Source organism: Harmonia axyridis, chromosome 3, assembly GCF_914767665.1.
Source record: "Harmonia axyridis chromosome 3, icHarAxyr1.1, whole genome shotgun sequence".
NCBI classification, from domain to species: Eukaryota; Metazoa; Arthropoda; class Insecta; order Coleoptera; family Coccinellidae; genus Harmonia; species Harmonia axyridis.
In genome coordinates, this window is record NC_059503.1 from 49,538,709 (window position 1) to 49,610,797 (window position 72,089).

General features: G+C 36.3%; 9 protein-coding genes across 9 annotated transcripts; 5 read left to right on the forward strand and 4 right to left on the reverse strand.

Moving 5' to 3' along the window:
* The first annotated feature begins 45 nt into the window (after positions 1–45).
* LOC123675075 (histone H2A) lies at positions 46–542 on the forward strand. The gene has a single exon (XM_045610319.1). The coding sequence runs from the start codon at positions 77–79 to the stop codon at positions 449–451; it is 375 nt and encodes a 124-aa protein (XP_045466275.1). The 5' UTR covers positions 46–76; the 3' UTR covers positions 452–542.
* Positions 543–10,216: 9,674 nt separating this feature from the next.
* On the reverse strand, positions 10,217–21,906 carry LOC123675395 (histone H1B-like). The gene is made up of 2 exons (XM_045610749.1): positions 21,263–21,906; positions 10,217–10,314 (listed from the first exon to the last, which is right to left on the reverse strand). Exons 1-2 carry the CDS (start codon positions 21,819–21,821, stop codon positions 10,217–10,219), a joined length of 657 nt encoding a protein of 218 aa, XP_045466705.1. The 5' UTR covers positions 21,822–21,906.
* Positions 21,907–25,046: 3,140 nt separating this feature from the next.
* On the reverse strand, positions 25,047–25,583 carry LOC123675085 (histone H4). The gene has a single exon (XM_045610331.1). It carries the CDS (start codon positions 25,402–25,404, stop codon positions 25,093–25,095), a length of 312 nt encoding a protein of 103 aa, XP_045466287.1. The 5' UTR covers positions 25,405–25,583; the 3' UTR covers positions 25,047–25,092.
* Positions 25,584–25,609: 26 nt separating this feature from the next.
* LOC123675396 (histone H3) lies at positions 25,610–26,020 on the forward strand. Its single transcript, XM_045610750.1, has one exon. The coding sequence runs from the start codon at positions 25,610–25,612 to the stop codon at positions 26,018–26,020; it is 411 nt and encodes a 136-aa protein (XP_045466706.1).
* Positions 26,021–40,070: 14,050 nt separating this feature from the next.
* Positions 40,071–40,541, forward strand: LOC123675077 (histone H2B-like). Its single transcript, XM_045610322.1, has one exon. It carries the CDS (start codon positions 40,122–40,124, stop codon positions 40,491–40,493), a length of 372 nt encoding a protein of 123 aa, XP_045466278.1. The 5' UTR covers positions 40,071–40,121; the 3' UTR covers positions 40,494–40,541.
* Positions 40,542–43,888: 3,347 nt separating this feature from the next.
* LOC123675070 (histone H2A) lies at positions 43,889–45,405 on the forward strand. The gene has a single exon (XM_045610314.1). It carries the CDS (start codon positions 44,855–44,857, stop codon positions 45,227–45,229), a length of 375 nt encoding a protein of 124 aa, XP_045466270.1. The 5' UTR covers positions 43,889–44,854; the 3' UTR covers positions 45,230–45,405.
* Positions 45,406–53,139: 7,734 nt separating this feature from the next.
* Positions 53,140–66,831, reverse strand: LOC123675397 (histone H1B-like). Its single transcript, XM_045610751.1, has 2 exons — positions 66,188–66,831; positions 53,140–53,237 (listed from the first exon to the last, which is right to left on the reverse strand). The coding sequence occupies exons 1-2, from the start codon at positions 66,744–66,746 to the stop codon at positions 53,140–53,142; spliced, it is 657 nt and encodes a 218-aa protein (XP_045466707.1). The 5' UTR covers positions 66,747–66,831.
* A 3,142-nt stretch (positions 66,832–69,973) lies between these two features.
* On the reverse strand, positions 69,974–70,481 carry LOC123675082 (histone H4). The gene has a single exon (XM_045610328.1). The coding sequence runs from the start codon at positions 70,329–70,331 to the stop codon at positions 70,020–70,022; it is 312 nt and encodes a 103-aa protein (XP_045466284.1). The 5' UTR covers positions 70,332–70,481; the 3' UTR covers positions 69,974–70,019.
* Positions 70,482–70,536: 55 nt separating this feature from the next.
* Positions 70,537–70,947, forward strand: LOC123675398 (histone H3). Its single transcript, XM_045610752.1, has one exon. It carries the CDS (start codon positions 70,537–70,539, stop codon positions 70,945–70,947), a length of 411 nt encoding a protein of 136 aa, XP_045466708.1.
* Positions 70,948–72,089: the final 1,142 nt, after the last annotated feature.

The window sequence follows — 72,089 nt, forward strand, 5'->3', positions numbered from 1 at the left end:
TATACGAGGACATTTTCGAGGAATTATCAACGCCCAACAATCGTTTTACTCTCCCATATTCCCGTATTATATTATAATGTCTGGTCGCGGTAAAGGTGGAAAAGTTAAGGGTAAGGCAAAGTCTCGTTCCAACCGAGCTGGATTACAATTTCCAGTTGGTCGTATTCATCGTTTATTACGCAAAGGAAATTATGCTGAACGAGTTGGAGCTGGAGCACCCGTCTATCTAGCCGCTGTTATGGAATATCTAGCCGCCGAAGTTTTGGAATTGGCCGGTAACGCAGCACGTGACAACAAGAAAACCAGAATTATTCCCAGACATCTTCAGCTGGCAATCAGAAACGACGAAGAGTTGAACAAATTGCTATCGGGAGTAACTATCGCTCAAGGTGGTGTTTTACCGAATATCCAAGCCGTCCTCTTGCCAAAGAAGACAGAAAAGAAATCATAAATACAATCTGTATGTGAAACGGCCCTTTTCAGGGCCACAATATTTCCTCATTGAAAAGATTTTTTTATCATCTGATCACTTTGGGTATAATAAAATTGCGACAATTTCACGGTCCTACTGACATTCGTAAGTAGGGTAAATGCTCTGATTTTCGACCAAATTAACAAAAACATCGATTTCGGGTACGACTTTTTCACACATAAACTAATCATAAACTAATTTTAAAGGTGTTGATGTTCATCGATTCTTTGGCTAGTTTTAAATAATTTGTCATATAATTTCAAACGTTCTCTTCGCATTCAACCTTCGAAATGTGAAAACAGAGAAAATCTGAATAACATTCGGGTCACGACCATGCCGCAGAGTTCTCGACCATTTTTTTGTTTGTTTTCGACCACTAATAATAGTGGCTGCTCACTTCTCGTCTTCACTTAAAAATTTTATATTTATATCAATCAGATGGATTTCAGATGAGGTAATTGAGTAAGAAACACTGGGAACGTAAAAAAATTATTCTGCAAAAGTTTTCATTTTCTATAAGTATTTCAAAATAGGAACTCATATTAAATAATATTATTTGGTTATTTTGTTCTTAATATCTTTTCAGAAACTAATGAGTATATAAAACACCGACCACAAGTGGTCGAGAATTAAGTATAGTATATCCAAAGTCACTTGGAGGAAGCCAGAATATTTCAATTATATGTTCAAGGGTTGTCCAAGTTTCCAGAAATTCCTTTGGGGCCAGTGAATTTATTGCCTAACAATACTTTCGAATAAACCCCCGGTATTTAGCGGATCGCGGTTTCCATTTCAAAGAGACATCTGGCCGAGCGTTTTTATGGACTAGTTCAAGTGGCTTTGTATATACTATACAATCAAATTGGTTCTCGACCGAGAATAAATGAAAGGTAGAATAAGTATGTTTCAACGTTAATTCAGTGGTCGCAAACTAATATTAAAAAAAAAAAACGAACATGATCCGACAGAAATATATCGGTTGAAATAAACAATTATTGAAATTACATATTGGTTGTCGACCACTTTGGTCGAGAAATAAAAGGTAAAAATTTTCCAATACCAGTTCGCGACTGTCGAATAATATACATTTTCCCACAACTGCTATGAAAAGTAGCGTATTCTTCATAGCTTACTCAATTTCAAAACTATGTATTGCTCATACTGTGGGAAATATTATTTCTCACAGCACTTTGCCCACACCTCGCTTGGTAGACCAATGTAATTGGGCTTTTGAGTCGTTTCTATGGAAACGCAATAAATTCGCGCATACTGTCAACGAAGGCCATTTTAATTTGAATCAAGTCCATTACTTGAATTATTGAAATTTGTGCAGTTGTAGGAAAAGTACAGTGTGCAACATGTGGAGAATGTCCTTTTCTCGCTCGTGTGAACTCGCGAGAAAAGTTGGACTTTCCCCACTTGTTGCACAATATACTATTTCAGCGCGAAAACTTTGACCTATACCCCTACTATGCAAACTATCTTGAAAGGGTAGCAATGGTCGAGAAAACACGTACGGCGGAAATATTTTACACTACAAGATATATTTTATTATTATTTTATCTCAAATCACGGAATGGTCGAGTCGAGAGACACTGACGGTCGGCTAACCAGTGCATTTACCCTATATACAGTGGCTTAGGTAGCTATTAGACCCGGGTCGATCGCAACCCACCGACGAGATAATCGGGTCGAAAGACATAATATAATACAGTGGGAGATCAGGTAAGAAATTTACGAAATCGGTTGTTCTGAATAATGGTCTATTTTCGAATAAAAATGAACAAATTTGTAAAACAGTCCCCCACTATGAACAGTAGGAAAGGACTTATTCTAGTTAACTAGACCTTCAAACTTCGATTTATCGAATCGAATAAATTATCGTATAATTCGATAATTATCGTACCGGTGGCAACGATGGATTTCGGAGTTACTTTCGAGCTACAATTTATTTATTTTGTATTATTCAATAGTTATGTCAACTAATGGGGCTATGTTAATTGGTGCTTTCATCTTTTGAAAATGAAATAAAACAAAAGTAAAAGATAATGAAATCAAACTCAATAAAAAATAACTATACTACGAGGTTGCAACAGGTAAGTCGAGTCCGATTGTTCATTAAATTAGTGGAGAAATGGTGGACTGTATAAGCGACAGCGAAACATATGAAAATGATACTAAAGTCTAAAATTGTGGTTAACATTATAACTTACCTGATGGGCGTCAGGTTAGAAAACATAGCCTCTCCACAGGGCCCTTGGTGCGGGATATACAGGGTGTTTCCTAAACATACGGCAAAAATTCAGGGGGTTGTTCCTTGGACTATTTTAAGCATGTTTTGTCCTTGGATGATTTTTGAAAAACCTCTTTGTTTCGAAGATACAGGGCGAACAACATTTTTCATATTTTTAAAATTAATAATAGTTCAATAATTAATAATAATTTGGATTGGAAGAGGTGGACCTCATTTATGGCCTGCTCGTTCCCCGGACTTAAACCCCTTAGATTATTTCCTATGGGGCCATCTAAAATCATTAGTTTATACCACTCCAGTAGAAAATGTGGAAGACTTGCGAAATCGGATCATTGCTGGGTGTAACTTAATAAGAAATGATCCTGGTGTTTTTGAAAGGGTTCGACAGTCAATGAGGAGAAGATTGGATGCTTGTATGCTGGCTAGAGGTGGTCATTTTCAACAGTTTTTGTAGGTTGAGTTGAATTTTCATGTAATTTTTCATAATAAAATGTTATTATCTGAAATTTTGTTTCCCCTATATCTTCGAAACAAATAGGTTTTTCAAAAATCATCAAAGGACAAAATATTCTTAGAATAGTCCAAGGAACAACCCCCTGAATTTTTGCCGCATGTTTAGGAAACACCCTGTATTTCAGCTCCAACTTTCGGTTTTCAAGGGCGGTGTAGAAAAGCTCTAACATAATGCGTTCGAGCGAATATAAAATCGACGAATAATGCGGGAGTTTCCGAATGAAGCCACCAATTGTTCACTTGTTCACTCGCGAACTTACCATCTTTCGCTATACCTCGAACTCACACAAACAGGTAGGAATGCTACACCTATCAATAACGCTCCCGTGGTTTGAAAAATGCTAGGGTTCGTGTTGTAGTAAGGAAAATGTATCGACGAAAAGCTGCAAAAATTCTACTTGCTGAAGAATCCGACAATCCGACAAGTTCGACAATCTAGGAATAAAAGTCGTAACTTAACAACATGAACACCTAATTGAAAATGCGTAAAGTGAATGATATCTTACCTACAAAAGGAAATTTTTTTACGGTTAATTGGGATCCGGGAATTGAAAGCACGCGGGATGATTTTATATCATCCCGATATGAAAAATTCAACGAGGTAGAGAATGATGAAAATGTTTCACGATTGATGAATTATGTAGAACCACACTCGAATCGTTTCGCCAACGATGTGATCTTCAGAAACGTTAGGCTACTAACTATATATAGCAAAACATGTCCCTGGGGAGGGGGGCTCAAACTACCTCCACTACCTACCACATTATAGGTTAATCGTAACACCTACCAATCACAGTATATCGTTATAATCTACTTATAACTAAACTACAATTTGTCACTAAGAACCGTAAACTTCAGCGGATTGTTAATTTTCCCTTTGAACATACGTTCCATTGTGGCCAAAAACACTTTTCATTAGAATACTTGAACAGTTTTAACGATCTATCACACCAATAATCAAGTTTTGATAATACTGACGACAGTTGAGTCATTAATTAAATTATCGCCGATTTCAACGGATAATGTTCGACTGTGAATTTGAATCCACGCCACCAGAAGGCAGAACTTCGAGTAGCTATCCGAAAAGCGTACGAAGCTTTTATAAACTGGTGTGCGAGTGAAGATGAAATAAGTCCAGTGCATTATGCTAAATAGCGAGCATAGATACTTGAAAAGGCAGAATGTTGGATACAAAGCGAATAAGTCAAGTGTTCCTTCCGGAGCAATAAAAATTTCTGAACGATGCTCCTGTAGAATGTCTCCCTAGTGAGGTAACTTCTGAATTCCTTCAGTGCATATTAAAACAGGTTGCTTTGATTATTGCCATCTCCTGAGTTGGCGCAGGTGCGATGAACTTCTGAAATTGAGAATGAATGTGATATGGAAACGTTAGAAAATCGAATCATAATAACTTATTCTCGCGCAAATCTTTCAATTACATAAGCAGAGTGGATCAAAATAGCGAAACAATACTGTGACACGCGCAACAAAAACCGCGACTGTAAAAAGGGTTATTCTTACAAATGAGGGGTTTGGCAAAGTTACACGACAGCCTTTAGAGCAGGGGGGTGAAACCGCTAGTGCTAACACTGGCAACGGATGTGACGTCACAGTCACTCAGCATTACACGGTATACGTATCACGATGTAAAAATTTTATTCTCATAACAAGCCAATCAGCGTTCGAGGTTTCCAATAAATAGGTATTTGATTGAACAGCCAACAATTAATTGTGTTTGTAATGCATGTATGGTAGCAATGAACAGATCAAGTAGTTTTTATTGTCGCTTATTACAAGTTCTGTTTTAGGTTTCAGGTAATCCATGAGAAACTAAATTTAGAACATAATTAGACTGGGTTTTTCCTCATATCGTATTTCAATGTACTAATATATCTGAAAGCCCTCTTACTTGCGATTATAATATTCCTTCAAAATCAACTGGATTTAAGTTAAATTCTGTTCCTCGGCCTTTACTGAAATATCAAATTAATTATCATCATCCCTATGATTCCAGAACTTCCCCAAATGTTTCTTGTATGGAAAATATTAATGATTTTAACAATAACCATATCCGTGATCCAGAACTATCATATATATATATATATATATATATATATATATTCTCCTTTCTTCCACCTTATAGGGTTGGTATATATATATATATATATATATATATATATATATATATATATATATATATATATATATATATATATAAATCATAAGGATAAGGACAGTCCCTCTCAGAGAAATACCAACCGTAGACACGTGTTTCGGGCTTTCGGCCCTCATCAGTACGGTGAACAAGTGTTAGGATGTGCAACACTTGAAAGAAACAACAAACAAACAGAGTCAACAACAGAAGCCAGCAATCCATTTGTGGTTTCAGCAGGAAGACCCAATGTGTTTTCGGGCAACAACCGACATCACCACGCGGAAAGCTATAGCTAACTGCTAATAATAGCTAAAATGACTCATCTGATAGTTTACAATATGAAATATTAATTAAAATTGAGCCTTCAATTTCTCGTCATTTTACCTGAAATGACGAGAATAGTATGTTATGGAAAGAAAATAAATATGTATTGTCTTCTAGATGTTCATCAACACGTTTATGGGCTGGAGGTGCATCATATCAAATATTCAATATGAAAGTTAATTTTTATGAATTTCAGATATCAAATGGACTGATAACTGTTAGAATATTAAGCTAGAGCACACATGTACCTAAGTTGATACTTTGAGGTCCTAAAATAGATTTGTAGAGAAAATAATTATACATCTTCAGAAGTAAATGAAGATAACAATAAAGGTCATCATCAAAAGTTTGTTATATGTACAATTTGGCGATATGAAGAAGAGAAAACGGATTCAAAATTGAAAAAATTTATGGCGCTTGAAATATGACGATTGAATTAATTTGAATGAAAAATAATCAGAAACGTTATCGGAGCATATTTGTTTGCACACTGCAGAGACAGTCACTGTACAGTGCATCCCATTTTGGGTGAGACTGCCAGGTTTCTCGCTTGTTATTTAAGATAGAGCCTTGCGGTTTTCACGTTCCTGTCCTACTTTTTCGTGAAACTCAAGTTGGTCTAATCAGATTGTGCATAACTGTTTCCGTTCAAGAGATACAGGGTGATTTTGGAAATTGATACTTTTCGGACCCCTTCTTTATCTCCGAAGTTATTAGAAATAATGCTGAGGTAAAAACTACTTCTGAATCAGAATTCTGCGTAGAATCCAGTGGCGTACTCATTATTTTTTTTCGGGGTATGGTTTAGAAGATTCAACACAAACTTATGTTTTTTTAAATGGAACACTATGTGTATCGTTACTTCGTTGAATTCGTTATTTTTTTCCCTTCAAAATGATATATGACACTATGTGGGTAGGATGTTCAGAAATGTTAAAAAAACACTAAAACATCAAATAATGATGATTTTTTGTTAATGGGCAATGGATTTTCCATAGAAAAGAAGAATCAATAATAATAACAATAATTTATAGCGATGACAGCTAGATCAGATTGGTTTTTTCCCTCCAATGCCTACTTGATAAAACAATGCTCCCGAATGCATAGTAGCCATAATAACAACAAGGATGTTTGTGTCATCAATGACCTACTATTTTTAAAAATCGAAAGTGATAATCCTCTTATTGAAACATAGAAAATTCATGGCCCATTTACAGAAAAATCATCATTATTTGACGTTTTAGTGTTTTTTTAACATTTCTGAACATCCTACCTACATAGTATCATGTATCATTTTGAAGGGAAAAAAATAACGAATTCAACGAAGTAATGATATATAGGGTGTTCCATTAAAAAAAATATAGGTTTGTGTTGAATCTTCAAAACCATACCCCGAAAAAAAATATTGAGTACGCCACTGGATTCTACGCAAAATTCTGATTCAGACGTAGTTTTCAGCTCAGCATTGTTTCTCATAATTTCGGAGATAAAGAAGGGGTCCGAAAAGTATAAATTTCCAAAATCACCCTGTATCTTTTGAACGGAAACAGTTATACAGAATCTGATTCGACCAACTTGAGTTTCACGAAAAAGTAGGACAGGAACGTGAAATCCGCAAGGCTCTATCTTAAATAACAAGCGAGAAACCTGGCTGTCTCACCCAAAATGGGATGCACTGTACTTCTATGGGTTGATGTAATAACTGTGACGATACTGTACAAAAATATGATCAGTGGAGCAATTGATAATTAAATATGTCATATAGATATTGCTTCATGTTATGGAATTTCATTATTAATGAATCGTCTGATATCCACTAACAATGTACTTTTCAATGAGTGCTTCGAATGATGAGTCATCTTGGGGGATCGTTATATCCTTATAACGATTCCTTCAGATTCGAACAGAATTCTAGTTTGCTAGTTTTATAAATCTAGAATCGACCACAAATCTGATGAAATTAATATTTAATCGATAAATAGGTACATACAGATTACATGACCTACCTATTCACCTTCAATAGCGTCATCGAATGATTCATACAGTTTTATTAAAATAACCTATGTATTATTTTCCGAACACTGCGTAGAATGAAGAATTATTATATTCACATAACGACGCACCTAAAACTCACTTATCAGCTCAACGCACATAATTGAAATGAACCGTTTTCTGCTGCAAAATATTTGGTGAATGGTTACATCTGGTCTAATACTCTAGTGGGTTTTACGATTGTTGTTATTCACTTCTTTGAAAATGCCGCTCGCCTTTTCTGGGAAGAAATGTTTTCAAAAATAACCTTTTTTTATGACCTTTCCCTCTGGATATTAGGGGTAAATATACCTCCTGTAGGTATATCTTTCCTAACGAACTTCCGTGCTTTTCGTGTTTGATAAAAAAAAATTTTTATTTATATCACAAAAATTTGCTCAAGATTATCATCATAATTATAAGCTTGCGAAATGAAAAAAAAAGGAATTTTTATGTTGCAGATTTGTCTGTTTTTCTCGAACGATAACACAAAATAGTTCATAACGCGAAATAATACATATATGTAAATGAACTGATATGATAGACCGAAAAAAAATCGAAAACATTTTTCGACGACAACGTTTACTCATACCTGTAATGTGAGAAAGAAAGGTTCGATAACGAAGTTCGAAGCAAACATTACTCAAAATAATAGCAATTTTTTGATTACCGATTCGATCATCAACCCTTATACAGGGTGTTCCTAAATTGGAGGTACCGCAATCGCTTTGTTTTCAAGATACAGGGTGTTCCTTGTAATTCTACATATAGAATATATCTCGTCTATGGTGTAGTATTTGCGCGATATCGTAAAACTCAATTCAATGCTTACATTTATAGGTTTCCTTCAAATAGTGAATTTAGCAAAATGTGGTGTCACGCGTTAAGATTGTTTTCATTTTGAAATATGATAAGTCATTTATATTCCTCTGAGGGGACGCCGACGAAAGCGGGTAGATAAAGGAAAATAATAAATTTCGGACATAGACGTGCTCGCAGAGCAATAAAAGTAATCATCTTGAAAGCGATAATAAACTGAAATTCTATATTTTGTAAATCTTGGGGGGGGGGAAGTAATTACCCCGAGTATCCTCTCATTTCTACGCCCTTGGCCCTCTGGTTATTACTCGAACAAAAGGATTTGTAGGTCCTGTCTTTCAGAAGGCAAATTCGTTATTAATGAGCAGATATTTTGAATAGATAAAGTTGGTAGCTTCTCAGAATCGAAGATACCCATATAAAAGTGAAATCAACCTTTCCTATGTATATAATAAAACATGTCTGAAATCCTTTGAATGCAATAATAAACGCTACCTATACAATAGCTAAATGACCATCTTTTTCTTTGAAAGTTGACATTAACAATATTACAAATAGTTCCCATAGAATTTCCGAGAAAAGGTCCTTTTTCACATAATCGAAAATCAGGGGTAGGAATATTAATAATGACTCAGATGTTCATTTTAGGTATAATAATAATAATAATAATTTGTAATAAATAAATAAATAAATAAATAAATAAGGACTGGAATTTTATTCCCTACGCCTCTACTTTAATTTCTCCGATTTCCTACTAATGTCTAATTGTGAGACTTTTCTCCCTAATATTAATACTGTTTGACAATCGGATTTTAATTTATACCAACTTTGATACGAATCGTTTCAGAGAACGGTGTACGGAAGTATCATTATTATTTATCTATTGAGTAGGGGAGAACGGGGGAATTTCGCGCACCTAACGGAAAAGGTTTCAAAAATGTTTCCTATGTAAATGCAAACTTTCACAATTTAACTTCGAAATTTTGCATTTATTTGACGAATCGCTTTGAGAATATATTAAAAATCTGAAATAATAATGTCATTGCGCGAAATTCCCCATGTGCTGGGATAATATCGCGCATGGGATGGGGTAATTCTGCGCAAGTATATATTGAATGAAGCGGGTACTGTTCCAGCATTATTATGCTCCCAAATTCAATAATTTAAAAGTCATTCGAGATTTTATCAATCAATGTTATCTATTTATTTATACGTAGGGTTAATTCCATCTAATGTGTTTTTAGGGTGCGTTTCAAATAAATATTCTATAGCATAGAAATTAAACTATGTAATTTTTTCACAAGTGACAGGTGTATTCATTATTGAAAGTAGTGCAATATAATTTCACGAACTGAATCTCCATGGGCGCCCGCAGAAATTTTTCTCAGGGGGGGCAAAATGAAAATTATTGAAAAACGATAAGGTGTCCTTGATTGTCATTGAAAACCGGAAAATTGTTGTGAATCCATTACTTTCCTTTTTTCTTTGCTCTTTGGATTGATAAAGTTATATTGAGGGTGTTGTGCTGAAAAATGAGGAAATCAAAATCTCAGGGGGGGCCATGGCCCCCCCTGGCCCCCCCCTGCGGGCGCCCATGTGAATCTCCGCTATTCAATTAATGAAATTTTGGATCTTGTCGAACATTCAATTAAAAATATCCACATTCAACTCCGATGAGGGAGAAGATATTTTGGAAGTATGTCGCAAACTTTCTAAGTTTTGGAACAGTTAAAGCATCTAGAAATTCTGAAAAGGATATATTTGAAGTTCTAGATAACCAGATAAATGTGCGTATCAAAAAAAAATTGTTGACGACGACGTTTACTCATATCTGTAATGTGAGAAAAAGTTCGATAATGAAGTTTGAAGCAAAAATTAAAATAGAATTTTTCTAATTCGATTGTTCATACCATTCGATTGTTCCTAAATTGGAGGTGCGAAGAAAAATGATAAATTCCCTGAATAATTTTAAGGAGCAAATGTACTATACATGGTCCCGCAAATGCTATGTTTTCTGGATACAGGGTACCTACGTTTCTTGTAGTCCTACTTTTTTGTGATGCATATAACATTTTATCGAATCTCTTATTGATCCTCTCTACAGATTGGATAAATAAATACCAAAAATTATAATTAATTATTTATCACTGGATCCTATAATAATTTGAATTTTCCTTGGGATTTCTGAAAATTTGTTTGACAAGAAACCGTTAAGTGTAGTTCTGGACCAGAGATTCTTTTCACATTTTTCTAAACAACCAGTGGTTCATCCAAAAGGTCTGGTGAAAAGAAGCGGGCACTCTTCCAGAAAAAATATCACAAAAACTTTAAATTGGAATATCTATGCCAAATTCAAGTTAAATATCTTGTGGGGAGAAGGTGCACCCTCGTTAAGCTAGCAGAAAGACTTTCGAATTTTTGATTTTTATTTTGATTTTGTAGGCTTATTTATTATTACCTTATTCAAAAATTTTTTTTTCTTGAATTGTCGGAGAAATCGCGGGTTCTGCGAGCTTTACGGTTGAGCTAGCGGAACCCAATCGTAACTATACTCCTCAGAATAATTTAAATAACATAATAATTTTAGGCTCTATTCAAACTAATTTATCACCCTATTCCGGCGTTTTGATAAGTAAATACACCTTTGACGACTTGGTATAATCGTTTTGGTGTTTCGCCTCCTGTCAGATTGTGATTATTTCCATAGTAACGTACTTGGACGTTCGCCCAAAAAAAAAAAAGTCAAGCTCACTGAAATGTCATTGAATTTTTTAAAAGGCAGCGCTTTGGTTATAGGTCCATTAATAAATAAGAAATTGAAATTATTTTTCGTGATATAATCATAACGAATACCAGAGTGTAGACTATATATTTCGATTATGCGGACCTTTTCATCTCGTCGTATTTCGGGAAACACCACACGAGTTGCACTCTCGTGTCTCAGTGTTTAATCGAATATTATATATGCTCTTATGACATAATAACTGATCATTCAATGAATATTAAGTGAATATTCAATGATTATTTAGTTAATACTTATTCGAATATTCCAGATTCCACTCAAAAAACCTAGCCACCTATGACTGGAACTTTGTTGATATCTTTAAATAAATAAATATATTTCCGGTGGTTTAAAAAATAATGAGCATTTCACAATTGAAAAAAGATGGAATTGTCATAAATAATATTTTGCTATTAAAGTCATCTAGACTTTCTTCCTCCAATCCATGTTTGAATGCCATTAAAACTGGCACAGAATCTCCATCAATATCACGATATTCCAACATAGCCACCATGCCATCAATTTCCATAGCAGAAAAATATGCATAATTATTCAACAGATTTATTGAATGAACAGGTAATACTGAACACAGTTTACTGTTATCTGATGGATAAATGTAAAAATGTTCGTTATTCTTGGAAAGTCGAGAGTACCCTGGTTTTACCGAAAAAATGGTTACTTATATTTTTATAATCAAATTGTCGTTTGGAAAATCCAGCAATTAGTTCTATTCCATGACAACGTACAAAATACAATAGATCTTTAAGTAGACGCAGTAAAACCTGCGCTGGGACACTACAATCTACATAGACCCATTACAGGTATACAGGTATATGAACCCATTATAGCTATACAGGTATATATTTTTTATTTTCCATTATCTTTCTTACTTTCGTAGAATTTATTTCATTGAAAAAACCAAAGAACCCATATCATACTCATCTTTCCGAATGTATTTTCTATCCGTAGAATCTTATGTTATTATTATTGGAACTCTTTATTGCTAAACTCATATGTTAGAATTCATATTCGATTTGCATTTTTCACGTACTGGCGGTATGAGATTAGGGGAGAGTGGGGCTGGAAGTTCCCGGGGTAAGGTGTTCCGATGGTAATAACTTTTTAACAAAAAGAGATATCAAGAAAATGTAAATTAGGCTATTTTGTGAACCACTGGAAGTTTAAAAAAAATAAAAAGAAACTCTTGTTCAGTACTACACTTTGGTTTGTTATAGTTTTGTCGTATTTGCAATCGATTTCGAGAAAAAAATTCAAACAGCTCTCTATAGCAATTCTCAGGAAAATCCAAATGATTATAAAGATCCAGTTAGGTAGCTGTGATGAATAAATTAATTATAAGTTTTGATACTTATTTACCAACTGTGTAGCGAAGATTAATAAAGATTCGATAAACTGGTTAAGCATCACAAAAAGTAGCACTACAAGAAACACCCTGTATCTCGAAACCAAAGCGTTTGCGGGCTCATGTTTAAGTGCCTTGATACAAAGGGCGGTAAGGCATGCAAAGCTTCGAAAACTAAATGAGATTAAAAACATCTATTCCGCTGAAAACACTTGGCCTTTGTCAGTAACTAGTTTCGAACGCAGAATCGTAGGAAATTTCCATATGTTAAATGTGTAAACAACTTTAACACACGTAATTCGAAGTGTTGTTTTTCGTCTTTGTGAAATACATTACATCCCTGATTCAGTTAGGGTAATAGGCAATACCAGTGCCGTATCTAGGGCGTGGCAAAGGTGCACTTGTCACGGGCGCAAGGTCTGCAGGGGCGCCCAAAAATATCAAGAGAAAAAATAATTGGAGCACACATAATAATTCGAAAGATCACAACTCGGTTTTCAAGTATACGCCTCGCAACGAGCAATGACGAGGAATCTGGAAACCAAGGACGGAGATCTTTCTTTTTCTTGGGGGGGGGGATTCTCGAACAAAATTTTTTTTTACAACAACGTTTACTCATATCTGTAATGTGGGAAAAAAGTTTGATAACGAAGTTGAATCTTAATTACTCAATATTTTTTTTTATTACCAATTCGATTGTTCTCACCTTATACTGGGTTTTCCTAAAAAGGATTTACGAAGGAAAATATTCCTTAGGATAATTTTAAGAAAAAAAAGTCCTATAAACATGAGACCGCAAACGCTTTGTTTTCGAGATACAGGGTGTTTCTTGTATAGTCATAATTTTTAGTGATGCTTATATTTATTAGTTTATCGAATCTTTATTAATCTTCGCTACAGAATTTGTTGATAAGTACCAGAAGTTATAATCAATTTATTCATCACAGCTTACTAACTGGATTTTTATAATAATTTGGATTTTCCTGAGGATTACCAGAGAGCTGTTTGAATTTTTTTTTCGAAATCGATAGCAGAAACGACAAAACTATAACAAAACAAAAAGTGTTGTACAAGACAAGAGTTTCTTTCCACATTTTTCTATAGAACCAGTGCTTCACCAAAAAATAGTTCTGGTGGAAAGAAGCAGGTACCCTTCCACAAAAAATATCACACTGCAGATTTGCATACAAAATAAGCATATCACAAGCTGAAAACTTTAAATCGGAAGATCTATGCCAATTAAAATTGAATATCTTGTGAAGGATAGGTGATATGAGAAAAAAACTTGAACTTTAACACCGGCATCTCAAAAACAAAGCGTTTGCGTAATCGTGTTAGGACTTTTTTTCCTAAAAGGATCCGAGAAATCTGTCATTTTCATTTGTACCTCCAATTTAGGAACACCGTTCAGATATAATCAATTCAAAACTGATATATTCACAAAAAAAATTGCAATTTGAATGATCCACAATAAATTATATAACACAGCCCAGACAATTTTCAGATGGGAATTACTCAGTTCAGTTCTTTGACAACTACAGTATTGTGACGAAAATTATACAAAAAACTGAAAACAACGGGTAGGTAAGTGTATACCGATGACGAATGCAAAAATCACAGGTAACAAAAAAGGGGCGATGCCGAGAAAACGGATAGATGAAGGAAAATAATAAACCTCGGACAAAGACGAGCTGAAATGCAATTAATGTACTCATTTTGAAAGCGATAATAAACTCATAAACGGTAAAGGGGTCCGATTTTTTACTGACGTGTCGATTTCAAAGGAAAGAAAAATGATTATTATTATTGGTTCATTTGATGGAGAAATTTTCGTTATTCGTATTCGCGATATTTCTAGAATTTTATATTTTGAAAATCTTGGGGTGGGGTAATCACACCCAGTACCTCCCCATTTCTACGCTCTTGGATTGAAAAAAATGTTGACGAAAAAATGGAATACTTACACTTTGAATTAATTAACCTTTGTTTTAGAGTCTAAATCAGACTCCTCCATCAGACAAACTCTTAAAATGTTCAGAATTTGTCAACACAGAGAGACATATTGGTCTATCTCATTATAAAATTTTTCACTGTCAATTCATTTTTCAGTAAATTCATCAAATATGTACGATCTACTCCTATTATAGGGAATAAATATCACTATTCTTTACCTCTATAAAGCGGTTTAGGTCTATATCATCTTGTAGGGGAGAGTTGGATAATACCGCGGGGTTGATAATTCCGCGCTTCAGTATTATTCAAAAACTATTCACTTTTTCTTTGATGTAGTGTGTATACATCAAAGCTGGACATGCCTACATCCTTCTCCGCGCAATGCCATCACGGTCCCTGAAACGACGAAAATAGCACGCCCTGTAGAAGTTTTTTTCGTCACTCCTTATAATTTTTCGCATACTTTCAGTAAGAGGTAAGTAATACTGTATTTATATTGTAATACTTTGATACTATAAATTTCTAATGCTTGTACACTGTAGAATTATTGACCGAATACTTTTTTACGTACTATAATATTTCCCATAAAATTTTGAGCTTAAAAAATAAAATTATCAAGTTTGATTATTCCGCGCCGGGGCGCGATATTATCAATCCGTAAAATATGAAGTCTGTACTTGAGGCTATTCGAAACGGAAATAAAATAAAGACATCTGCTAGAAACTTCAGACGAAAATTTACTTAGACTTCATGTTATAAAAAAATATTTACGTTTTGTTGTCATATAGACTTTAAGTTTCCATCAATACTTATTGCGTGATATTTTATATACTGATTTAATTTTGAGAAGAAGATTCGGCTCTCCCTATCTTCACGCAGGAAAATTACTCAGAAAGATATCAATTTTTTTATTATTAGATACTTTTGTTACTTACCCATTCGCGAGCAAATAATGTGGGCACGATTTTGTCAAACCTGGGCACGATAATATCGAATCAGTTCGATAATACCGCGCCTCTATTTTTTTTTATAAATTGACAATAAATACTTTTTGATTAAATTTCAGAAGTTTTTGTTATGCGGTTATTGTACCTGAATAAATGTCCTACTAATTACTCAATGTTGTTTCTTTCAATATCAAATAGTTTCCTAATTATAGGTCCAAGTCCTTAGGGGCTCGGTATTATCCAACTCTCCCGTAAGTCGAATTTAATCAAGAATGAATTGTATAACTCGAACTACGCCTATGTCGAACTATACGTAACTCAACGAAAAATCTTGCTCCCGTGGTGTTTCGAGTAATACGAGTTAACTCTTAACTGCATTAATTATCATATTTGATATATCGTATTTTTAATACTGCTAGGGACATCTATGAGCGAGTGTACGAATTTTATGACGTTACTCATTGGAGACAGTAATTCGGATATAGTGAAATGATTTGCAACATTAATCGCAATTTCTCTTAATTCTGGTGGTGTTAAATCGATTTCGTCAGACATAACTAACGAATTTAATGAGTAATTGTAAATTATTTCAAAATTCTAAACGTACGATTCATATCCAAATTTCGTAATCTGTCAATGTTCGTAACAGTCACACCAACTGCAATGATACAATACAAATGTCACTAGGATATTCAATCTAAATTTTTCATTTAATTTCGACAATAATTCACAAAACTTGACTGAAATAGAGAAAATATCGTCTAATACTCGTTGCAGAAGGCAATTCCAACACTCATGCGTTCGAATTTCGCATTCGTGTTAGAATAGAAGCCCATTCTGCAACTTGTTTTAGAATATAGTCCGTTCAGGAATTATTGACATCCCGGGTGGCTGGTGGAAAATCGAAATTAAGTTGGTAATGGCTCATTCGATCAGTAACATTTTGAATTGCAGATTTCGGGTTGGCATTGGAAATGTCATTGACAGGAGGTTAGATTATTCAGTTTGTTTGTATTATTGGTTTTGATCCAAGAAATTTTGAAACTAAAAAGTTGTATCAATTTCAAACACACATTGATTAGTTTATTTGAGTATTTCTCACAGTACTGTTTGAAAAAAGAAGGCAAGTCATTACAGCCTGGATTATTAGAGGAAGAAAATCTGTGAAATACGATTTCACCTTCAAAGAATCATTGAATGATTTGATCGTTACCAACAGCAACCAATATATCAGTCTGGATAAAATTTGACCAAAAAGCATCTGAATTTCAATAAATCAAAGACAACATTACATAAAATTTATTGGTCACAAGTTCAAAACAGTAAATAAAAGGAAAATTCTTATTGATAAACAGAAAAATATAATAAGTTGAGTACGATTTTATGGTGAATACGTCAGAGGAAAGAAAATATAGAGGTGCCTTATAGCATTTGTTGACATCGCTATAACATTTTTGTTTACAAACACTTATAATGTACTGCGTTGCCATTCTGAGGAAGAAGTAAACTTTTCTCCGTTCTGTGGCATAGATGTTTTGCGAATATTGTGGGGATTTGGCAACACGGTTCTGTTGTTGTTATTGCACGTGACAACTAGAGGGACGTTAAGGGTTAACTGTTCATTTTAATTTCACGTTTGTAATCGTCGTTATTTTATACAAGTTTGTGAATTTAAAGTTACATATTGTTAATTTTAATCATGGTAAAACCTCGAAAAACATGTATAGTGTGTAAAACATCCGGAAATGAAAACCTAACCTATCATAGGTAAGTTCACGTTTTGAGTCCATAGGCGTAGAATATATCTCGTCTAAAAAATTCGATCCATTCTTTAACGATTTCCTAAAAATTTTCTTGTTTTATGTGCGAATCTATACGCATCTCTAATATCTATCCTATTCATGAAGTAAAATTTAACCATAAGAGACACTAGAATGAAGTGTAATCTGAATAATGTGAAATTGTAATGCAGTGCCAACTGTGGAATTTTTTCTAAAAAGTATGTCAGTAGATTTTTGATAGATTTCTGAACGATGATGGTAGATTTTTAGTAGATAACTCCAAAACCAGTAATCAGTAGAAAGAAAGAATTAGAAGAACGATTCCGTTGAAGGAGAGGCTCATTGATCATTTCGGACAGAGGAACTGTTTTTTTGATTATCATACATAATTGTTTTTCAAGCCAATTGACCTTATTGATTCCTTCAACCCAAAAAGAAAAATTATGAAGCTGTCATACTTATCGAAATTGTAATAAATCATGTGTTAAAACTTCTTAGTGTTATTACTGTGTCTTCTCCCCAATGCATTATGAATCAAATTTGAAACAAATGAATTCCCCCTTTATTTTTGAGAAAAAAAGTTAGTATGAATTTTTTTAACTTACAACTTCTGTTGTGTCGGCAGCACACAATTGCACTTTTCTGTATTGTGGGTTGCTGACTCATAAAACGCTTTGAAAATATTGGCAATATGAGCCAATATGGAACGAGCGGTTTTTTATAACAGCAAAAACATTATTATTAATTGGAACTGTTAATGTTACTTTCTTGTTCTCCGCATATTTCGTCGCTATAAACAATAGTATTCGCATTATCGCTAATTTCGATAAGTTTATTAACTTCGCTGTGTGTGGCAAATTAATTCAAGTGTTAGTAACTGATAGAGACAGTAATTAGTTATAAGGTTCAAGAATATCAAGTGCATGACAACTGGTGTGCCATCATTGAGGGATCCCTCCTGGCCTACGAAAGAAAAGGAAGCCCCCAAAATCATCACGGCCCATTTGGAGTTGGTAAGAGCTTTTATATTCAGTTTCTCATTAGCGGAAAATCTGTGAATTGTTTTTGCCATCGCAACATCTATAATAAAAATACAGTCCATACTCGCTCTACTTATTAAATACAGTGAAGAGCTAACAACTTCTTTCTCTTTTGCAGTCAGGCTATAAATTAGCCTTTTACTGCTCCATCTCAATATAATTCACCTCTGGTGAGCTATTTTGATCTGCTCTAGCAGGTGGCAAAGTTTGTGTAATCATTACACAATCTCTGTGCCAGTAAGGGTTTGGCTCTAATACACACTTCCTAGAGAAGTGCCATCTTCGGTCGTTTGTGTTTCCTAGGAGCCGAACATGCGTAACACATGACCGGCCGGATGGTGGACTTATAAAGAAGAAGCTTGTTGGAAAGAGACATTTTTGTGCTTTTGCAAAGTAGCGGTTGCAACGCTGCCGCTGTTGTCTTTCCCCTTCGTCACAGCTGATGTGACGTGTTGGTTCCAAGTGAGTTTTTTGTCAAGTATCACTCCCAGATACTTGGCCTCGTTTTTCCATTACAATCCTCCTACCGAACATTACGACGAGTCCGATGGGATCTATTTTCTTTCGGCTAAAAAAAACTGCTTTGATCTTCTCAGGGTTTCTTGTAGGTACTTCGTTGCCATTTTGGGACACCAAGAACTGGCAAGAAAGGCGGTATCGTCAGCGTAAAGTGCCATGGAGTTTTTCACCGTTTTTGGCATTTCGGATACATATATTGTGAAAAATATTGGAGACAGCAGAAATCCTTGCGGAACTCCGGCTAAAAGAGACCTCTCTGAAGACAATACTCCGTCAAATCTGGCTCTAAACTTGCGAGAATGCAGGTAAGAAGCTAAAAGTTGGACCATGGAGAGTGGGAAACCTGCCGTAAGCAGTTTGTATAGCAGTCCTTTGGGCCGTACTTTATCAAACGATTTGGCTACATCCAAAAACACAGCTCCTGTGACTTGTTTCCGGTTATATCCATCCGTGATTGGTTCCACTACTCGGAGCACTTGTTGCACAGTGGAATGTTGGCTTTAAAAACCGAACTGTTCCTACTGTATGATATTCTTTTCTTTCGTTATTGTGTTGAATCTTTAGCATTGACTATATTCGTCAGTGCTACTAAAGCTTTTCGAGGGAGGTTCCGCAACGTCAAGTTAGTAATGCCGTCCGGTCCTGGTGCCGTTCTCACTTTACTCGACATAATAGTGTTCTGGATTTCCTGAACGGTTCGAAACCAATAGCTTCCGTTGATTCATTTTTCACTTTGCGGTTGACGTCCTCAATGTGGTCCAATTCCGCATAGTTGTAACTACAGCTGCATTGGCGTTGGAGGTTATCTGCGAAAGCTTCAGACTTTTCTTCTGGACTGTATACCATTCCTCGTAAACCGTGAATCGGCGGGGTTGGTTTCCTATCTGAGTGCAGTGCTTTGGCCATCCGCCAAACACTGTTGTCTTCTGTGGAAAGAGAAAGTAGTTTCTCTTCCCAACTATCATTCCGGACCTTTCTGAGAGCCTCCTTATTGACTCTATCGTTGAGCTAGAGTGCTTCTCTCTGATAAGCTCCGCCATCAATAGGTTATTACCACCAATAACACCCAAGAATCGCTCGAATTTCATGTTTTCTATTTTCAGCTGTTTGAAATGCAGGAATAAGAAAAAACCTTCTAATTTTACACAGACATCCTAAAGGACTAATGAACACGTAGGTACCTTTCATTTTGCAAACACAGAACCTTTCAGAAACTATAATTGATCATTTCAAAGAGCGATTTAACGAGCACACATATATAGGTATTAAATATGAATAACAAATATTAATCGCTCATTGAAATGATCAATTATAGTTTCTGAAACGTTTATTTGTGATTGCAAAGTGATAGATACTTACGTATCAATTAGTCCTTCAGAAAGTATGTGTGAAATTAGCAGCCTTATATTATTCATTCGGTACCTGCATTTGTCCGATTTATTGTTACGTGAATATTGGCATTTTTTCGATATTCCGCTTGAATTATATATTTATTTGAAGTACCTATATGTATTCGGTAATGATTGATTGCAAGTACTGACTTTGTTTTAAAGGTAAAAAAACCTGACCCGCCACCTCTTGTCCACATGTTTTTGGATAAGAACAAGATCTATGTTAAAACTGTCGAAATCAAAATCAGGATAGATATTTTTCAGGGGGACACGCAGAGTCTCTTCTGGTTTTGTTTGGCGCTAAACCTACTGAGAAGCCAGTTAGATACATCGACGACCTCAAGCTCTACTCCGCTAACGACGAGCAATTGGGAAATGTGGTAGCGTTCTTTGAGGCTATCGGAATGAAGCCGGGGAAAGATGAATGTGCCGTGGTTCAGGCGAAGAGAGAAGTCAAGTACAATTAATAGGGGACAGATCTGGTCGGCACGCAGAACTTGACGATACAAGAATGCCAGAGTCTTTCATCTTCCTCAGAGCACATCAAGCCCTAAGATCCCTGAAATGAAATGAAGAACATTTTCAAGGCAAAATTTGTAAAAAAAATTTTTGTAGTCTCATTCTAAAATAAATTGAAGGACAACAATCAATACGGTAAGGCCTTTCGGTTTCAAGGTGGACAGAGAAATGGGGAATCAGAAAAATTGGAGAACAAGATGAATATTTCAAATTTGATCGATAATTTTTGAAGGTCCTGAGAAGGACCGATTAGTTAGACGAACCATTCTCATCACAACAGTAATTTTTATATTCACTTCTTCTTCTTCAAAGGTGCTGCTTTTTTCGGAGTTGCCACAGACTTGACTGATTTGGGTTTTGGAGCTTTCGGTTTCTTAGTTGGCGATTTCGCAATCTTCTTAGCTTTAGAAGGGGATTTGGCGGCTTTGGGGCTCTTCTTCTCGGTTGTTGCAACTGCTTTCTTCGTTTTCGTTACAGCGGCTTGTTTTTTGGCAACAGTAGACTTCTTTTTCTTCTTGTCGGTCACCACAGCTGATGCCGAAGTGGATTTTTTAAGATCATCTTTGGACTTGGAGGTGGCTTTTTTAATCACTTTCTTCTGGGATCCCGATGTCGAACCACCAGCTGCCAATTTGAACGAACCAGATGCGCCTTTTCCTTTTGTCTGAACTAAAGATCCAGATTGCACAGCTGATTTGAGGTATTTCTTAATGAAAGGAGCCAACTTTTCCGAATCTACTTTATAGTTGGAAGCTATAAATTTCTTGATGGCCTGCAATGACGATCCACTTCTTTCTTTCAAATCTTTGATGGCGTTATTAACCATCTCTGAAGTCGGAGGATGGTTGGGTTTGGCCTGTTTCGCGGTCGCAGTCTTTTTCTCGGATTTCTTCGCAGTTTTCGCACCGATTGGAACGGACGCACCGCTTTGTTGCACCTCTGTATCGGCAGAAGACATTATCGTGATAATTGATGAAATCGTTACACGGTATATATATTTATCTATATATGTATATATGTATATATATCAAGAACGTTAGATACACTTTCTGCAGGAAAAATACTGAAAATTAATGCATTAAAACTGAAGTCGACGGAACTTTGGCTAGAAATGTATGAATATGAGGATTATTTCGAGCAAAATGCTCAATTGATCAATCCTTGAAATTTCCGAATGGAAAAATCAAAAATAGAAAATTTCTGCACCATATCGTCTAGAAATATTCCCGGAAAATTTCCCATAATCGATAATAAACGACATTCGAACGAAGGAATGTGAATTCCGGTATAAAACGCTATCGTTAACAAAGGTGGTCCTTCGAGCCAGAGTATTGGCCTCAGTTTTCTCCATGTAATTTGATTAATAGGAAATATAATCAATTGTATTTCAGGGAACGTAAATTGTTCGAATTTTCATTAATTCAAAGCATACTTGATATAATCGATAACTTTCCTACAATTAGGGTTATTATAGTTCTGAAAGTGGCGAGTCGGTAGGGTGATCTAGTGTGGATGAATCTTCTAACTGTTCAATGAAGACAATTTTAAATCAACTCGTGAGAAATAACAGACAGGAAAGGATAATAATCGTATTTTGGAGCAGGCTGGAAATGTAGCTGATTGTTCATAAATTCATAGAAAAGCTTTTCCGCTACATAATGCCGTAATACAAAAGAGCGTTCGGAAAAAGTAGTCAATCTAATATGAAAACTCGATTAATGTTAGACACGCACTAACGGATGAATTACCTGAAGAACGGACCAGGAGGTAATCATACAAATTAATAGTTTGAAAAAAAAAGGATAATATAAAATCTCCATAAAAAAAAACAATTTGAAATCCCATACTGGAAGCAGGAATCAGCGAATGATATAAATGGGAACCAGCGATATCGTGCAAACAAAACTATATTACCTCATTTAATTAAGATATCAAATAATTCAGTAAGTAAACTACTTTTAATAATTCAAGTGAAATACTAAATTGTTAATTCTGCACTTCAAACATGTGAAACTTAATTAACACGGGAGAGTATAAATCTCAAGTATAATATTGTCAGTCCAATGGGCACTGGAAGAATGTCTAGGTAAAGTTGCTTCACCCTCCACTCATTATTATTATCATATTATAATAATATTGTATTATAATTATATTATAATGGATATGGAATGTCTTGATGATGAGTCTGATAACTCACTGGCAGATTGAATGGTCATAGAATCGAAAGTATAAATTTCCATCAACTCGTCATTAAGCTGAACGATGAAGAGAGCCTGAAATGTTTATGATGATGAGTACATACTGGCAGATTTAATTTTTATTGTTATTAACGGTCATAATAGTGCCGTAATGTAATTTTCCATAAATCTGTTATTGAAGAAAAGAAGAAAGAAAGAGGTGAGCAATGAAGAATTTTTGCTGGTTTATGCAATGGTATTGTTGATCGGAGTCATGTAATATACAGCGAAAACAAGATCCCTATATGAAGAATAAGGAATATTGTTCAAAAAGCATTAATACAAGGATGTGCCACGTCCCCGACACTTGTTAACAATATAGAACAGAAATGAACATCTGAACACGCTGAGAGGTTTTGGTGAGCAGTTTGCATGTAATATTTTTGGCAGACGCTCTATTGTAAGATTCACTACTAATGATGTTATATTTAAGTGAAAGCAATTAATATGATTAATACCGGCACCACTGACATCATCAGCATATTTAATGGCCTAATATATATATATATATATATATATATATATATATATATATATATATATATATATATATATGAACCCAGCGGTTCATATTTGACACCCTTATGAGAGATAAGTTCAACGGTTGATATATATGTTTTTTCTTTGTAAATATAATATGGATTGTACCGTGTGTGAAATATTGTGCAATGCGGGATAGGAATGAGAAAATTGGCTTCTCGATTAGAAAATGTGTGATCTCGTTATACGCGGAGGGGATTAACTTAGCGAGAATTATCAACTCAAACGGGTGGGATGAACGGAACTTCTTCTTCTTGATAGTGCCAATCCGTTATCGGATATTGGAGACCATTCTGGCTATTGTGACCTTATTCACTGCTGCACGAAACAGTCCAATTGTTGTTTCCCAGAACCAGACTCTCAAATTTCAGAGCCACGAAATTCTCCTCCTGCCGGGACCTCTCCTTCCCCCAACCATGCCTGCTGTATTAGGGGTTGTCCATTAATCACGTGATCTTTTTTTAGCATTTTTTAAACCCCCCTCACCCATTGGTGATACGTAGTGAGGTTTAAGACCACCCCCCCTCCCCCTTCTCAACATCACGTGTATTTTTAGTACCTACAACGAATCTTAAAATTTTCTGAATATTATCTTAATTTAAATACAGGTATAAACTATAATCTTTCTTCTGAAATTAAGGACCATAATAAAAATGTCCACACCAGGTTGCAAGTTTTTTTTGATTGCCATAACAATAATAATAAACGAAAAGTGTTATCATAGGAAAAACATGTATTGTACTAGTACATGAATATATTTAATAAGAAGTCGTATTTTGGTCTTCTTGTTCAGGTCGTGAATCGTGAAAAGTTTTTTCATTTTAATGAAAGCTGCTCTTGCCTTTTCAATCCTACAGCGGATTTCCCTTGAATGATCCCATGCCGAGGTACGAAATTGTTTCGACTCTCTACCATTCTGTTGTCGATGTAAAGTTGATGAACGGAACGCGCAGAAGAAATAATTATATATCTTATCGCCGCCTACCGTCATCGATTCTGTGAAAATATTTTATGGAATAATTTATATATGCCCATTTCTTAATTTGTTCAAATTGATAAAATAAGGTGGCAATAAAATTTGGATAAGAAATGTTCCTCCTAGAGCACTACTAACTAAATGCTTATAAACTTGAATAGACAACACTTTTGTTTGTCCTCGGAATATTTATATATTTTGTGATCGTATGGTCACAGCAATTCCAAGTAAAAAAAAATTAATAAATAATATTTATAGTTGGGTGAATGAAAATGTTAGCTGTTTACCCTTAACGGTGAATTCCAAAAGAATTATCTCGTCATTGTAATTTGGTTGCCCATCTCACGGACAGGTTTAGCCTTTGTGGGAATTTTGTTTGCTTTCGGATTGTATGATATTTGTGTAATGGAAAAAACGAAGAAACGTTAACTTTGTGGTCCTGAAAAGGACCGATAGCAATATTTCGATGGTGAAATTTAACCTCCGAAACCGTACAACGTACGACCTTGGCGTTTCAAAGCATATACGACGTCCATTGCTGTTACAGTCTTCCTTTTTGCGTGTTCGGTGTAAGTTACAGCGTCTCTAATAACGTTTTCTAGGAATACCTTAAGTACACCTCTAGTTTCTTCGTAAATCAAACCAGAGATACGTTTCACCCCTCCGCGGCGGGCCAATCTTCTGATAGCGGGCTTCGTGATTCCTTGGATATTGTCTCGTAGAACTTTCCTGTGACGCTTAGCGCCACCTTTTCCCAAACCCTTACCACCTTTGCCTCTGCCAGTCATTTTTTCGTTAACGATTACAATAACAAGAATTAACTAAAGGTTTTACCGTAAAATACGGCTTTTATACCATCACAGTTTTCCCCACCACTAGATCTACACGACCAACCAATGATATTGCGAGAATGTGCAGTGGAACCGCCTACCTATTCCGCTATAAATAGATGAATCTAAGATTTACCTCAACTAGTTTATACCCATACTCGAGATGGCCCGTACGAAGCAAACGGCAAGAAAATCCACTGGCGGAAAGGCACCGCGTAAGCAACTTGCCACAAAAGCGGCACGTAAAAGTGCACCCGCTACGGGTGGCGTAAAAAAACCTCATCGTTACCGTCCAGGTACCGTAGCTCTTCGTGAGATCCGTCGTTATCAGAAAAGTACCGAGCTGTTGATTCGCAAACTTCCTTTCCAAAGGTTAGTGCGCGAAATTGCCCAAGACTTCAAGACCGATCTCCGTTTCCAGAGCTCCGCCGTGATGGCCCTTCAAGAAGCTAGCGAAGCTTATCTGGTCGGTCTATTCGAAGATACAAATTTATGTGCCATTCACGCCAAGAGAGTAACCATTATGCCGAAGGACATTCAACTTGCTCGACGTATCCGTGGCGAACGTGCTTAAGCATCTTTTTCACAAAGTTTAAAATCGGTTCTTTTCAGAACCACAACTTTTTTTTTACATTTATACAATTGATTGCTTTTGTTAGGGTTCTGATACCATGTAAGGGTGGATTGACAAATACAGGTATTTTGTACAGTTTAATCGTTGATTTAACAAACTTGGAAACACAAATCTAAAACAAAATGGAGGTTAGGTTTGCTGCTTAAGGTGTGACGCCGTTATCTATTCGTGTCTGACAGAACTGGCATCTCCACCTTCAGCGGCCATATTACATTTCTAGCTGCGCATGCGCACTAGACGGATCATATTAGTTGTCAGCAGGTTGTTTTATAGAAGTGGACTGGCGCCAAATATATTTGGCCAGCAGTTCTTACTTCAACACCCCCTCCCAAACTGAGGAACTGACAACTAGTCAACAGATAAGACATATACAGATAAGTTCCAACCAACTGATTTCAATAGTTAAACTAGAATATATACAGTACAATAAATACAAATAATAGTTAATATTTCTTTTGAGTTTATATAAATCAAGCCTTAAAACTAAATCAACAGGATTGTCAGTGGAACTGTAGAGGCTGTTACTGTAGGCAATCGAATAGGGTTCCTTATAGCGAACCAACTTTCCTTAATATTTTGTATGGTATCAATACATTGTTTCCAGGGACCGGAGACCCTTCCAACAAGTGATATTATACCATCAGATCAACATATACATATAACAGATACATATTAAGTTCCTTCATATAGAACTAACTTGATTAATTCATCACAATGCTTTCGCATCTATCATTACCAGGGACCGGAGACCCTTCAAATCAAGACACTAGTGTTTATGAAAGTATGTAACCAGGGACCGGAGACCCTTCTACATGACTTTGAATAAACACTTAACATATAAACATATTTATTAGAGTAATTTCCAGGAACCGAAGAACCTTTCAATAAAACTCCGACATATACACAACAGATTTTTAGTATTGTCTTAAGCATGTTTCCAGGAACCGAAGAACCTTTCCACACAGACACATATTCAACAGATTTTTAGTATTGTCATAGCATGTTTCCAAGACCCGAAGAACCTTTCCACACAGACACATATTCAACAGATTTTTAGTATTGTCATAGCATGTTTCCAGGAACCGAAGAACCTTTCCACACAGACACATATTCAACAGATTTTTAGTATTGTCTAAGGATGTTTCCAGGAACCGAAGAACCTTTCCACACAGACAAATACTCGACAGATTTTTAGTATTGTCATAGCATGTTTCCAGGAACGAAGAACCTTTCCACACAGACAAATACTCAACAGATTTTTAGTATTATCCGAGTATGTTAAACAATACATGGATAAACAACAGATAACTGAAAAAAAGGAGAACATATTGGGTTATTTGTATACAAATCAACTGAAAAATCAAGCCTCATAGAATACAAGGTGATTACGAAATTTACTTAGCTTTGCTGCACTTAAAGGTTTTGTAAGAATGTCAGCAATCTGATCATTGGTATTAATCTTCACAATATTAATTTTCTTGTCACTTACATGTTGACGAATTAATAAATATTTACGTGCAATATATTTTAAACGACTTTTACTTGTACCTGCAAGACAGTTTTGTCTTGCTGCTTCATTGTCTTCATATATATCAACAGGAAATGAACTGACCCAACTGACTGGTACCTTTCAAATATCTGAAAACCCTTTTTACTAATTTCCAATGATACTGTTGTGGATTGGCTTGGAATCGAGATAAATAACCTACAACAAAAGATATATCGGGTCTTGTAAATAAACTTAAATACAACAGAGAGCCTATGGCTTTCTTGTACAGAAAATCTGCTACATTAGTAACTTCGGGAACTTTATGATTTCCTTGAGGAACCAATGGAGTATCAACAGAATTTGAGTTTTCCCTTCGAAATTCTTTAAGCATTTCCTTCACAAATTGAGTTTGATAAAGAAACAACTTATTTTTTTTTTTGATCTACTGATTTCCAAACCAAGAAACTTAGTAGGATAGCCAAATTGTTTGATATTAAAACGTGATTTGAACATATTGACATTTTCTTGAATACGCTTTTCACTGGTACCTGTAATTAATAGATCATCAACATATACTAGAATCAAAATAATCTCACTATCTTCCTCTTTCTTATACAAACATGGTTTACGTAAATTTGGTTCAAAACCTGAATTCTTTTAGAAAATTATCGAGTGTCATAAACCAACATTTTGGTGCTATCGATATTCCATAAAGAGCTTTTCGTAACTTAAGAATTACCTTAGTTTTATCCAGATTGATTCCTTCTGGTACACTTACATATTTTGGTCTATCAATTTCACCATAAAGAAATGCTGTTTTGATGTCCAACTGTTCAATATGCCATTGTCTAGAAACTGATAATGCAAATAATAATTTAACTACTGATAGAGTTGGTGTAGGAGATGCAGTTTCCTCAGAAATATACTTTTCAGTATCTTTGCATCCTACAACAACTAAACGAGCCTTATGTACACCATTGTCTTTAACTGTAAATACCCAGATGATGATTTTAGTTGTTTATTCTCAAAACAGTCTCGTAATTCTCACTCTATCTCTAAGCAAGTTCTAGAAAGGCTGAACGGAAGGGAACCCAACCCAGAAGGGAACTCAACCCAGTTCAGCTGGCTGAACGGAAGCAAGTTCAACCCAGAAGGGGGCTCAACCAAGTTCAGCTGTCTGAACGGAAGGGAGCTCGTCCCAGAAGGGGGCTCAACCCAATTCAGATGTCAGAACAGAAGACTTGACAGAAGGACTTTTGAAAGAATTTTTTTCTTTCTTCGTATGGGGCTACCTATATAACCTATCATGTCGACTCTCTAAACAGAAATCACATATATTATTATCAGTCTTTCTACATTTAATGCAGAGAACTGAAACAGAATTAAGATTATTCGTGAACATATTAGATTCTCCAATGGGATAATCAAAACATAAGGAACATGCAGTATAAACTTCATTGATCTCGGTCTCGAGATTCCTATCTGTGTCATCGAAACATTCAGAACAAATATCATTCAAACTACTACCTGTATACATACTGTTGTCAACCTCTCTGAAGTACTGGCAGTTTGCTACCTCTAAAAATGCATTCTTCACAAAATCATAGGTTCTGGTTGCCTCGGGTAAAGTGTAACTGTAAGAGTAAAACTCTGGTTGGTCAGCATCTCGAAAATGTTTTCTGGAACTTCCATTGTTGACACGTGGGATTGATCCATTTCTTCTTGATTGTGGATTGCTTTTAACGTCACAAGCTCTGTTATCATGTGAGGGTGCTCGTCACAAGCTCTGCTACTTCGGATCCGCTACACGCTCCGCTACCATGTTAGGGTTCTGATACCATGTAAGGGTGGATTGACAAATACAGGTATTTTGTACAGTTTAATCGTTGATTTAACAAACTTGGAAATACAAATCTAAAACAAAATGGAGGTTAGGTTTGCTGCTTAAGGTGTGACGCCGTTATCTATTCGTGTCTGACAGAACTGGCATCTCCACCTTCAGCGGCCATATTACATTTCTAGCTGCGCATGCGCACTAGACGGATCATATTAGTTGTCAGCAGGTTGTTTTATAGAAGTGGACTGGCGCCAAATATATTTGGCCAGCAGTTCTTACTTCAACACTTATAAGGTATCCCAAATTAAAGATCCGATATCAATAGTGCAATATAACCTTACTTAATTTCTTCCAACAAAATGCGTTACGAATTTCAATTTTGATTATGGATATCAGTCTTTTGATATCCTCTATATCTTGGCGCAATAGCTTATTTTAAGCTGGAAGCAAATTATGCCGTCTTATTTCCAATTCGATCATTCAACTGCAAAAGATTCTGATGACCAGCATTAGAGAGAAGCGATACCGTGATTTCTAGATCACGTTGTGAAACGTGAACGTTACTTTATGATATCAGTGAAATTAAAGCGTGACGTGATCACTGTTTAGGTTGCTTGTTAATAATATTTGTATGAATCACCCAAACCTGGGTTCGATTATATTTGCAACTCGAATTGGTCACTCATTCAAAGCAAAATTGTTATGAAAACATCCATTTTTCTTACATATTCAACTCTTTTCCTTATTTCAGATTTAGTTAGGAACGTAACAGAAGGATATCGACTTTTCAAATGTTTCCTCAAATTTGAAGAGGTGATTTTGAAAGATAATTTCAACTTGCATAAATTACAAGTAGCATAATTTACATCAACTTTTGTGAAGAAAGCCCAAAGATTGCTGGTCTTTCGCCTGTTATTATTCTTTCGCCTATTATTATTATCTCGCTGACGTGTTTTCGTTTATTTTTTATAATACAGAGTACCATTTATTGCTTCGGTCGACAACTTCAATATAGAAAGAATTTCTTTGGGGTTGTTTATCAAAGATAAGCATAAAATTAGAATTTTATTGCCACCACCAATTATGCAGTAATGCAGTAGTTATTAGTTTGTAGCAAGTATTTATTGTTTAACTAGTTCTACAAAAATACTTCCTACAGCATGCAAAGTTGCCTACGATGCTGGGATTGTCATAAAAATATGCAATTATGTTAGTCGAAAAAGGTTCCGAAGCAATAAAAACATCAGGCTGCCTTCATAATTTACGATTGCAACGGACGATGATATGCCCTGAAAAGATCTGTGAAATGTTCAAACTGTGATCCCGTCACGCTCTGTATTCGTTTTTCGGAACCGTGACTACCTGTGACATTCTGATCTCAGTGATTAAATCACAGTTCGTGAAATATCGCTCTTCTCTAATCAGCATTCCACCGACTGTTTCATAACATTTTGAAGAGGATAATGAGCATACAAGTTGTAAATAACATCCCATCACCAGTAAGGGTTAATGTACAACAATCTAGCTTGCGACATGTTTGGAATACCATAGACGATGAGATGGCGGTAGTTTTTGCAGACACTCGCCATTGCTAGAGTCCATCGAACTCTGTGCTAAGCTTTAATTCTTCGGGTTTGATGAAATGTCCATCAGTTGATTATTCAGGTGATGCGTCAGCAGTGTTGTGAAAGGCAGTGCTATGGTTCCTAAATGGTTTTGTCGGAGATGACCCGGGACCAACTTCTATTTTCTTTTGAAGTTTGTAGGTTCGGGTATATACCCGAACTTAAATAGGTGGAGTCAATTTAGGTGGTACGATCTCAAATAAAAAGTTTACACTGAGAAGCCAATTTTTTTTTTTTTTTTTTTTAGTAGAGAGGTAGTATCACAGTAGTTTTCAGAGTGAGTGAAGTAACTACAACGAGTCTAGTGAGAATAGTGAGTTTTCCAGAGAATTATCTAAGTCCTCTGGTAAGTTTTCTGTTGTGATTTTAATGTTTTAAGTGTTCTGTGTAGTAGACGTGTGATCGCCAGACAAAAGAGTAGACTAGGAGTGAAACGCTCGCAAGAGCGGGTTCTCATTAGAATCACGCTTTAAAATTAGGGATATTGTAAGGAAGTCGACGGAATTTTGTACAGCCGTGACTAGACTTAACATGGGTACTCCAGCAAACGGTGGCCCGGTGAAGCCGACAGCAAAAGAGGTCGAATCAATCCTGGATTACTTTGCTACAGACTCCGACACACTTATGATATTATTCATAAAGCTTGGAGAGAAGCTAGGTATTCCAATGGACGACGTTTCAAGGAAAAATAAACGAAAGAAAATGCAGGTAAAAACTACTGAGGAAGTGTCCATCAGTACAAAAAATAGATTCGAAAACCTGGCCGATTCTGATGATGTCATCATGGACTCTGAGGACGACAACGCCCACGCCCCCCAAGGTTCTATGAATCAAGACGCACAAACAACCGGGAAGAAAAGGCGCAATTCGAAAATTGATTTCCCCCCCCTGAAAGAGAAAACCGAGACAATCTCTCAGGAAACTCCCAAAAAAATACGTGTTCCACCAATAAAAGTGATCAACACGGCATCGTTCCCGTCCATTGACAAGATGGCAAAGCAGATGAACGTTAAAATAACGTCAGCCAAGGAGAACTCCAAAGGTCTCCACATATACACCGCGACCCCTGATGACCACAGGAAATTGACGAAAGGACTGGAAGAACACAATCAGCAGTTCTTTACATTCCCACTCCATGAAGACAAGATCCTTAGAGTAGTAATTCGCGGAGTTCCCTCACACGACAATGAAGAGTCAATAAAATCCAAGTTGTCAGAACAAGGATTTGACGTTCTCGAGGTGACACAGATGTACCGGAAAGAACAAGGGAAAAAGATTACTTATCCTCTCTGGCTGGTAAAGCTCCCTAAAAATGATGACAGCAAAAAGATCTACAACCTAGAATTTCTGGGTTACTTCAGAGTGAAAGTCGAGACTCAGAGAACCAAACAAGGCCACAGACAGTGTCACAGGTGCCAAAATTACGGGCACACTCAGTCCACCTGTAGGCTGCAACAAAGATGCGTGAAATGCGGAGAAGACCACTTCTCAATAGAATGCCCTAAACCTAGGACCACTCCGGCTAAATGTGCCAACTGCGCATTAAGTCACCCGGCAAATTTCCGTGGCTGCAAAGCTTACCCCGGAAATAACCAACATCCGAAAAAAACAGAAGAAAGAAGGTTTTTCAATTCAAGAAAAACCACTGAAGGAGTTTCCTATCGCTCTGTCGTGTTGAATGAAGTCAACACACCCAAACCAACTACGCCAAAACAGCAAAAAGAGCCACAACTAACAGAAATGCTGTCACAAGTGACACTACTTCTTACCCAGATTGCGAGTCGTCTTCAAAATTAGGAGACCAAATTGCCTAAAAGTGCTAGCCTGGAATGCCAACTCCTTGCTTAATAAAAATCTGGAACTCGGAGACTACATTTCCGAAGAAAAATTCGACGTCGTGCTTATCAGCGAAACTTTCCTCAAACCTCAGGACCACCTAGTTATCCCGAACTTCATCATCTACAGAAGTGACCGTCTAACAGGCAGAAACGGTGGCGTTGCCGTGCTTGTTAACAAATCTATCGAGCACGTTCGGACGAGTAACTTCAACACGGTTAACCTAGAGAATGCTGCCGTTAACATCACCATGGCCGACAACAGGACTTTAACAGTCGTTGCAGTGTACAACTCCCCATGTAAAGCCCTACTGCCTGATGACCTGGACCAAATTCTTGCTACTCCGAACGAAGTAATTCTAGGAGGTGATCTGAACGCCAAGAGTACAGCATGGAACAGCCGGCTTAACACCCCGAGAGGACGAACGCTTTCTTCAAACGCATTGAAGAACAACTACACTGTAGTTGGACCCGACCAGCCAACCTTCTTCGGCCACGGAACTCCAGACATATTGGACGTGTTCATACTTAAGAACATCCGATACAACTACAGTGTACACACTGAAACTGTTCTCACCTCAGATCACAACCCTATCATACTTCAGCTGAACGAATGGCACGATATTCCCCAACCTCGACTTGCGAACAAGTTTAGCTGGGAAATCTTCACCCGAACACTAATGAATTCCACGAGACCACCCACAATGTTAAGTTCCAGTTCTGATATAGATGATGAAGTTCAAGCGGTCACTCTTGAAATTAAAAAAGCCATAGAAAAAGCTACAACTACTATACCCCAATCTGCATCAACAATCAATAAACTACCTCTTGAAATAAGGACGCTGATAAGACTGAAGAACCGTGCACGACGAACAGCTCAACGGACCCTCGACCCCAATGATAAGAGGGAAGCTAACAGACTCGGAAATAAAGTCAAGGAAGAGATCCAGAAATACAGGAACCAAAAGTGGCAAGCACTTCTAGAAGACATAAACGAAGAATGTAGTGATCACGACGCCCACTACAAACCCCTATGGCGCCTCAATAAGACCCTGAAGACCAGAGGCAATCGATCACCCCCCATCCACGGTCCGCAAGGTTTGGTCTACACGGATCAAGAAAAAGCTGATGTGTTCGCGGAGAAACTTGAACTCCAGTTTTCTCCGAATCAATCCCCTGAGGATGACGTTGCCTTCGAAGGTATGGTGGAAAGTAGCGCCAGGAGGATAATGGGAGAGGAAACCTCTGAAGCAATCCGAACCACCACCATCGAGGAGCTCAAAGATATCATCAAATGGTTAAAGAAGAAGTCATCACCTGGCGAGGACGGGATCAATAATAACCACATCAAGCATCTACCGGACAACATATTAGCTCAAATGGTTAATATAACAAACGCCATTCTCAGAGAGAAATACTTTCCAGTAACATGGAAAAACGCTACGGTTATTATGATCCCGAAGAAAGGTGATAACCCTCTATTTCCCCAGAGCCATCGACCAATAAGCCTATTGTGCACACTAGGCAAACTAGTCGAAAAAGTCATCCTCATAAGGCTCCAAGAAGAACTGGACGAGAACAACATTATCCCCCCAGAACAATACGGGTTCAGGGCTGGTCACTCAACTGAACTTCAGGCTCTTAGGTTAACGGAAAACTTAATCCTGAACATCAACAGGAAGCACTACAACACGGCCGCATTTTTCGATGTCTCAAAGGCATTCGATAAAATGTGGCACGAAGGACTAACATTCAAGATGAACCAGTTGGGCATTAACAAATCAATAGTCAAATTAATTGGGAACTACCTCAAACACAGAACATTTCAAGTTAGGATAGGATCTTGCTTATCATTACGAACCCACATCACAGCTGGAGTACCCCAAGGAGGAGTGGTTTCTCCAAAACTGTATAACATCTACACGGCAGACATTCCCACGGATCTCGCCAACGACACCAAAGTGTTCACCTTCGCGGACGACACCGGAGTACTAGCACATTCCAGGAATGTCAACCTCGGAGTGCGCTATTTACAACGAGCCACTGACACCATCCTTGAATGGATGGCCAAGTGGAAGATTAAAGTTAATGCTGAAAAGACACAAGCGATAGTCTTCAGCAGGAAAGCAACACTTCCCACCGAAGAAATCGAGGTGAATGGCGAGAGCATTCCGTGGAAAAACCAAGTTAAATACTTAGGGGTTACATTTGACAGGAAGCTAACTTGGAAAGACCACATCAACCAAGTTAAGGAAAAAGTGATCACAAGGAAATGTCAAATGTACCCCCTACTAGCTCGCTCCAGTAAACTCAGCCTAAGCAACAAACTTAGGCTATATAAATCAACAATTCTCCCAGTGATGTTATACAGCTCCACGGTTTGGGGACAAACCGCAAAGACCCACCTCAATACCCTAGAGGTGATGCAGAGCAAGATCCTAAGACAGATAACCAATGCCCCCTGGTTCATCAGGAATAAAAACATACGGAGTGATCTCCAGATTAGCAGGATAAGTACTAAAATCCGACTCCGGAATTCAAAAATTCTACAGAAAATAGAAGATCACCCTAACCCCACGTTAGAAGAAGCCCTCAATTATGACATAGACGAATATTCAAAAATTAAAAGACCAAAATTGGCATTATCACTGGCCGGTGACCAACCCTGAAACCGGCAACCAAGGCGTATGAACGTGAACGCCCCCCTAAACCCGCACCGATAATCACAAGGAGTCAACGAGTAAAAGTGCCATGCACTGACTTAATAATTAAGAAAGATCTCAGCAGCCAATTTTTTAGGTAGTAGTAGTGAGTGGTGACTAGTTAGTTAGTTAGAGTGAGTAGTGACTACAACGAGTCTAGTGAGAATAGTGAGTTTTCCAGAGAATTATCCAAGTCCTCTGGTAAGTTTTCTGTTGTGATTTTTAATGTTTTAAGTGTTCTGTGTAGTAGACGTGTGATCGCCAGACAAAAGAGTAGACTAGGAGTGAAACGCTCGCAAGAGCGGGTTCTCATTAGAATCACGCTTTAAAGTTAGGGATATTGTAAGGAAGTCGACGGAATTTTGTACAGCCGTGACTAGACTAAACATGGGTACTCCAGCTAACGGTGGCCCGGTGAAGCCGACAGCAAAAGAAGTCGAATCAATCCTGGATTACTTTGCTACAGACTCCGACACACTGATGATATTATTCATAAAGCTTGGAGAGAAGCTAGGTATTCCAATGGACGACGTTTCAAGGAAAAATAAACGAAAGAAAATGCAGGTAAAAACTAATGAGGAAGTGTCCATCAGTACAAAAAATAGATTCGAAAACCTGGCCGATTCTGATGATGTCATCATGGACTCTGAGGACGACAACGCCCACGCCCCCCAAGGTTCTTCCGAAAAAGATGGTGTCACTTCAGCGCCATCTATGAATCAAGACGCTCAAACAACCGGGAAGAAAAGGCGCAATTCGAAAATTGATTTCCCCTCCCTGAAAGAGAAAACCGAGACAATCCCTCAGGAAACTCCCAAAAAAATACGTGTTCCACCAATAAAAGTGATCAACACGGCATCGTTCCCGTCCATTGACAAGATGGCAAAGCAGATGAACGTTAAAATAACGTCAGCCAAGGAGAACTCCAAAGGTCTCCACATATACACCGCGACCCCTGATGACCACAGGAAATTGACGAAAGGACTGGAAGAACACAATCAGCAGTTCTTTACATTCCCACTCCAAGAAGACAAGATCCTTAGAGTAGTAATTCGCGGAGTTCCCTCACACGACAATGAAGAGTCAATAAAATCCAAGTTGTCAGAACAAGGATTTGACATTCTCGAGGTGTCACAGATGTACCGGAAAGAACAAGGAAAAAAGATTACTTATCCTCTCTGGCTGGTAAAGCTCCCTAAAAATGATGACAGCAAAAAAATCTACAACCTAGAATTTCTGGGTTACTTCAGAGTGAAAGTCGAGACTCAGAGAACCAAACAAGGCCACAGACAGTGTCACAGGTGCCAAAATTACGGGCACACTCAGTCCACCTGTAGGCTGCAACAAAGATGCGTGAAATGCGGAGAAGACCACTTCTCAATAGAATGCCCTAAACCTAGGACCACTCCGGCTAAATGTGCCAACTGCGCATTAAGTCACCCGGCAAATTTCCGTGGCTGCAAAGCTTACCCCGGAAATAACCAACAGCCGAAAAAAACAGAAGAAAGAAGGTTTTTCAATTCAAGAAAAACCACTGAAGGAGTTTCCTATCGCTCTGTCGTGTTGAATGAAGTCAACACACCCAAACCAACTACGCCAAAACAGCAAAAAGAGCCACAACTAACAGAAATGCTGTCACAAGTGACACTACTTCTTACCCAGATCGCGAGTCGTCTTCAAAATTAGGAGACCAAATTGCCTAAAAGTGCTAGCCTGGAATGCCAACTCCTTGCTTAATAAAAATCTGGAACTCGGAGACTACATTTCCGAAGAAAAATTCGACGTCGTGCTTATCAGCGAAACTTTCCTCAAACCTCAGGACCACCTAGTTATCCCGAACTTCATCATCTACAGAAGTGACCGTCTAACAGGCAGAAACGGTGGCGTTGCCGTGCTTGTTAACAAATCTATCGAGCACGTTCGGACGAGTAACTTCAACACGGTTAACCTAGAGAATGCTGCCGTTAACATCACCATGGCCGACAACAGGACTTTAACAGTCGTTGCAGTGTACAACTCCCCCTGTAAAGCCCTACTGCCTGATGACCTGGACCAAATTCTTGCTACTCCGAACGAAGTAATTCTAGGAGGTGATCTGAACGCCAAGAGTACAGCATGGAACAGCCGACTTAACACCCCGAGAGGACGAACGCTTTCTTCAAACGCATTGAAGAACAACTACACTGTAGTTGGACCCGACCAGCCAACCTTCTTCGGCCACGGAACTCCAGACATATTGGACGTGTTCATACTTAAGAACATCCGATACAACTACAGTGTACACACTGAAACTGTTCTCACCTCAGATCACAACCCTATCATACTTCAGCTGAACGAATGGCACGATATTCCCCAACCTCGACTTGCGAACAAGTTTAGCTGGGAAATCTTCACCCGAACACTAATGAATTCCACGAGACCACCCACAATGTTAAGTTCCAGTTCTGATATAGATCATGAAGTTCAAGCGGTCACTCTTGAAATTAAAAAAGCCATAGAAAAAGCTACAACTACTATACCCCAATCTGCATCAACAATCAATAAACTACCTCTTGAAATAAGGACGCTGATAAGACTGAAGAACCGTGCACGACGAACAGCTCAACGGACCCTCGACCCCAATGATAAGAGGGAAGCTAACAGACTCGGAAATAAAGTCAAGGAAGAGATCCAGAAATACAGGAACCAAAAGTGGCAAGCACTTCTAGAAGACATAAACGAAGAATGTAGTGATCACGACGCCCACTACAAACCCCTATGGCGCCTCAATAAGACCCTGAAGACCAGAGGCAATCGATCACCCCCCATCCACGGTCCGCAAGGTTTGGTCTATACGGATCAAGAAAAAGCTGATGTGTTCGCGGAGAAACTTGAACTCCAGTTTTCTCCGAATCAATCCCCTGAGGATGACGTTGCCTTCGAAGGTATGGTGGAAAGTAGAGCCAGGAGGATAATGGGAGAGGAAACCTCTGAAGCAATCCGAACCACCACCATCGAGGAGCTCAAAGATATCATCAAATGGTTAAAGAAGAAGTCATCACCTGGCGAGGACGGGATCAATAATAACCACATCAAGCATCTACCGGACAACATATTAGCTCAAATGGTTAATATAACAAACGCCATTCTCAGAGAGAAATACTTTCCAGTAACATGGAAAAACGCTACGGTTATTATGATCCCGAAGAAAGGTGATAACCCTCTATTTCCCCAGAGCCATCGACCAATAAGCCTATTGTGCACACTAGGCAAACTAGTCGAAAAAGTCATCCTCATAAGGCTCCAAGAAGAACTGGACGAGAACAACATTATCCCCCCAGAACAATACGGGTTCAGGGCTGGTCACTCAACTGAACTTCAGGCTCTTAGGTTAACGGAAAACTTAATCCTGAACATCAACAGGAAGCACTACAACACGGCCGCATTTTTCGATGTCTCAAAGGCATTCGATAAAATGTGGCACGAAGGACTAACATTCAAGATGAACCAGTTGGGCATTAACAAATCAATAGTCAAATTAATTGGGAACTACCTCAAACACAGAACATTTCAAGTTAGGATAGGATCTTGCTTATCATCACGAACCCACATCACAGCTGGAGTACCCCAAGGAGGAGTGGTTTCTCCAAAACTGTATAACATCTACACGGCAGACATTCCCACGGATCTCGCCAACGACACCAAAGTGTTCACCTTCGCGGACGACACCGGAGTACTAGCACATTCCAGGAATGTCAACCTCGGAGTGCGCTATTTACAACGAGCCACTGACACCATCCTTGAATGGATGGCCAAGTGGAAGATTAAAGTTAATGCTGAAAAGACACAAGCGATAGTCTTCAGCAGGAAAGCAACACTTCCCACCGAAGAAATCGAGGTGAATGGCGAGAGCATTCCGTGGAAAAACCAAGTTAAATACTTAGGGGTTACATTTGACAGGAAGCTAACTTGGAAAGACCACATCAACCAAGTTAAGGAAAAAGTGATCACAAGGAAATGTCAAATGTACCCCCTACTAGCTCGCTCCAGTAAACTCAGCCTAAGCAACAAACTTAGGCTATATAAATCAACAATTCTCCCAGTGATGTTATACAGCTCCACGGTTTGGGGACAAACCGCAAAGATCCACCTCAATACCCTAGAGGTGATGCAGAGCAAGATCCTAAGACAGATAACCAATGCCCCCTGGTTCATCAGGAATAAAAACATAAGGAGTGATCTCCAGATTAGCAGGATAAGTACTAAAATCCGACTCCGAAATTCAAAAATTCTACAGAAAATAGAAGATCACCCTAACCCCACGTTAGAAGAAGCCCTCAATTATGACATAGACGAATATTCAAAAATTAAAAGACCAAAATTGGCATTATCACTGGCCGGTGACCAACCCTGAAACCGGCAACCAAGGCGTATGAACGCGAACGCCCCCCTAAACCCGCACCGATAACCACAAGGAGTCAACGAGTAAAAGTGCCATGCACTGACTTAATAATTAAGAAAGATCTCAGGCCAATTTTTTAGTTTTCACTTATCGTCAGATTGATCGATTGAAGATGCCTCCTAAAACTAGCGGAAAAGCTGCCAAGAAAGCTGGCAAGGCCCAAAAAAACATTTCTAAAAGCGACAAGAAGAAGAAACGCAAGAGGAAGGAAAGTTACGCTATCTACATTTATAAAGTATTGAAACAAGTCCATCCGGATACGGGTATTTCAAGCAAGGCTATGAGCATCATGAACAGTTTCGTTAATGATATTTTCGAACGCATCGCCGCCGAGGCGAGTAGACTTGCTCACTACAACAAACGTTCGACAATAACCAGCAGGGAAATTCAAACAGCAGTGCGCCTTCTCTTGCCCGGTGAGTTGGCAAAACACGCCGTCAGCGAAGGAACTAAAGCAGTAACAAAATACACCAGTTCCAAATAAAGCAGGAATTGTTGTTGCATATCAAACGGTTCTTTTCAGAACCACAAATTTTTAAAACTTATAATTATAGTCTGATCTCTAATTTCACCGTTAACGACATGTAGATTTATCAATTTGAAATAATCCATACTAATATAATTCGAATATGTTCGTCAACTTCCTATACCATGTCTGATAATTTTGCACACCAATATCATATATATATGTATATATATTCGGTTCAATGTTATTTACCTGCTTTTCAATTGTTACTATATATATATATATATATATATATATATATATATATATTTATACCGTTGCAGGGTAAGGCTTAGAGGTTGCCGGTTCCTCTCAGAACAAGGCAACACTCAATTGCTTCTGAGGAAACTTCTCACAATTCTCGTGGTCCACAAGATCATCTCCTTTTGCGCCTTCTCTATTAGATCTTCGTGAAGTCCAAGTTTGGCTGTGTTCCCAGTTAGATGCATCTCAACCAGCCCATTCGTGGTGTGAGTAGATATATATATATATATATATATATATATATATATATATATATATATATATATATATATATATATATAAACCTGTTGCAAACAGTGATTGTTAACAAAAAAAAAATATATATATATATATATATATATATATATATATATATATATATATATATATATATATATAGATCAATGAGATAAGGGTTTATCGACTCAATGTTTGGAGGAATAAATAAAAAGATGAACTCTTTATTCTGTGACAAGCTTTCGCATTTTTTTAATGCTTCTTCAGGGCTTCTAAAAGAATGTACAATAATTTTCACAATGAACAATCTAAAATATTTTTTACACATTGAACTTACCGAATGTGAGATTTTTAAAGTCACTAGCATCATGCTCAAACATTCGTCATTAAATAAAACTTACAGACTAGACAAAACAATACAAATACAATTATCAATGTAAATTAGCCGCATCGCAGTTTATAGAAATAAATGATTGATAAACTTGTTATTGTTGCTTTGTTTACGAAATAATTACAGGTTATGTTACAGCTCTCTGTGGATTTAGATCTTTACTTTGTGTTCCCATCCCATCCCATCTAAATCCACAGAGAGCTGTAACATAACCTGTAATTATTTCGTAAACAAAGCAACAATAACAAGTTTATCAATCATTTATTTCTATAAACTGCGATGCGGCTAATTTACATTGATAATTGTATTTGTATTGTTTTGTCTAGTCTGTAAGTTTTATTTAATGACGAATGTTTGAGCATGATGCTAGTGACTTCAAAAATCTCACATTCGGTAAGTTCAATGTGTAAAAAATATTTTAGATTGTTCATTGTGAAAATTATTGTACATTCTTTTAGAAGCCCTGAAGAAGCATTAAAAAAATGCGAAAGCTTGGCACAGAATAAAGAGTTTATCTTTTTATTTATTCCTCCAAACATTGAGTCGATAAACCCTTATCTCATTGATCTAAATATACCTGAGACTCTTAAATTCACTTATAATATATATATATATATATATATATATATATATATATATATATATATATATATATATATATATATATATATATATATATAAGTAGGGGTGATTTGGGTATCTAGGCAATTTGAAATGATCAACAATCTATCGTCTGTTCATCTATATTTCGAACCAAGGTGCGGTTCTTCTTCAGGATGCTAAAATTACAAAATTACAAAATCAAGAGTTGGAAAGCTGAAAAAACAACTCATGCTCACATCCGACAAGACAGTATTATCAATGCTAATAAGTATAGCAACAAAGGTCTTCTGCTCATAAAAATTATAAAAATTACAATAAACCAAAAAGAAAGGAAAGAAACGCTATCACATTGAATCTGTCTGGCTTTGCAATCTCACTATTACACAAATTCCCACCGAAGTTGAGGTTATCTTTAGTCTAGTACCAAAATTTGAAATGTGTTTCATAAACAAAAATGAAAATAATATTAATAAGAAGATTGACTTAAAGAATTTAAGTGTTATATATAGTTATTTATTATCCTTAGATCGTAGGCCATCTAGACAAACATGACTTTATGTCACTTCCTGCATTGTTGTTTTCTCTGTGTTCCCTTGTCTGTGAATGTTAACCTATAATTTTGACAGATTCATTGTGATAGCGTTTCTTTCCTTTCTTTTTGGTTTATTGTAATTTTTATAATTTTTATGAGCAGAAGACCTTTGTTGCTATACTTATTAGCATTGATAATACTGTCTTGTCGGATGTGAGCATGAGTTGTTTTTTCAGCTTTCCAACTCTTGATTTTGTAATTTTAGCATCCTGAAGAAGAACCGCACCTTGGTTCGAAATATAGATGAACAGACGATAGATTGTTGATCATTTCAAATTGCCTAGATACCCAAATCACCCCCTACTTACTTTATTCGGCAAATAATTCTCTTACTGTATATATATATATATATATATATATATTTTTTTTTTATATATATATTATATTATATATATATATATATATATATATATATATATATCAATGATCAACAATCTATCGTCTGTTCATCTATATTTCGAACCAAGGTGCGGTTCTTCTTCAGGAGGCTAAAATCACACAAATTACAAAATCAGAGTTGGAAAGCTGCAAAAACAACTCATGCTTACATCCGGCAAGAGCAGTAAGAGTACTGCATTATATATATATATATATATATATATATATATATATATATATATATATATATAGTATATATATATATATATAGTATATATATATATATAGTATATTTCAACCAACAAAGAAAATCATGATTCAAGACGAGACAACCAAACATACACCTCGATTTATATATATATATATATATATATATATATATATATATATATATATATATATATATATATATATATATATATATATATATATATATAAATAATATCAGTAACTGTTTAGTTTCCATGCGTTCTACCGTTGTAAAATCCCGCCCAGTTTCCCTTCTTATCTCTTCGTTCCTGATATGTTGCAATCTGGAAACTCTACAAGATCTTATCGAAATGTCCATCTCTAATTTGTCTATGGTCTTTTTTTTCTGGAAGTTGCCAGCATTCACAGCCATAAGTTAAAATAGATTCTACAACTGTTGTGTAGATTGTTGCCTCTGATATTGAAACCTTTTTTTTTCGTTTCAGTAGCCGTTCAGTTGTTTATAGATAGAGTTGAGTAGGGGTGGAGGAGTCTCGATAGAAATGGCCCCCATTAATTGGGGATCTTATATGTTAGATGATATCATAGTTCTCCAGTCGCATACTCCAGGAAGTTTATTTTAATTGGGGTCGGATCTTGTATATTCTCAAAATTTAAATATGTATGTCGTAAAAAGATTTACCCAGATTTTTTCCTAATTAGGATGTCTACTAGCTGTTCTTTCGATCCTATTCTTGGGGCATCCTTTCTGCTGTGTAGTAATTTTCAACTCTGTATTTCTCAGAGTAACTAACGCTAAAAGATTACATATATCATGCTGTTACAATCATTACGTGTTCTTCAATTAACGGAAACTCTAGAGCCCGTAAGCAATCAGAGGTCTCCCCAAAGGACGTAGTTAATATCACACAATCTACTTCTACGAAAGATGAAAAAAAACTCCTCTCCTGACCTATCTAGCTGCCGGTATCACTAGGCAACAACAGTACCTAGAAGTGAAGGGAATCCAATATGCTGATGTCATCATCAAAATGACATCACACCGAATAAATAAGTCAAAATCATTATTTTGATCCGTATCTGATAGAACGCTCGAGCTATTCGGATTCTGAAGAGTTTTTATGTCAAAATAGACGACGTAATATCCCCACCAGACAAATGGAAGCAGGAGTGCCTCAAGGTTCAGTTCTAAGCCCAAAATCAACAACATCTGCATATGCAACGCCCCAAAAAGGTCAAGGAATATGCTAGCTCTATACGCAGATGATAGATGTCATTTACAGAATAGTGATCGCAGCACTAGATGATTTATATATTACAGACGAATGTTTCATTAAGTGAAAGATTCAAATGAAATGACTAAACCTGCATAGTCAACTGTGCGATTGTATTTTTCTTCCTGTTAATTTCTAGCTGTTTGCGGAACCAATTATCAAATATATTGGGACTGTATGCAAATAAAAAAACAAACAAAAAACAAATAATAATTCAAACTCTATGGATGGCAATCAATGGCATTCAATGTATGAAATTAGTATACTAAGCCCTACCTCATTCAGAGTATGGAACGTACTACGCTGATTGGTCGAAACCGCGAGTATATATATATGTATACGAGGACATTTTCGAGGAATTATCAAAGCCCAACAATCGTTTTACTCTCCCATATTCCCGTATTATATTATAATGTCTGGTCGCGGTAAAGGTGGAAAAGTTAAGGGTAAGGCAAAGTCTCGTTCCAACCGAGCTGGATTACAATTTCCAGTTGGTCGTATTCATCGTTTATTACGCAAAGGAAATTATGCTGAACGAGTTGGAGCTGGAGCACCCGTCTATCTAGCCGCTGTTATGGAATATCTAGCCGCCGAAGTTTTGGAATTGGCCGGTAACGCAGCACGTGACAACAAGAAAACCAGAATTATTCCCAGACATCTTCAGCTGGCAATCAGAAACGACGAAGAGTTGAACAAATTGCTATCGGGAGTAACTATCGCTCAAGGTGGTGTTTTACCGAATATCCAAGCCGTCCTCTTGCCAAAGAAGACAGAAAAGAAATCATAAATACAATCTGTATGTGAAACGGCCCTTTTCAGGGCCACAATATTTCCTCATTGAAAAGATTTTTTTATCATCTGATCACTTTGGGTATAATAAAATTGCGACAATTTCACGGTCCTACTGACATTCGTAAGTAGGGTAAATGCTCTGATTTTCGACCAAATTAACAAAAACATCGATTTCGGGTACGACTTTTTCACACATAAACTAATCATAAACTAATTTTAAAGGTGTTGATGTTCATCGATTCTTTGGCTAGTTTTAAATAATTTGTCATATAATTTCAAACGTTCTCCTCGCATTCAACCTTCGAAATGTGAAAACAGAAAATCTGAATAACATTCGGGTCACGACCATGCCGCAGAGTTCTCGACCATTTTTTTGTTTGTTTTCGACCACTAATAATAGTGGCTGCTCACTTCTCGTCTTCACTTAAAAATTTTATATTTATATCAATCAGATGGATTTCAGATGAGGTAATTGAGTAAGAAACACTGGGAACGTAAAAAAATTATTCTGAAAAAGTTTTCATTTTCTATAAGTATTTCAAAATAGGAACTCATATTAAATAATATTATTTGGTTATTTTGTTCTTAATATCTTTTCAGAAACTAATGAGTATATAAAACACCGACCACAAGTGGTCGAGAATTAAGTATAGTATATCCAAAGTCACTTGGAGGAAGCCAGAATATTTCAATTATATGTTCAAGGGTTGTCCAAGTTTCCAGAAATTCCAATGTAATTGGGCTTTTGAGTCGTTTCTATGGAAACGCAATAAATTCGCGCATACTGTCAACGAAGGCCATTTTAATTTGAATCAAGTCCATTACTTGAATTATTGAAATTTGTGCAGTTGTAGGAAAAGTACAGTGTGCAACATGTGGAGAAAGTCCTCTTCTCGCTCGTGTGAACTCGCGAGAAAAGTTGGACTTTCCCCACTTGTTGCACAATATACTATTTCAGCGCGAAAACTTTGACCTATACCCCTACTATGCAAACTATCTTGAAAGGGTAGCAATGGTCGAGAAAACACGTACGGCGGAAATATTTTACACTACAAGATATATTTTATTATTATTTTATCTCAAATCACGGAATGGTCGAGTCGAGAGACACTGACGGTCGGCTAACCAGTGCATTTACCCTATATACAGTGGCTTAGGTAGCTATTAGACCCGGGTCGATCGCAACCCACCGACGAGATAATCGGGTCGAAAGACATAATATAATACAGTGGGAGATCAGGTAAGAAATTTACGAAATCGGTTGTTCTGAATAATGGTCTATTTTCGAATAAAAATGAACAAATTTGTAAAACAGTCCCCCACTATGAACAGTAGGAAAGGACTTATTCTAGTTAACTAGACCTTCAAACTTCGATTTATCGAATCGAATAAATTATCGTATAATTCGATAATTATCGTACCGGTGGCAACGATGGATTTCGGAGTTACTTTCGAGCTACAATTTATTTATTTTGTATTATTCAATAGTTATGTCAACTAATGGGGCTATGTTAATTGGTGCTTTTATCTTTTGAAAATGAAATAAAACAAAAGTAAAAGATAATGAAATCAAACTCAATAAAAAATAACTATACTACGAGGTTGCAACAGGTAAGTCGAGTCCGATTGTTCATTAAATTAGTGGAGAAATGGTGGACTGTATAAGCGACAGCGAAACATATGAAAATGATACTAAAGTCTAAAATTGTGGTTAACATTATAACTTACCTGATGGGCGTCAGGTTAGAAAACATAGCCTCTCCACAGGGCCCTTGGTGCGGGATATACAGGGTGTTTCCTAAACATACGGCAAAAATTCAGGGGGTTGTTCCTTGGACTATTTTAAGCATGTTTTGTCCTTGGATGATTTTTGAAAAACCTCTTTGTTTCGAAGATACAGGGCGAACAACATTTTTCATATTTTTAAAATTAATAATAGTTCAATAATTAATAATAATTTGGATTGGAAGAGGTGGACCTCATTTATGGCCTGCTCGTTCCCCGGACTTAAACCCCTTAGATTATTTCCTATGGGGCCATCTAAAATCATTAGTTTATACCACTCCAGTAGAAAATGTGGAAGACTTGCGAAATCGGATCATTGCTGGGTGTAACTTAATAAGAAATGATCCTGGTGTTTTTGAAAGGGTTCGACAGTCAATGAGGAGAAGATTGGATGCTTGTATGCTGGCTAGAGGTGGTCATTTTCAACAGTTTTTGTAGGTTGAGTTGAATTTTCATGTAATTTTTCATAATAAAATGTTATTATCTGAAATTTTGTTTCCCCTATATCTTCGAAACAAATAGGTTTTTCAAAAATCATCAAAGGACAAAATATTCTTAGAATAGTCCAAGGAACAACCCCCTGAATTTTTGCCGCATGTTTAGGAAACACCCTGTATTTCAGCTCCAACTTTCGGTTTTCAAGGGCGGTGTAGAAAAGCTCTAACATAATGCGTTCGAGCGAATATAAAATCGACGAATAATGCGGGAGTTTCCGAATGAAGCCACCAATTGTTCACTTGTTCACTCGCGAACTTACCATCTTTCGCTATACCTCGAACTCACACAAACAGGTAGGAATGCTACACCTATCAATAACGCTCCCGTGGTTTGAAAAATGCTAGGGTTCGTGTTGTAGTAAGGAAAATGTATCGACGAAAAGCTGCAAAAATTCTACTTGCTGAAGAATCCGACAATCCGACAAGTTCGACAATCTAGGAATAAAAGTCGTAACTTAACAACATGAACACCTAATTGAAAATGCGTAAAGTGAATGATATCTTACCTACAAAAGGAAATTTTTTTACGGTTAATTGGGATCCGGGAATTGAAAGCACGCGGGATGATTTTATATCATCCCGATATGAAAAATTCAACGAGGTAGAGAATGATGAAAATGTTTCACGATTGATGAATTATGTAGAACCACACTCGAATCGTTTCGCCAACGATGTGATCTTCAGAAACGTTAGGCTACTAACTATATATAGCAAAACATGTCCCTGGGGAGGGGGGCTCAAACTACCTCCACTACCTACCACATTATAGGTTAATCGTAACACCTACCAATCACAGTATATCGTTATAATCTACTTATAACTAAACTACAATTTGTCACTAAGAACCGTAAACTTCAGCGGATTGTTAATTTTCCCTTTGAACATACGTTCCATTGAGGCCAAAAACACTTTTCATTAGAATACTTGAACAGTTTTAACGATCTATCACACCAATAATCAAGTTTTGATAATACTGACGACAGTTGAGTCATTAATTAAATTATCGCCGATTTCAACGGATAATGTTCGACTGTGAATTTGAATCCACGTCACCAGAACTTCGAGTAGCTATCCGAAAAGCGTACGAAGCTTTTATAAACTGGTGTGCGAGTGAAGATGAAATAAGTCCAGTGCATTATGCTAAATAGCGAGCATAGATACTTGAAAAGGCAGAATGTTGGATACAAAGCGAATAAGTCAAGTGTTCCTTCCGGAGCAATAAAAATTTCTGAACGATGCTCCTGTAGAATGTCTCCCTAGTGAGGTAACTTCTGAATTCCTTCAGTGCATATTAAAACAGGTTGCTTTGATTATTGCCATCTCCTGAGTTGGCGCAGGTGCGATGAACTTCTGAAATTGAGAATGAATGTGATATGGAAACGTTAGAAAATCGAATCATAATAACTTATTCTCGCGCAAATCTTTCAATTACATAAGCAGAGTGGATCAAAATAGCGAAACAATACTGTGACACGCGCAACAAAAACCGCGACTGTAAAAAGGGTTATTCTTACAAATGAGGGGTTTGGCAAAGTTACACGACAGCCTTTAGAGCAGGGGGGTGAAACCGCTAGTGCTAACACTGGCAACGGATGTGACGTCACAGTCACTCAGCATTACACGGTATACGTATCACGATGTAAAAATTTTATTCTCATAACAAGCCAATCAGCGTTCGAGGTTTCCAATAAATAGGTATTTGATTGAACAGCCAACAATTAATTGTGTTTGTAATGCATGTATGGTAGCAATGAACAGATCAAGTAGTTTTTATTGTCGCTTATTACAAGTTCTGTTTTAGGTTTCAGGTAATCCATGAGAAACTAAATTTAGAACATAATTAGACTGGGTTTTTCCTCATATCGTATTTCAATGTACTAATATATCTGAAAGCCCTCTTACTTGCGATTATAATATTCCTTCATATGTCGATGATTTCACTGAATAAAATATAAATATTTAAATTTTAATGTGCTCTAGACCCAAGAAAGTTACACTTTCAATATATATATATATATATATATATATATATATATATATATATATATATATATATATATATATATATATATATATATAAATCATAAGGATAAGGACAGTCCCTCTCAGAGAAATACCAACCGTAGACACGTGTTTCGGGCTTTCGGCCCTCATCAGTACGGTGAACAAGTGTTAGGATGTGCAACACTTGAAAGAAACAACAAACAAACAGAGTCAACAACAGAAGCCAGCAATCCATTTGTGGTTTCAGCAGGAAGACCCAATGTGTTTTCGGGCAACAACCGACATCACCACGCGGAAAGCTATAGCTAACTGCTAATAATAGCTAAAATGACTCATCTGATAGTTTACAATATGAAATATTAATTAAAATTGAGCCTTCAATTTCTCGTCATTTTACCTGAAATGACGAGAATAGTATGTTATGGAAAGAAAATAAATATGTATTGTCTTCTAGATGTTCATCAACACGTTTATGGGCTGGAGGTGCATCATATCAAATATTCAATATGAAAGTTAATTTTTATGAATTTCAGATATCAAATGGATTGATAACTGTTAGAATATTAAGCTAGAGCACACATGTACCTAAGTTGATACTTTGAGGTCCTAAAATAGATTTGTAGAGAAAATAATTATACATCTTCAGAAGTAAATGAAGATAACAATAAAGGTCATCATCAAAAGTTTGTTATATGTACAATTTGGCGATATGAAGAAGAGAAAACGGATTCAAAATTGAAAAAATTTATGGCGCTTGAAATATGACGATTGAATTAATTTGAATGAAAAATAATCAGAAACGTTATCGGAGCATATTTGTTTGCACACTGCAGAGACAGTCACTGTACTTCTATGGGTTGATGTAATAACTGTGACGATACTGTACAAAAATATGATCAGTGGAGCAATTGATAATTAAATTTGTCATATAGATATTGCTTCATGTTATGGAATTTCATTATTAATGAATCGTCTGATATCCACTAACAATGTACTTTTCAATGAGTGCTTCGAATGATGAGTCATCTTGGGGGATCGTTATATCCTTATAACGATTCCTTCAGATTCGAACAGAATTCTAGTTTGCTAGTTTTATAAATCTAGAATCGACCACAAATCTGATGAAATTAATATTTAATCGATAAATAGGTACATACAGATTACATGACTTACCTATTCACCTTCAATAGCGTCATCGAATGATTCATACAGTTTTATTAAAATAACCTATGTATTATTTTCCGAACACTGCGTAGAATGAAGAATTATTATATTCACATAACGACGCACCTAAAACTCACTTATCAGCTCAACGCACATAATTGAAATGAACCGTTTTCTGCTGCAAAATATTTGGTGAATGGTTACATCTGGTCTAATACTCTAGTGGGTTTTACGATTGTTGTTAATCACTTCTTTGAAAATGCCGCTCGCCTTTTCTGGGAAGAAATGTTTTCAAAAATAACCTTTTTTTATGACCTTTCCCTCTGGATATTAGGGGTAAATATACCTCCTGTAGGTATATCTTTCCTAACGAACTTCCGTGCTTTTCGTGTTTGATAAAAAAAAATTTTTATTTATATCACAAAAATTTGCTCAAGATTATCATCATAATTATAAGCTTGCGAAATGAAAAAAAAAGGAATTTTTATGTTGCAGATTTGTCTGTTTTTCTCGAACGATAACACAAAATAGTTCATAACGCGAAATAATACATATATGTAAATGAACTGATATGATAGACCGAAAAAAAATCGAAAACATTTTTCGACGACAACGTTTACTCATACCTGTAATGTGAGAAAGAAAGGTTCGATAACGAAGTTCGAAGCAAACATTACTCAAAATAATAGCAATTTTTTGATTACCGATTCGATCATCAACCCTTATACAGGGTGTTCCTAAATTGGAGGTACCGCAATCGCTTTGTTTTCAAGATACAGGGTGTTCCTTGTAATTCTACATATAGAATATATCTCGTCTATGGTGTAGTATTTGCGCGATATCGTAAAACTCAATTCAATGCTTACATTTATAGGTTTCCTTCAAATAGTGAATTTAGCAAAATGTGGTGTCACGCGTTAAGATTGTTTTCATTTTGAAATATGATAAGTCATTTATATTCCTCTGAGGGGACGCCGACGAAAGCGGGTAGATAAAGGAAAATAATAAATTTCGGACATAGACGTGCTCGCAGTGCAATAAAAGTAATCATCTTGAAAGCGATAATAAACTGAAATTCTATATTTTGTAAATCTTGGGGGGGGGGGGGAAGTAATTACCCCGAGTATCCTCTCATTTCTACGCCCTTGGCCCTCTGGTTATTACTCGAACAAAAGGATTTGTAGGTCCTGTCTTTCAGAAGGCAAATTCGTTATTAATGAGCAGATATTTTGAATAGATAAAGTTGGTAGCTTCTCAGAATCGAAGATACCCATATAAAAGTGAAATCAACCTTTCCTATGTATATAATAAAACATGTCTGAAATCCTTTGAATGCAATAATAAACGCTACCTATACAATAGCTAAATGACCATCTTTTTCTTTGAAAGTTGACATTAACAATATTACAAATAGTTCCCATAGAATTTCCGAGAAAAGGTCCTTTTTCACATAATCGAAAATCAGGGGTAGGAATATTAATAATGACTCAGATGTTCATTTTAGGTATAAGGACTGGAATTTTATTCCCTACGCCTCTACTTTAATTTCTCCGATTTCCTACTAATGTCTAATTGTGAGACTTTTCTCCCTAATATTAATACTGTTTGACAATCGGTTTTTAATTTATACCAACTTTGATACGAATCGTTTCAGAGAACGGTGTACGGAAGTATCATTATTATTTATCTATTGAGTAGGGGAGAACGGGGGAATTTCGCGCACCTAACGGAAAAGGTTTCAAAAATGTTTCCTATGTAAATGCAAACTTTCACAATTTAACTTCGAAATTTTGCATTTATTTGACGAATCGCTTTGAGAATATATTAAAAATCTGAAATAATAATGTCATTGCGCGAAATTCCCCATGTGCTGGGATAATATCGCGCATGGGATGGGGTAATTCTGCGCAAGTATATATTGAATGAAGCGGGTACTGTTCCAGCATTATTATGCTCCCAAATTCAATAATTTAAAAGTCATTCGAGATTTTATCAATCAATGTTATCTATTTATTTATACGTAGGGTTAATTCCATCTAATGTGTTTTTAGGGTGCGTTTCAAATAAATATTCTATAGCATAGAAATTAAACTATGTAATTTTTTCACAAGTTACAGGTGTATTCATTATTGAAAGTAGTGCAATATAATTTCACGAACTGAATCTCCATGGGCGCCCGCAGAAATTTTTCTCAGGGGGGGCAAAATGAAAATTATTGAAAAACGATAAGGTGTCCTTGATTGTCATTGAAAACCGGAAAATTGTTGTGAATCCATTACTTTCCTTTTTTCTTTGCTCTTTGGATTGATAAAGTTATATTGAGGGTGTTGTGCTGAAAAATGAGGAAATCAAAGTCTCAGGGGGGGCCATGGCCCCCCCTGGCCCCCCCCTGCGGGCGCCCATGTGAATCTCCGCTATTCAATTAATGAAATTTTGGATCTTGTCGAACATTCAATTAAAAATATCCACATTCAACTCCGATGAGGGAGAAGATATTTTGGAAGTATGTCGCAAACTTTCTAAGTTTTGGAACAGTTAAAGCATCTAGAAATTCTGAAAAGGATATATTTGAAGTTCTAGATAACCAGATAAATGTGCGTATCAAAAAAAAATTGTTGACGACGACGTTTACTCATATCTGTAATGTGAGAAAAAGTTCGATAATGAAGTTTGAAGCAAAAATTAAAATAGAATTTTTCTAATTCGATTGTTCATACCATTCGATTGTTCCTAAATTGGAGGTGCGAAGAAAAATGATAAATTCCCTGAATAATTTTAAGGAGCAAATGTACTATACATGGGCCCGCAAATGCTATGTTTTCTGGATACAGGGTACCTACGTTTCTTGTAGTCCTACTTTTTTGTGATGCATATAACATTTTATCGAATCTCTTATTGATCCTCTCTACAGATTGGATAAATAAATACCAAAAATTATAATTAATTATTTATCACTGGATCCTATAATAATTTGAATTTTCCTTGGGATTTCTGAAAATTTGTTTGACAAGAAACCGTTAAGTGTAGTTCTGGACCAGAGATTCTTTTCACATTTTTCTAAACAACCAGTGGTTCATCCAAAAGGTCTGGTGAAAAGAAGCGGGCACTCTTCCAGAAAAAATATCACAAAAACTTTAAATTGGAATATCTATGCCAAATTCAAGTTAAATATCTTGTGGGGAGAAGGTGCACCCTCGTTAAGCTAGCAGAAAGACTTTCGAATTTTTGATTTTTATTTTGATTTTGTAGGCTTATTTATTATTACCTTATTCAAAAATTTTTTTTTCTTGAATTGTCGGAGAAATCGCGGGTTCTGCGAGCTTTACGGTTGAGCTAGCGGAACCCAATCGTAACTATACTCCTCAGAATAATTTAAATAACATAATAATTTTAGGCTCTATTCAAACTAATTTATCACCCTATTCCGGCGTTTTGATAAGTAAATACACCTTTGACGACTTGGTATAATCGTTTTGGTGTTTCGCCTCCTGTCAGATTGTGATTATTTCCATAGTAACGTACTTGGACGTTCGCCCAAAAAAAAAAAAGTCAAGCTCACTGAAATGTCATTGAATTTTTTAAAAGGCAGCGCTTTGGTTATAGGTCCATTAATAAATAAGAAATTGAAATTATTTTTCGTGATATAATCATAACGAATACCAGAGTGTAGACTATATATTTCGATTATGCGGACCTTTTCATCTCGTCGTATTTCGGGAAACACCACACGAGTTGCACTCTCGTGTCTCAGTGTTTAATCGAATATTATATATGCTCTTATGACATAATAACTGATCATTCAATGAATATTAAGTGAATATTCAATGATTATTTAGTTAATACTTATTCGAATATTCCAGATTCCACTCAAAAAACCTAGCCACCTATGACTGGAACTTTGTTGATATCTTTAAATAAATAAATATATTTCCGGTGGTTTAAAAAATAATGAGCATTTCACAATTGAAAAAAGATGGAATTGTCATAAATAATATTTTGCTATTAAAGTCATCTAGACTTTCTTCCTCCAATCCATGTTTGAATGCCATTAAAACTGGCACAGAATCTCCATCAATATCACGATATTCCAACATAGCCACCATGCCATCAATTTCCATAGCAGAAAAATATGCATAATTATTCAACAGATTTATTGAATGAACAGGTAATACTGAACACAGTTTACTGTTATCTGATGGATAAATGTAAAAATGTTCGTTATTCTTGGAAAGTCGAGAGTACCCTGGTTTTACCGAAAAAATGGTTACTTATATTTTTATAATCAAATAGTCGTTTGGAAAATCCAGCAATTAGTTCTATTCCATGACAACGTACAAAATACAATAGATCTTTAAGTAGACGCAGTAAAACCTGCGCTGGGACACTACAATCTACATAGACCCATTACAGGTATACAGGTATATGAACCCATTATAGCTATACAGGTATATATTTTTTATTTTCCATTATCTTTCTTACTTTCGTAGAATTTATTTCATTGAAAAAACCAAAGAACCCATATCATACTCATCTTTCCGAATGTATTTTCTATCCGTAGAATCTTATGTTATTATTATTAGAACTCTTTATTGCTAAACTCATATGTTAGAATTCATATTCGATTTGCATTTTTCACGTACTGGCGGTATGAGATTAGGGGAGAGTGGGGCTGGAAGTTCCCGGGGTAAGGTGTTCCGATGGTAATAACTTTTTAACAAAAAGAGATATCAAGAAAATGTAAATTAGGCTATTTTGTGAACCACTGGAAGTTTAAAAAAAATAAAAAGAAACTCTTGTTCAGTACTACACTTTGGTTTGTTATAGTTTTGTCGTATTTGCAATCGATTTCGAGAAAAAAATTCAAACAGCTCTCTATAGCAATTCTCAGGAAAATCCAAATGATTATAAAGATCCAGTTAGGTAGCTGTGATGAATAAATTAATTATAAGTTTTGATACTTATTTACCAACTGTGTAGCGAAGATTAATAAAGATTCGATAAACTGGTTAAGCATCACAAAAAGTAGCACTACAAGAAACACCCTGTATCTCGAAACCAAAGCGTTTGCGGGCTCATGTTTAAGTGCCTTGATACAAAGGGCGGTAAGGCATGCAAAGCTTCGAAAACTAAATGAGATTAAAAACATCTGTTCCGCTGAAAACACTTAGCCTTTGTCAGTAACTAGTTTCGAACGCAGAATCGTAGGAAATTTCCATATGTTAAATGTGTAAACAACTTTAACACACGTAATTCGAAGTGTTGTTTTTCGTCTTTGTGAAATACATTACATCCCTGATTCAGTTAGGGTAATAGGCAATACCAGTGCCGTATCTAGGGCGTGGCAAAGGTGCACTTGTCACGGGCGCAAGGTCTGCAGGGGCGCCCAAAAATATCAAGAGAAAAAATAATTGGAGCACACATAATAATTCGAAAGATCACAACTCGGTTTTCAAGTATACGCCTCGCAACGAGCAATGACGAGGAATCTGGAAACCAAGGACGGAGATCTTTCTTTTTCTTGGGGGGGGGGATTCTCGAACAAAATTTTTTTTTACAACAACGTTTACTCATATCTGTAATGTGGGAAAAAAGTTTGATAACGAAGTTGAATCTTAATTACTCAATATTTTTTTTTATTACCAATTCGATTGTTCTCACCTTATACTGGGTTTTCCTAAAAAGGATTTACGAAGGAAAATATTCCTTAGGATAATTTTAAGAAAAAAAAGTCCTATAAACATGAGACCGCAAACGCTTTGTTTTCGAGATACAGGGTGTTTCTTGTATAGTCATAATTTTTAGTGATGCTTATATTTATTAGTTTATCGAATCTTTATTAATCTTCGCTACAGAATTTGTTGATAAGTACCAGAAGTTATAATCAATTTATTCATCACAGCTTACTAACTGGATTTTTATAATAATTTGGATTTTCCTGAGGATTACCAGAGAGCTGTTTGAATTTTTTTTTCGAAATCGATAGCAGAAACGACAAAACTATAACAAAACAAAAAGTGTTGTACAAGACAAGAGTTTCTTTCCACATTTTTCTATAGAACCAGTGCTTCACCAAAAAATAGTTCTGGTGGAAAGAAGCAGGTACCCTTCCACAAAAAATATCACACTGCAGATTTGCATACAAAATAAGCATATCACAAGCTGAAAACTTTAAATCGGAAGATCTATGCCAATTAAAATTGAATATCTTGTGAAGGATAGGTGATATGAGAAAAAAACTTGAACTTTAACACCGGCATCTCAAAAACAAAGCGTTTGCGTAATCGTGTTAGGACTTTTTTTCCTAAAAGGATCCGAGAAATCTGTCATTTTCATTTGTACCTCCAATTTAGGAACACCGTTCAGATATAATCAATTCAAAACTGATATATTCACAAAAAAAATTGCAATTTGAATGATCCACAATAAATTATATAACACAGCCCAGACAATTTTCAGATGGGAATTACTCAGTTCAGTTCTTTGACAACTACAGTATTGTGACGAAAATTATACAAAAAACTGAAAACAACGGGTAGGTAAGTGTATACCGATGACGAATGCAAAAATCACAGGTAACAAAAAAGGGGCGATGCCGAGAAAACGGATAGATGAAGGAAAATAATAAACCTCGGACAAAGACGAGCTGAAATGCAATTAATGTACTCATTTTGAAAGCGATAATAAACTCATAAACGGTAAAGGGGTCCGATTTTTTACTGACGTGTCGATTTCAAAGGAAAGAAAAATGATTATTATTATTGGTTCATTTGATGGAGAAATTTTCGTTATTCGTATTCGCGATATTTCTAGAATTTTTTATTTTGAAAATCTTGGGGTGGGGTAATCACACCCAGTACCTCCCCATTTCTACGCTCTTGGATTGAAAAAAATGTTGACGAAAAAATGGAATACTTACACTTTGAATTAATTAACCTTTGTTTTAGAGTCTAAATCAGACTCCTCCATCAGACAAACTCTTAAAATGTTCAGAATTTGTCAACACAGAGAGACATATTGGTCTATCTCATTATAAAATTTTTCACTGTCAATTCATTTTTCAGTAAATTCATCAAATATGTACGATCTACTCCTATTATAGGGAATAAATATCACTATTCTTTACCTCTATAAAGCGGTTTAGGTCTATATCATCTTGTAGGGGAGAGTTGGATAATACCGCGGGGTTGATAATTCCGCGCTTCAGTATTATTCAAAAACTATTCACTTTTTCTTTGATGTAGTGTGTATACATCAAAGCTGGACATGCCTACATCCTTCTCCGCGCAATGCCATCACGGTCCCTGAAACGACGAAAATAGCACGCCCTGTAGAAGTTTTTTTCGTCACTCCTTATAATTTTTCGCGTACTTTCAGTAAGAGGTAAGTAATACTGTATTTATATTGTAATACTTTGATACTATAAATTTCTAATGCTTGTACACTGTAGAATTATTGACCGAATACTTTTTTACGTACTATAATATTTCCCATAAAATTTTGAGCTTAAAAAATAAAATTATCAAGTTTGATTATTCCGCGCCGGGGCGCGATATTATCAATCCGTAAAATATGAAGTCTGTACTTGAGGCTATTCGAAACGGAAATAAAATAAAGACATCTGCTAGAAACTTCAGACGAAAATTTACTTAGACTTCATGTTATAAAAAAATATTTACGTTTTGTTGTCATATAGACTTTAAGTTTCCATCAATACTTATTGCGTGATATTTTATATACTGATTTAATTTTGAGAAGAAGATTCGGCTCTCCCTATCTTCACGCAGGAAAATTACTCAGAAAGATATCAATTTTTTTATTATTAGATACTTTTGTTACTTACCCATTCGCGAGCAAATAATGTGGGCACGATTTTGTCAAACCTGGGCACGATAATATCGAATCAGTTCGATAATACCGCGCCTCTATTTTTTTTTATAAATTGACAATAAATACTTTTTGATTAAATTTCAGAAGTTTTTGTTATGCGGTTATTGTACCTGAATAAATGTCCTACTAATTACTCAATGTTGTTTCTTTCAATATCAAATAGTTTCCTAATTATAGGTCCAAGTCCTTAGGGGCTCGGTATTATCCAACTCTCCCGTAAGTCGAATTTAATCAAGAATGAATTGTATAACTCGAACTACGCCTATGTCGAACTATACGTAACTCAACGAAAAATCTTGCTCCCGTGGTGTTTCGAGTAATACGAGTTAACTCTTAACTGCATTAATTATCATATTTGATATATCGTATTTTTAATACTGCTAGGGACATCTATGAGCGAGTGTACGAATTTTATGACGTTACTCATTGGAGACAGTAATTCGGATATAGTGAAATGATTTGCAACATTAATCGCAATTTCTCTTAATTCTGGTGGTGTTAAATCGATTTCGTCAGACATAACTAACGAATTTAATGAGTAATTGTAAATTATTTCAAAATTCTAAACGTACGATTCATATCCAAATTCCGTAATCTGTCAATGTTCGTAACAGTCACACCAACTGCAATGATACAATACAAATGTCACTAGGATATTCAATCTAAATTTTTCATTTAATTTCGACAATAATTCACAAAACTTGACTGAAATAGAGAAAATATCGTCTAATACTCGTTGCAGAAGGCAATTCCAACACTCATGCGTTCGAATTTCGCATTCGTGTTAGAATAGAAGCCCATTCTGCAACTTGTTTTAGAATATAGTCCGTTCAGGAATTATTGACATCCCGGGTGGCTGGTGGAAAATCGAAATTAAGTTGGTAATGGCTCATTCGATCAGTAACATTTTGAATTGCAGATTTCGGGTTGGCATTGGAAATGTCATTGACAGGAGGTTAGATTATTCAGTTTGTTTGTATTATTGGTTTTGATCCAAGAAATTTTGAAACTAAAAAGTTGTATCAATTTCAAACACACATTGATTAGTTTATTTGAGTATTTCTCACAGTACTGTTTGAAAAAAGAAGGCAAGTCATTACAGCCTGGATTATTAGAGGAAGAAAATCTGTGCAATACGATTTCACCTTCAAAGAATCATTGAATGATTTGATCGTTACCAAAAGCAACCAATATATCAGTCTGGATAAAATTTGACCAAAAAGCATCTGAATTTCAATAAATCAAAGACAACATTACATAAAATTTATTGGTCACAAGTTCAAAACAGTAAATAAAAGGAAAATTCTTATTGATAAACAGAAAAATATAATAAGTTGAGTACGATTTTATGGTGAATACGTCAGAGGAAAGAAAATATAGAGGTGCCTTATAGCATTTGTTGACATCGCTATAACATTTTTGTTTACAAACACTTATAATGTACTGCGTTGCCATTCTGAGGAAGAAGTAAACTTTTCTCCGTTCTGTGGCATAGATGTTTTGCGAATATTGTGGGGATTTGGCAACACGGTTCTGTTGTTGTTATTGCACGTGACAACTAGAGGGACGTTAAGGGTTAACTGTTCATTTTAATTTCACGTTTGTAATCGTCGTTATTTTATACAAGTTTGTGAATTTAAAGTTACATATTGTTAATTTTAATCATGGTAAAACCTCGAAAAACATGTATAGTGTGTAAAACATCCGGAAATGAAAACCTAACCTATCATAGGTAAGTTCACGTTTTGAGTCCATAGGCGTAGAATATATCTCGTCTAAAAAATTCGATCCATTCTTTAACGATTTCCTAAAAATTTTCTTGTTTTATGTGCGAATCTATACGCATCTCTAATATCTATCCTATTCATGAAGTAAAATTTAACCATAAGAGACACTAGAATGAAGTGTAATCTGAATAATGTGAAATTGTAATGCAGTGCCAACTGTGGAATTTTTTCTAAAAAGTATGTCAGTAGATTTTTGATAGATTTCTGAACGATGATGGTAGATTTTTAGTAGATAACTCCAAAACCAGTAATCAGTAGAAAGAAAGAATTAGAAGAACGATTCCGTTGAAGGAGAGGCTCATTGATCATTTCGGACAGAGGAACTGTTTTTTTGATTATCATACATAATTGTTTTTCAAGCCAATTGACCTTATTGATTCCTTCAACCCAAAAAGAAAAATTATGAAGCTGTCATACTTATCGAAATTGTAATAAATCATGTGTTAAAACTTCTTAGTGTTATTACTGTGTCTTCTCCCCAATGCATTATGAATCAAATTTGAAACAAATGAATTCCCCCTTTATTTTTGAGAAAAAAAGTTAGTATGAATTTTTTTAACTTACAACTTCTGTTGTGTCGGCAGCACACAATTGCACTTTTCTGTATTGTGGGTTGCTGACTCATAAAATGCTTTGAAAATATTGGCAATATGAGCCAATATGGAACGAGCGGTTTTTTATAACAGCAAAAACATTATTATTAATTGGAACTGTTAATGTTACTTTCTTGTTCTCCGCATATTTCGTCGCTATAAACAATAGTATTCGCATTATCGCTAATTTCGATAAGTTTATTAACTTCGCTGTGTGTGGCAAATTAATTCAAGTGTTAGTAACTGATAGAGACAGTAATTAGTTATAAGGTTCAAGAATATCAAGTGCATGACAACTGGTGTGCCATCATTGAGGGATCCCTCCTGGCCTACGAAAGAAAAGGAAGCCCCAAAAATCATCACGGCCCTTTTGGAGTTGGTAAGAGCTTTTATATTCAGTTTCTCATTAGCGGAAAATCTGTGAATTGTTTTTGCCATCGCAACATCTATAATAAAAATACAGTCCATACTCGCTCTACTTATTAAATACAGTGAAGAGCTAACAACTTCTTTCTCTTTTGCAGTCAGGCTATAAATTAGCCTTTTACTGCTCCATCTCAATATAATTCACCTCTGGTGAGCTATTTTGATCTGCTCTAGCAGGTGGCAAAGTTTGTGTAATCATTACACAATCTCTGTGCCAGTAAGGGTTTGGCTCTAATACACACTTCCTAGAGAAGTGCCATCTTCGGTCGTTTGTGTTTCCTAGGAGCCGAACATGCGTAACACATGACCGGCCGGATGGTGGACTTATAAAGAAGAAGCTTGTTGGAAAGAGACATTTTTGTGCTTTTGCAAAGTAGCGGTTGCAACGCTGCCGCTGTTGTCTTTCCCCTTCGTCACAGCTGATGTGACGTGTTGGTTCCAAGTGAGTTTTTTGTCAAGTATCACTCCCAGATACTTGGCCTCGTTTTTCCATTACAATCCTCCTACCGAACATTACGACGAGTCCGATGGGATCTATTTTCTTTCGGCTAAAAAAAACTGCTTTGATCTTCTCAGGGTTTCTTGTAGGTACTTCGTTGCCATTTTGGGACACCAAGAACTGGCAAGAAAGGCGGTATCGTCAGCGTAAAGTGCCATGGAGTTTTTCACCGTTTTTGGCATTTCGGATACATATATTGTGAAAAATATTGGAGACAGCAGAAATCCTTGCGGAACTCCGGCTAAAAGAGACCTCTCTGAAGACAATACTCCGTCAAATCTGGCTCTAAACTTGCGAGAATGCAGGTAAGAAGCTAAAAGTTGGACCATGGAGAGTGGGAAACCTGCCGTAAGCAGTTTGTATAGCAGTCCTTTGGGCCGTACTTTATCAAACGATTTGGCTACATCCAAAAACACAGCTCCTGTGACTTGTTTCCGGTTATATCCATCCGTGATTGGTTCCACTACTCGGAGCACTTGTTGCACAGTGGAATGTTGGCTTTAAAAACCGAACTGTTCCTACTGTATGATATTCTTTTCTTTCGTTATTGTGTTGAATCTTTAGCATTGACTATATTCGTCAGTGCTACTAAAGCTTTTCGAGGGAGGTTCCGCAACGTCAAGTTAGTAATGCCGTCCGGTCCTGGTGCCGTTCTCACTTTACTCGACATAATAGTGTTCTGGATTTCCTGAACGGTTCGAAACCAATAGCTTCCGTTGATTCATTTTTCACTTTGCGGTTGACGTCCTCAATGTGGTCCAATTCCGCATAGTTGTAACTACAGCTGCATTGGCGTTGGAGGTTATCTGCGAAAGCTTCAGACTTTTCTTCTGGACTGTATACCATTCCTCGTAAACCGTGAATCGGCGGGGTTGGTTTCCTATCTGAGTGCAGTGCTTTGGCCATCCGCCAAACACTGTTGTCTTCTGTGGAAAGAGAAAGTAGTTTCTCTTCCCAACTATCATTCCGGACCTTTCTGAGAGCCTCCTTCCCAGCAAACACGTTACATCACTTGGCAGTTTCGCGAAGTCTCAAATTGCACATTGACAGATATCTTCATTGCGATTACGCATACTTGTTCTAAACATATTTATTTTGCGACATTGCTTTGTTAACAACAATTCGAAGATGCAGTGATAATAATTTGAGGATATTAATAAATAACCACAATGCCATCCCCATAGAAAGTGGTAAATTAGTAGTTAAAAAGTTTACCATCGAGCGACTTCGCAACGAAGTCTTTTTGAGAACTACACAATGTTAACATGAATTGGATGATATTTCAAATCCTTTTTGAGTGGGTCACTTTATGTTCCCAATGTGGCTGTTTATTCTGGTGAATGTAATAGTAATACTTTGCACATTATTATTTTCAATTATCCATCTGTGGCACTGAAATATCCAGCCCTCAAAGAGTCCGACGAATATTTATTTATTCTCCTTCATCTGGATGTAATAAACAAAAACAAACGATTCAGAGCAATCCGAGAGGTCGTCGGTGAGACCAGAACGTGATCCTAATAGAAGCATTTTTGCAACAAAATACAGATTACGTATTCACTTGGTCCGTTTTCTGGCTGATCGAGCGATATTTCGAAAACTACAATAGCTATAGGCTTCCCGTTTTTTCAGTTTTATTTGTGCGTTGGTGTCTGCCATGTGGCTGGTGATATAGCTATATCACCAAAAAACCAATAAATTAAAATATATATAGTATTTTTTTATAAGTGGTCAAATGAAGACCGGCTCTGTTTGTTAATTTTATTATTTTATGAGAGATAATTTCACTTTTTTGTGACGTTTGTTTTTTTAAATTTGATTGAATAATTATTTATTATATGGATGTTTCATTACTTCATTTCCCATTTCCAAATTGTATGTACAAATTTCTACAGGATTACTTTTGTGATATTCATAAAATAGTCCCTTTGGCACTATACAGTGTGTTTCCAAATTGTATGTATGACTTTGTACAAGATATTCTACACATTAAATAAATGATATTCTATATAGGAATCCTTGTCCGAATTTGAACAATACAAGGCATTTGACCTATATCAAATATCATTTATTCAATGGGTAGAATATCTTGTACAAAGTCATACATACAATTTGGAAACACACTGTATAGTGCCAAAGGGACTTTTTTATGAATATCACAAAAGTAATGTTTTGTGGGGATTACAGATTCCTGCGTTACGGTCATGGTGGCGTTGCCAACAAGGTTAACGCTTCCCCCAACAGAGGGCGCAACAATCTACTTAAGCCTCGAAGTAAGCATCTTAAACGGAGATAAGCCGAGCATTTTGTGTCTGTTCTATATTTTATTTTTAATGTTTTATAACCGTCTAACTAGGAGTAGGCATATAGAGGCCTAGTTAGATAACCATTTATTTTTCCCGTTAACTAGGAGTAGGCAGATTGAGACCTAGTTAGCGCATGTCCCGTTATAGTTATCCCGAGGTTAATCAGGAGTAGGCAGATTAAGGTCTGAATAAACCCCACCATCGACCAAGTCGTCACGCTGTCCCAAAAGTTTTATTTAATAAAGTTCAAAATTTTATCTTATATGGAAGTCAGTATGTGTACTCTATGTGTAGTGAAAAAAAAATAGAATTGAGAAGTCTAATAATGAAATCATAATCGAACTTCCTATTGAAATTGATATAATGTTCTCTATGTGTGGTGAAAAAAAGGGAATGGAATATAGAGATATCAAAGAGACCTCGCATGAAACGACCCAATGTGGTTATTAAAAAGACATTTATTGACTCAAAAACTTCCATAAAAGTGACAACAAATGGATGTTTTTTTGGGGATATTTTTTCATGTCTCAATTTGAACAACACAACGACTTGAAATGCGTACATGATGTCGCGGACATTTCGCTGCAAATGCGAGCGGGAGGCAATGTTTTTAATACATCGCATGCGAGCTTTTAGTTGCAAAGTTACTTCCATGGTACTTCACAGTTACCTCCCAGTGTTTGCTGGGTTGACTCTATCTTTGAGCTAGAGTGCTTCTCTCTGATAAGCTCCGCCATCAATAGGTTATTACCACCAATAACACCCAAGAATCGCTCGAATTTCATGTTTTCTATTTTCAGCTGTTTGAAATGCAGGAATAAGAAAAAACCTTCTAATTTTACACAGACATCCTAAAGGACTAATGAACACGTAGGTACCTTTCATTTTGCAAACACAGAACCTTTCAGAAACTATAATTGATCATTTCAAAGAGCGATTTAACGAGCACACATATATAGGTATTAAATATGAATAACAAATATTAATCGCTCATTGAAATGATCAATTATAGTTTCTGAAACGTTTATTTGTGATTGCAAAGTGATAGATACTTACGTATCAATTAGTCCTTCAGAAAGTATGTGTGAAATTAGCAGCCTTATATTATTCATTCGGTACCTGCATTTGTCCGATTTATTGTTACGTGAATATTGGCATTTTTTCGATATTCCGCTTGAATTATATATTTATTTGAAGTACCTATATGTATTCGGTAATGATTGATTGCAAGTACTGACTTTGTTTTAAAGGTAAAAAAACCTGACCCGCCACCTCTTGTCCACATGTTTTTGGATAAGAACAAGATCTATGTTAAAACTGTCGAAATCAAAATCAGGATAGATATTTTTCAGGGGGACACGCAGAGTCTCTTCTGGTTTTGTTTGGCGCTAAACCTACTGAGAAGCCAGTTAGATACATCGACGACCTCAAGCTCTACTCCGCTAACGACGAGCAATTGGGAAATGTGGTAGCGTTCTTTGAGGCTATCGGAATGAAGCCGGGGAAAGATGAATGTGCCGTGGTTCAGGCGAAGAGAGAAGTCAAGTACAATTAATAGGGGACAGATCTGGTCGGCACGCAGAACTTGACGATACAAGAATGCCAGAGTCTTTCATCTTCCTCAGAGCACATCAAGCCCTAAGATCCCTGAAATGAAATGAAGAACATTTTCAAGGCAAAATTTGTAAAAAAATTTTTGTAGTCTCATTCTAAAATAAATTGAAGGACAACAATCAATACGGTAAGGCCTTTCGGTTTCAAGGTGGACAGAGAAATGGGGAATCAGAAAAATTGGAGAACAAGATGAATATTTCAAATTTGATCGATAATTTTTGAAGGTCCTGAGAAGGACCGATTAGTTAGACGAACCATTCTCATCACAACAGTAATTTTTATATTCACTTCTTCTTCTTCAAAGGTGCTGCTTTTTTCGGAGTTGCCACAGACTTGACTGATTTGGGTTTTGGAGCTTTCGGTTTCTTAGTTGGCGATTTCGCAATCTTCTTAGCTTTAGAAGGGGATTTGGCGGCTTTGGGGCTCTTCTTCTCGGTTGTTGCAACTGCTTTCTTCGTTTTCGTTACAGCGGCTTGTTTTTTGGCAACAGTAGACTTCTTTTTCTTCTTGTCGGTCACCACAGCTGATGCCGAAGTGGATTTTTTAAGATCATCTTTGGACTTGGAGGTGGCTTTTTTAATCACTTTCTTCTGGGATCCCGATGTCGAACCACCAGCTGCCAATTTGAACGAACCAGATGCGCCTTTTCCTTTTGTCTGAACTAAAGATCCAGATTGCACAGCTGATTTGAGGTATTTCTTAATGAAAGGAGCCAACTTTTCCGAATCTACTTTATAGTTGGAAGCTATAAATTTCTTGATGGCCTGCAATGACGATCCACTTCTTTCTTTCAAATCTTTGATGGCGTTATTAACCATCTCTGAAGTCGGAGGATGGTTGGGTTTGGCCTGTTTCGCGGTCGCAGTCTTTTTCTCGGATTTCTTCGCAGTTTTCGCACCGATTGGAACGGACGCACCGCTTTGTTGCACCTCTGTATCGGCAGAAGACATTATCGTGATAATTGATGAAATCGTTACACGGTATATATATTTATCTATATATGTATATATGTATATATATCAAGAACGTTAGATACACTTTCTACAGGAAAAATACTGAAAATTAATGCATTAAAACTGAAGTCGACGGAACTTTGGCTAGAAATGTATGAATATGAGGATTATTTCGAGCAAAATGCTCAATTGATCAATCCTTGAAATTTCCGAATGGAAAAATCAAAAATAGAAAATTTCTGCACCATATCGTCTAGAAATATTCCCGGAAAATTTCCCATAATCGATAATAAACGACATTCGAACGAAGGAATGTGAATTCCGGTATAAAACGCTATCGTTAACAAAGGTGGTCCTTCGAGCCAGAGTATTGGCCTCAGTTTTCTCCATGTAATTTGATTAATAGGAAATATAATCAATTGTATTTCAGGGAACGTAAATTGTTCGAATTTTCATTAATTCAAAGCATACTTGATATAATCGATAACTTTCCTACAATTAGGGTTATTATAGTTCTGAAAGTGGCGAGTCGGTAGGGTGATCTAGTGTGGATGAATCTTCTAACTGTTCAATGAAGACAATTTTAAATCAACTCGTGAGAAATAACAGACAGGAAAGGATAATAATCGTATTTTGGAGCAGGCTGGAAATGTAGCTGATTGTTCATAAATTCATAGAAAAGCTTTTCCGCTACATAATGCCGTAATACAAAAGAGCGTTCGGAAAAAGTAGTCAATCTAATATGAAAACTCGATTAATGTTAGACACGCACTAACGGATGAATTACCTGAAGAACGGACCAGGAGGTAATCATACAAATTAATAGTTTGAAAAAAAAAGGATAATATAAAATCTCCATAAAAAAAAACAATTTGTAATCCCATACTGGAAGCAGGAATCAGCGAATGATATAAATGGGAACCAGCGATATCGTGCAAACAAAACTATATTACCTCATTTAATTAAGATATCAAATAATTCAGTAAGTAAACTACTTTTAATAATTCAAGTGAAATACTAAATTGTTAATTCTGCACTTCAAACATGTGAAACTTAAGTAACACGGGAGAGTATAAATCTCAAGTATAATATTGTCAGTCCAATGGGCACTGGAAGAATGTCTAGGTAAAGTTGCTTCACCCTCCACTCATTATTATTATCATATTATAATAATATTGTATTATAATTATATTATAATGGATATGGAATGTCTTGATGATGAGTCTGATAACTCACTGGCAGATTGAATGGTCATAGAATCGAAAGTATAAATTTCCATCAACTCGTCATTAAGCTGAACGATGAAGAGAGCCTGAAATGTTTATGATGATGAGTACATACTGGCAGATTTAATTTTTATTGTTATTAACGGTCATAATAGTGCCGTAATGTAATTTTCCATAAATCTGTTATTGAAGAAAAGAAGAAAGAAAGAGGTGAGCAATGAAGAATTTTTGCTGGTTTATGCAATGGTATTGTTGATCGGAGTCATGTAATATACAGCGAAAACAAGATCCCTATATGAAGAATAAGGAATATAGTTCAAAAAGCATTAATACAAGGATGTGCCACGTCCCCGACACTTGTTAACAATATAGAACAGAAATGAACATCTGAACACGCTGAGAGGTTTTGGTGAGCAGTTTGCATGTAATATTTTTGGCAGACGCTCTATTGTAAGATTCACTACTAATGATGTTATATTTAAGTGAAAGCAATTAATATGATTAATACCGGCACCACTGACATCATCAGCATATTTAATGGCCTAATATATATATATATATATATATATATATATATATATATATATATATATATATATATATATATGAACCCAGCGGTTCATATTTGACACCCTTATGAGAGATAAGTTCAACGGTTGATATATATGTTTTTTCTTTGTAAATATAATATGGATTGTACCGTGTGTGAAATATTGTGCAATGCGGGATAGGAATGAGAAAATTGGCTTCTCGATTAGAAAATGTGTGATCTCGTTATACGCGGAGGGGATTAACTTAGCGAGAATTATCAACTCAAACGGGTGGGATGAACGGAACTTCTTCTTCTTGATAGTGCCAATCCGTTATCGGATATTGGAGACCATTCTGGCTATTGTGACCTTATTCACTGCTGCACGAAACAGTCCAATTGTTGTTTCCCAGAACCAGACTCTCAAATTTCAGAGCCACGAAATTCTCCTCCTGCCGGGACCACTCCTTCCCCCAACCATGCCTGCTGTATTAGGGGTTGTCCATTAATCACGTGATCTTTTTTTAGCATTTTTTAAACCCCCCTCACCCATTGGTGATACGTAGTGAGGTTTAAGACCACCCCCCCTCCCCCTTCGCAACATCACGTGTATTTTTAGTACCTACAACGAATCTTAAAATTTTCTGAATATTATCTTAATTTAAATACAGGTATAAACTATAATCTTTCTTCTGAAATTAAGGACCATAATAAAAATGTCCACACCAGGTTGCAAGTTTTTTTTGATTGCCATAACAATAATAATAAACGAAAAGTGTAATCATAGGAAAAACATGTATTGTACTAGTACATGAATATATTTAATAAGAAGTCGTATTTTGGTCTTCTTGTTCAGGTCGTGAATCGTGAAAAGTTTTTTCATTTTAATGAAAGCTGCTCTTGCCTTTTCAATCCTACAGCGGATTTCCCTTGAATGATCCCATGCCGAGGTACGAAATTGTTTCGACTCTCTACCATTCTGTTGTCGATGTAAAGTTGATGAACGGAACGCGCAGAAGAAATAATTATATATCTTATCGCCGCCTACCGTCATCGATTCTGTGAAAATATTTTATGGAATAATTTATATATGCCCATTTCTTAATTTGTTCAAATTGATAAAATAAGGTGGCAATAAAATTTGGATAAGAAATTTTCCTCCTAGAGCACTACTAACTAAATGCTTATAAACTTGAATAGACAACACTTTTGTTTGTCCTCGGAATATTTATATATTTTGTGATCGTATGGTCACAGCAATTCCAAGTAAAAAAAAATTAATAAATAATATTTATAGTTGGGTGAATGAAAATGTTAGCTGTTTACCCTTAACGGTGAATTCCAAAAGAATTATCTCGTCATTGTAATTTGGTTGCCCATCTCACGGACAGGTTTAGCCTTTGTGGGAATTTTGTTTGCTTTCGGATTGTATGATATTTGTGTAATGGAAAAAACGAAGAAACGTTAACTTTGTGGTCCTGAAAAGGACCGATAGCAATATTTCGATGGTGAAATTTAACCTCCGAAACCGTACAACGTACGACCTTGGCGTTTCAAAGCATATACGACGTCCATTGCTGTTACAGTCTTCCTTTTTGCGTGTTCGGTGTAAGTTACAGCGTCTCTAATAACGTTTTCTAGGAATACCTTAAGTACACCTCTAGTTTCTTCGTAAATCAAACCAGAGATACGTTTCACCCCTCCGCGGCGGGCCAATCTTCTGATAGCGGGCTTCGTGATTCCTTGGATATTGTCTCGTAGAACTTTCCTGTGACGCTTAGCGCCACCTTTTCCCAAACCCTTACCACCTTTGCCTCTGCCAGTCATTTTTCCGTTAACGATTACAATAACAAGAATTAACTAAAGGTTTTACCGTAAAATACGGCTTTTATACCATCACAGTTTTCCCCACCACTAGATCTACACGACCAACCAATGATATTGCGAGAATGTGCAGTGGAACCGCCTACCTATTCCGCTATAAAAAGATGAATCTAAGATTTACCTCAACTAGTTTATACCCATACTCGAGATGGCCCGTACGAAGCAAACGGCAAGAAAATCCACTGGCGGAAAGGCACCGCGTAAGCAACTTGCCACAAAAGCGGCACGTAAAAGTGCACCCGCTACGGGTGGCGTAAAAAAACCTCATCGTTACCGTCCAGGTACCGTAGCTCTTCGTGAGATCCGTCGTTATCAGAAAAGTACCGAGCTGTTGATTCGCAAACTTCCTTTCCAAAGGTTAGTGCGCGAAATTGCCCAAGACTTCAAGACCGATCTCCGTTTCCAGAGCTCCGCCGTGATGGCCCTTCAAGAAGCTAGCGAAGCTTATCTGGTCGGTCTATTCGAAGATACAAATTTATGTGCCATTCACGCCAAGAGAGTAACCATTATGCCGAAGGACATTCAACTTGCTCGACGTATCCGTGGCGAACGTGCTTAAGCATCTTTTTCACAAAGTTTAAAATCGGTTCTTTTCAGAACCACAACTTTTTTTTTACATTTATACAATTGATTGCTTTCTTATAAGGTATCCCAAATTAAAGATCCGATATCAATAGTGCAATATAACCTTACTTAATTTCTTCCAACAAAATGCGTTACGAATTTCAATTTTGATTATGGATATCAGTCTTTTGATATCCTCTATATCTTGGCGCAATAGCTTATTTTAAGCTGGAAGCAAATTATGCCGTCTCATTTCCAATTCGATCATTCAACTGCAAAAGATTCTGATGACCAGCATTAGAGAGAAGCGATACCGTGATTTCTAGATCACGTTGTGAAACGTGAACGTTACTTTATGATATCAGTGAAATTAAAGCGTGACGTGATCACTGTTTAGGTTGCTTGTTAATAATATTTGTATGAATCACCCAAACCTGGGTTCGATTATATTTGCAACTCGAATTGGTCACTCATTCAAAGCAAAATTGTTATGAAAACATCCATTTTTCTTACATATTCAACTCTTTTCCTTATTTCAGATTTAGTTAGGAACGTAACAGAAGGATATCGACTTTTCAAATGTTTCCTCAAATTTGAAGAGGTGATTTTGAAAGATAATTTCAACTTGCATAAATTACAAGTAGCATAATTTACATCAACTTTTGTGAAGAAAGCCCAAAGATTGCTGGTCTTTCGCCTGTTATTATTCTTTCGCCTATTATTATTATGTCGCTGACGTGTTTTCGTTTATTTTTTATAATACAGAGTACCATTTATTGCTTCGGTCGACAACTTCAATATAGAAAGAATTTCTTTGGGGTTGTTTATCAAAGATAAGCATAAAATTAGAATTTTATTGCCACCACCAATTATGCAGTAATGCAGTAGTTATTAGTTTGCAGCAAGTATTTATTGTTTAACTAGTTCTACAAAAATACTTCCTACAGCATGCAAAGTTGCCTACGATGCTGGGATTGTCATAAAAATATGCAATTATGTTAGTCGAAAAAGGTTCCGAAGCAATAAAAACATCAGGCTGCCTTCATAATTTACGATTGCAACGGACGATGATATGCCCTGAAAAGATCTGTGAAATGTTCAAACTGTGATCCCGTCACGCTCTGTATTCGTTTTTCG

Excerpts from the sequence above, each read along its gene's own strand:
- LOC123675075 (XM_045610319.1), top strand. The coding sequence starts at position 77 with ATGTCTGGTCGCGGTAAAGGTGGAAAAGTTAAGGGTAAGGCAAAGTCT.
- LOC123675395 (XM_045610749.1), bottom strand. The coding sequence starts at position 21,821 with ATGTCTTCTGCCGATACAGAGGTGCAACAAAGCGGTGCGTCCGTTCCA. Across the intron at positions 10,315-21,262 it reads CAAATCCCCTTCTAAAGCTA|AATTTCTAGATGCTTTAACT; the intron begins AGAAGATTGCGA and ends TATCCTTTTCAG.
- LOC123675085 (XM_045610331.1), bottom strand. The coding sequence starts at position 25,404 with ATGACTGGCAGAGGCAAAGGTGGTAAGGGTTTGGGAAAAGGTGGCGCT.
- LOC123675396 (XM_045610750.1), top strand. The coding sequence starts at position 25,610 with ATGGCCCGTACGAAGCAAACGGCAAGAAAATCCACTGGCGGAAAGGCA.
- LOC123675077 (XM_045610322.1), top strand. The coding sequence starts at position 40,122 with ATGCCTCCTAAAACTAGCGGAAAAGCTGCCAAGAAAGCTGGCAAGGCC.
- LOC123675070 (XM_045610314.1), top strand. The coding sequence starts at position 44,855 with ATGTCTGGTCGCGGTAAAGGTGGAAAAGTTAAGGGTAAGGCAAAGTCT.
- LOC123675397 (XM_045610751.1), bottom strand. The coding sequence starts at position 66,746 with ATGTCTTCTGCCGATACAGAGGTGCAACAAAGCGGTGCGTCCGTTCCA. Across the intron at positions 53,238-66,187 it reads CAAATCCCCTTCTAAAGCTA|AATTTCTAGATGCTTTAACT; the intron begins AGAAGATTGCGA and ends TATCCTTTTCAG.
- LOC123675082 (XM_045610328.1), bottom strand. The coding sequence starts at position 70,331 with ATGACTGGCAGAGGCAAAGGTGGTAAGGGTTTGGGAAAAGGTGGCGCT.
- LOC123675398 (XM_045610752.1), top strand. The coding sequence starts at position 70,537 with ATGGCCCGTACGAAGCAAACGGCAAGAAAATCCACTGGCGGAAAGGCA.